The 72089-nt window shown below is 39.0% G+C and overlaps 3 protein-coding genes and 1 non-coding gene across 10 annotated transcripts; 2 read left to right on the forward strand and 2 right to left on the reverse strand.

Moving 5' to 3' along the window:
* The first annotated feature begins 5056 nt into the window (after positions 1–5056).
* On the forward strand, positions 5057–27225 carry LOC138896836 (uncharacterized). 7 transcript variants are annotated; one of them, XR_011410247.1, is made up of 6 exons: positions 5057–5322; positions 19566–20728; positions 20852–22668; positions 24724–24791; positions 26003–26554; positions 26841–27225. XR_011410247.1 is itself a non-coding variant. In XM_070182201.1 (5 exons), the coding sequence occupies exons 4-5, from the start codon at positions 20721–20723 to the stop codon at positions 21588–21590; spliced, it is 747 nt and encodes a 248-aa protein (XP_070038302.1). In that variant the 5' UTR covers positions 5057–5322; positions 8508–8569; positions 19566–19627; positions 20659–20720; the 3' UTR covers positions 21591–22623. The 7 variants fall into 7 exon arrangements, 4 of the variants coding, with proteins under 4 accessions (XP_070038302.1, XP_070038300.1, XP_070038301.1 ...); XM_070182201.1 differs by lacking the exons at positions 24724–24791; positions 26003–26554; positions 26841–27225 and adding an exon at positions 8508–8569 and having other exon boundaries at positions 19566–19627; positions 20659–20728; positions 20852–22623; XR_011410249.1 differs by lacking the exons at positions 20852–22668; positions 26841–27225 and having other exon boundaries at positions 5068–5322; positions 19566–19627; positions 20659–20728; positions 26003–26772.
* Positions 27226–36794: 9569 nt separating this feature from the next.
* TRNAV-CAC (transfer RNA valine (anticodon CAC)) lies at positions 36795–36868 on the forward strand. Its single transcript has one exon. It is a non-coding gene; the product is annotated as a tRNA-Val (tRNA).
* Positions 36869–38070: 1202 nt separating this feature from the next.
* LOC104115562 (uncharacterized) lies at positions 38071–40551 on the reverse strand. Its single transcript, XM_009626232.4, has 2 exons — positions 40353–40551; positions 38071–38432 (listed from the first exon to the last, which is right to left on the reverse strand). The coding sequence occupies exons 1-2, from the start codon at positions 40464–40466 to the stop codon at positions 38298–38300; spliced, it is 249 nt and encodes an 82-aa protein (XP_009624527.1). The 5' UTR covers positions 40467–40551; the 3' UTR covers positions 38071–38297.
* Positions 40552–41463: 912 nt separating this feature from the next.
* Positions 41464–45148, reverse strand: LOC104115563 (LIM domain-containing protein PLIM2c-like). Its single transcript, XM_009626233.4, has 5 exons — positions 44830–45148; positions 43838–43937; positions 43716–43744; positions 43468–43557; positions 41464–41825 (listed from the first exon to the last, which is right to left on the reverse strand). The coding sequence occupies exons 1-5, from the start codon at positions 44962–44964 to the stop codon at positions 41556–41558; spliced, it is 624 nt and encodes a 207-aa protein (XP_009624528.1). The 5' UTR covers positions 44965–45148; the 3' UTR covers positions 41464–41555.
* Positions 45149–72089: the final 26941 nt, after the last annotated feature.

A 72089-nucleotide genomic window follows, 5' to 3' on the forward strand; every position in this document is an offset into this window, starting at 1 on the left:
AATCAAAATAGAATTCCTTTCAACTTTAAGAAAATCACAATAAATAATCAAAGGCAACTGCAGCCATAAATCAATATCAACAAGGGCACTCCCGAGGTACCGCCTCGTAGTACCAAATCAAAAATAAATTCACAATATCTCATTTCCTTATCTCACTGCGGGAGCCTTCACAATTAATTTTAAAGAAAATATTTTTTCCGAAATAGCATCCCGTGTTTTAGCCATCCTTTTCACACCGCATGATTTCTAGTAGTTCCCCCTACTAGCCACGCGTATCAAGCCACCCTTATCTCACCGTATGCGTTTCAATACCGATACCTTATACCACCGCATGCGTATCAATATCACAATATATCACAATTTGCATCTCAAGTGCTCAAGTAATTTAACTTGTCAAAATAATTCAACAATAATTTTTTTCCACAATAAAGAGCTCACGGCTCATGTCAAAATAAAATATCAATAATATTCTTCCACAATAAAGAGCTCACGGCTCCATCACAATGAGTACGGAAATCTTACAAAAATATTCAGGAAAATAATATTTCAAAATCTTTAATACGTTGCTTCAATATCAAATTAAAAAATATCAAATACTTCATATTAATAATATTTAATTTAAAGAAAATCAACTTTCAAATAATGCACAGAATAAAAGAAACTAAATTTTAACTAAACATGTAAAATAATTAATAAGAAAAGGTCAAAAATATTAATAGTATATATCTCAGATCAATGATGAAGAATATAACAAGATAAAATAATTTAATAAATGCGCAACAGTGATCTACACAATTTAAAAATATAATCTTTCGCATTTAGCTCGTATACACACTCGTCACCTCGTGTACACGACTTTTATTGCATTACAATTAATACAAATCCTAGGAAAACTTTCCCCTACACAAGGTTAGACAAGTCACTTACCTCGACTTGCTCCAATTTAACCAAGAAGTATGCTTTTTCCTCGATTTTTCGACTCCGATCGACTCGAATCTAGTCATAATTAATTCGATAAAGTCAACAAAATTAATAAGAATCAATTTCATAAGAAAATACTATATTTTTCAATAAAATTCGAAATTAACTCAAACATTGCCCGTGGGGCCCATGTCTCGTAATCCGAAAAAACTTACAAAATCCGACAACCCATTCAATTACGAGTCCAACCATACCAGTTTCACTCTAATCCGACTCCGAAATCTCAAAAATTCGTTTATATGAGATTTCTAAAATTTTCCCAAAATTTCAATCTCAAAACACTAATTAAATGGTGAAAACAATGATATATTTGTGTATATAGACCAAATATGAGTTAGAATCACTTACCCCAAATATCTTTCCTTGAAAATCTATTAAAAATGGCGAATGGGACGAATGCCCTCTTTTATAAATTTGCCGAGGCAGCCTTCGGAACTGGGCCTCCATCATGGCCCTCCAGCCTAGGCCTCGATTGTGGCTTCGATCATAGGCTCGACCCTGGACCTCGGTCATGGCCTCGATTATGGTATCGAGTTTGGTCCTTCGATCATAGGCTCGACCCTGGACCTCGGTCATGGCCTCGATTATGGTATCGAGTTTGGTCCTTCGATCATGGCCTCGAGCCTGGGCCTTCGATCATGGCATCGAGACTGCGCCTTCGATCATGGCCTCGATCATGGCATCGATACTGAGCCTCGTCTCTGGCTTCGACCCTGGCCGTCGACTCTGGGCTCGATCTTGGGGTCGATCACAGCCCAGAATATCCAGCAGTAGAGGAAAATTGCAGCAACTTTTTAAGTCTAATTTTTGATCCGTTAACCATCCGAAACTCACCCAAGGCCCTCGGGACCTCAACCAAATATACCAAAAAATTCTAAAATATCATACGAACTTATTTGAAACCTCAAATCACATAAAACGACGCTAAAATCGCGAATCATGCTCCAATTCAAGCTTAATGAAACTTAGAATTTTCAACTTCTACATTTGATGTCGAAACCTATCAACTCAAGTCCGATTCACCTCAAATTTTGCACAAAAGTCATAAATAACATAACGAAGCTATAAAGAATTTTGGAACTGGATTCCGACCCTGATATCAAAAAGTCAACTCCCCGGTCAAACTTCCAAACACAAATTCGTATTTTAGCCATTTCAAACCAAATTTCACTACGGACTTCCAAATAAAATTTCGATCATGCTCCTAAGTCCAAAATTACTATACGGAGATGTTGAAATCATCAAAATTCTATTCCGGGGTCGTTTGCAAATAATTCAATATCCGGTCACTATTTGAACTTAAGTTTTTAAAACCTTTAAATTTTTATCAAAATTCCATATCTCGGGCTAGGGACCTCAGAATTTAATTCTGGGCATACACTAAAGTCCCAAATCATGATACGAACCTACCAAAACTGTCAAAATACTGATCCGAGTCTGTTTGCTCAAAATGTTGACTAAAGTCAACTCAGTTGAGTTTTAAAGCTCTAATTCACATTTTAGTCCATTTTTCACATAAAAACTTTTCCAAAAAATTTAGGGATTGTGCACGCAAGTCGAGTAATGATAAATAGTACTTTTCGGGGTCTTAGAACACATAATTAATTATTAACTTTAAAGATGACATTTTGGGTCATCACATTCTCCGCCTCTAAAACAAACGTTCGTCCTCGAACAAAGTTAGAAAAAGTACCTGAGCTGATGAATAAGTGTGGATAACAGCTGCACATATCATGCTCGCCTCCTCGACCGGATGACCCCTCTACTGAACCTTCACTGAAGCAATGTTCTTTGACCTCAGTTTTCTAACCCGCTTATCTAAAATAGCCATTGGTTCCTCAACATAAGATAGATCCTTGTCCAACTGAACCGAACTGAAGTCTAACATATGAGACGGATCGCCGTGATATTTACGAAGCATAGAAACATGGAATACCGGATGAACTGCAGAGAGACTAGGTGATAGTGCAAGTCTGTAAGCCACATCTCCAACTCTCTTAATAATCTCAAAAGGTCCAATATACCTAGAGCTCAACTTACCCTTCTTCCCGAACCTCATCACCCCTTTCATAGGCGAAACCCGGAGCAGGACCCGCTCACCAACCATGAATGCAACATCACGGACCTTCCGATCCGCATAACTCTTCTGTCTAGCTTGGGCTGTATGAAGTCGATCCTGAATCAACTTAACCTTTTTCAGGGCATTTTGAACCAAGTCTGTAGCCCATAGTCTAGCCTCGCCCGATTCGAACCAACCCACTAGAGACCGGCACCGCCTATTATATAAGGCCTCATGTAGAGCCATCTGAATGCTCGACTGGTAAATGTTGTTGTAAGAAAACTCAGCAAGTGGTAAGAACTGGTCCCAAGCACCCCCAAAATCTTTCACACACGCACAGAGCATATCTTCTAGTATATGAATAATGCGTTCAGACTGCCTGTCCGTCTGAGGGTGAAATGCTGTACTCAACTCTACCTGAGTACCCAACTCATGATGTACTGCCCTCCAGAACCATGATGTAAACTACATACCCCGGTCAGAGATGATAGATACCGGTATGCCGTGAAGTCTGACAATCTCGCAAATATATACCTGAGCCAGCTGCTCTGAAGAGTTAGTAGTAATCACAGAAATGAAATGAGCTGACTTGGTCAATCTATCCCAATCACCCAAACTGCATCGAACTTCCTTTGAGTCCGTGGGATCTCAACAACGAAATCCATAGTGATCCGCTCCCATTTACATTCTGGAATCTCTAACTTCTGAAGCAATCCACCAGGTCGCTGATGCTCATAATTCACTTGTTAGTAATTTAGACACCGAGCTACATATTCCACTATGTATTTCTTCATTCGCCTCCACCAATAGTGATGTCTCAAGTCCTGATACATCTTCGCAGCACCCGGATGAATGGAGTGCCGCGAACTGTGAGCCTCTTGGAGAATCAACTCACACAAACCATCTACATTAGGCACACATAGCCTGTCCTGCATTCGTAATACACCGTCATCTCCAATAGTGACTTCCTTGGCATCACCGTGTTGAACTATATCCTTAAGGACAAGCAGATGGGGGTCATCGTACTGACGCTCTCTGATCCAATCAGAAAGAGAAGACTGAGAAATCACACAAGCCAAAACTCGGCTCGGCTCAGAAATATCCAACATGACAAACTGGTTGGCCAAGGCTTGAACATCTAAGGCTAAAGGCTTCTCTGCAACCGGTAAATATGCTAAGCTACCCAAACTCTCCGCCTTATGACTTAAGGCATCAACCACTACATTGGCCTTCCCGGGATGATAGAGAATGGTGATATCATAATCCTTAAGCAACTCCAACCATCTCCGCTATCGCAAATTAAGATCCTTCTGTTTAAACAAATGTTGTAGACTCCGGTGATCGGTGTAAACCTCTCCTCACATTCCTCGGTCCACCTGAACGGAGCACCATTCTGGGTGAATTTGGTCATAGATGCAACAATAGAAGAGAAACCCTTTACAAATCGGCGATAATACCCTGCCAAACCAAGGAAACTCTGGATTTCCGTAACTGAGGACGGTCTGAACCAACTCTGCACTACTTAAATCTTCTTTGGATCTACCTTGATCCCCTCGCACGAAACTATATGGACCAAAAATCCCACATAATCAAGCCAGAATTCACACTTTGAAAATTTTGCATATAACTTCTTTTCTCTCAAAGTCTAAAGCATAATCCTCAGGTGTTGTTCATGATCTTCCCGACTCCGGGAATACACTAGAATGTCGCCAATAAATACAATGACGAAAGAATCAAGATACACTACATCATATTAACCTATAGCCACACTAATTATAGACAACACTCGAAAAGTGTTGCCAAAAGTAGCTATATATGCGCTTTTAAAGCGTGGTCTTTGACTACAGTCTTTGGCCACATTTTTTAAGGCCACACTTAAAAAGCTTGTTCTTATAATTTAAATACAACACTTCTTAAGTGTTGCCAATTTACAAATTATTTGACAACGCTTATTGATTATAATGCAATATTTTTGTAGAGTTGTTTATTCTAATACCAAATGTAACACTTTATAAGCGTAACCTAGAAATTTGTTATAAAAAATTTCTCTTAAGAATTCCCCCAAATATACATTTAATGAAAATATTTTCCTCCTCTTCACCCAATACTCAAAAGGCAAAGAAATTAAATCATAAGCTCTTCTAGCCTCCTAGAATAGTACGTTTCCCATTCTTTTCTCCTACCCTAACTTTGTTGTTTTTTTTTTTCGCCGCTGCTGGATTGTTATTGCTGCTCCTTCTAGATTAATCTCACTATAGCAAATCTCCATCCCTTCTCTATTGGTTAGTATTTCTTTTACTCAAAGATTTTTCGTTTTTTTTCTTTCTATTTTTGATGAAAAAATAATCTTCTATTATGTATATACCTGGGTATGTTGGTATAGTCTTCATTTTATACTCAATGTTTTTAACTTTTTTCTAATTTCAGATTCTTGGGCTGAAAAGAAGTAATTTTATTTTATTTAATTTCTGGGTATAAGTTTTAGTTTTTTTTTTTTTTTTTTTACTAATTTCAGATTCTTGGGTTGAAAAGGAGTAATCTTTTCTATTTGATTTTTGGTATCTTTGATTGATGTTCCTTCTTATACCTAAAGTTTCAATTTGTCTAGCTTCTTATTGAATTTTTTGGGGCCGATGGATTTTTTTTTTTTTTTTTTTGCAATATTACGTATCTTTGTATAGGCTTTATTTTGTACTCAAAATTTTTAATTTTTTTCAATTTCAGATTATTGGGCTTAAATAAGTAATTTTTTTGTTTAATTTTTGGCTATCAAAGTTTTTAGTTTTATCCCTGTTTTATATTCTTGAGTTGAAAAATAAGTTATCTTTTTATTTGATTTTGGGTGTCAAAGCTTTAATCGTTTTTTGCAATGTATACGTTTACTGATATTTGTATTCGATCTAATTATACCGACAAGTTTCACAAGTAGGGCGTTATTTGCTTGATTTTGTGATTTCAAAATATTTTAAAATTGCTTTTGAATTAGGTGGTTATTTTGATTTAATTTCAGTTGTACAACCACTTTGTTTTACGTTTTACTTGAATCATTGTGCGAGAATTTTGTGAAACTGATCTAGAGTTACTTTGACCAAATAAACATGGTTGATGTGATTTTCTGGCTTCCTCGTTAATTTTGTGGTGATACTTCATTGGAAGGTTTTATTTAGTGATTGACCCTCTGGGCAAATGAGCTAAAATATTCATGTAAAATAATTATCTTTTGAGTGTAAGAGTTCATAGTTTGTAGTTATTTATGGTTGCAAATTGTTTCGCCAAAATGTAAGGGTGGCAAACTGTTAGAATATTGTTAAAGATGCTCAATAATATTTAATTATTGGATATGCTTGTATAGTTTTTCTTGTATTTTTCTTATAAAGTAAGTTGTTTCATTGAAAGCATCAAGCATGGATGAATTTGATAGGATCTGGGAGCTAGCCAATAACCAAAACATAGAGATGCTAACCCCATTAGAAGATGTTATGATATGACCTAGGAGCTAGCAAATAATCAAAAAATATACCTTAAAGAGGCTACTCTAGAGTGAGAGAGCTCAAAAAATCTAAAAAGACCGTAGAATTATTTACGTAGAACTATTTGGCATAACAAAAAAGACTAAGCAAACATCTGATTTTTAGCAAGTGGATTGGAGTTGAGACTCCATGAAAACATCCGAGGTTGCTTTCAGTCCACAGGCACCAAAAAATACAAGTTGGTAGCATCCTCCAGGTGTCTCTGATAGCTCTATCAACTCTCCAAAAATTCCAGCTCTCGACAACATCTCTGATATCTTGTGGCATCACCCATTTGAGATTGAATAAAGCTAGAAACATATGCTACATTTATACAGCTACGACACAATACAATAATATATGGTTAACTGATTCTAAGCTTCATGGGCTTAAGTTGCTGTGATGACCCAAAATGGGTCATTTTATATTTTAGAACTCGAATTTGCACTCTTAAGTTTTAAAAATCTCATTTTACCCTCCTTGATTTGCGTGCACGGTCCGGACAGTTTTCCGAAAAGCGTTTGTGTTGAAATATTAATGAAAATAAGAATTTTTGCCTTAAAAGTTGATTTTAGTTGACTTCGGTCAATATTTTTGGTAAAAGGGCTCGGATCCGTACTTTGACGGTTCCGGTAGGTCCGTATCGAATTATGGGACCTCGGCGTATGCCCGGAATTGAATTCGGAGGTCCCTAGCTTGAGTTATGAATTTCTGATGAAAATTAAAAGTTTAGAAATTATTTATTTTTAAGAATTGATTGATATTTGGCACTGCTAGTATCGGGTCCGTATTTTGGTTTCGGAGCCCGATACAGGTTCATTATGGTATTTAAGACCTGTTTGTGAAATTTGGTGAGAAACGGAGTTGATTTGACGTGATTCAGACGTCCAGTTGAGAAAATAGAAATTTTAAAGTGTTCTTGAGAACTTCATTTGATTTGGTGCTTAATTCGTAGTTCTAGGTTTTATTTTGGCGATTTGATCGCGCGAGCAAGTTCGTATGATGTTTTGAGACTTGTGTGCATATTTGGTTTGGAGCCCCAAAGGCTCGGGTGAATTTCAGATAGGCCACGGGATATTTTGGACTTTGGAAAATCTGGTTTTCTGCAGATTCTGGTATCTGGCATATCCTTCTTCGCGTTCGCGAAGAGTAAATTGATGAGGCAGGGATTTCATTCTTCGCGAACGCGAAGGCTTAGTAGCGAACGCGAAGCGATAGGGGTGTTACCCTTCGCGAACACGACAAGCCCATCGCGAACGCGTAGTGTTAGGCACTGGGGAGGGGGGGGGAGTCAGCCTTTTCTTCATCGCGATCGCGGACACTGTCTCGCGAACGCGAAGCCCAGGGAAGGGTAGCCTACGCGAACGCGAGCACTGTCTCGCGAACGCAAAGGCTTGACAGCCTATACTCTTCGCGAACGCGACAGTGCTCTCGCGAACGCGATGAGCACTATCGCCCAGCACTTAACAGAATCCAAAAACGGGATTTTTCAAGAGTCATTTCTTCCCCAAAGTATTGGTAAGTGATTCTAAACCGTTTTTTTTTTCAATTAGCCATTACATTTCTTGAATTTTCAACTAAAATCTAGAGTTTTCATGGTAGAATTAAGGGTTAGGGTAGAACTAGGAATTTCGAAATTTTGGGGATTTAGACCTCAATTTGAGGTCAGATTCCAAAACCAATTATATATTCGGGCTCGGGGATGAATGTGTATATTAACTGCTCCGGTGATCATTCTGTTGTAGTTCTTATCTCGTATTCCTCTCAGTATGTTCCCCTCCCGACCTTTCCTGTTTAGTTCTTCATTTCTTTTATTTGTATATACACTGTTAAATTGTACAGGTTAATTTGTAGGTGCCTTGCCTTAGCCTCGTCATTACTTCATCGAAGTTAGGCTCGATACTTACCAGTACATGGGGTCGGTTGTACTGATACTGCACTCTGCACTTTTTGTGCAGATTTTGATACCGGCTTAGGTTGATCGAGATTTTGCTATTGGTCCGATGTCCGGAGACTTAAGGTAGATCTGTCGGCGTTCACAAACCTTGAAGTCCCCATCTATCTTTTTTATCCTACTGTTTTCTTTCATTCAGACAGTTGTATTTCTTTCAGATTATTACTTGTAGTAAATTCTAGAATGCTCGTGAATTGTGACTCCAGATACGGGTGGTAGTAACTAATACAGTTTTATGATATTCCGCACTTATTATATTTCATCTTAGTTAATTATTGTTAATTGCAAAATGGGAATAAGGAATTGGTTTAATGATTCTCTAACGTTGGCTTGCCTAGCAAGTGAAATGTTAAGCGCCATCACGGTCCCGTCGATTGGAAATATCGGGTCGTGACAGTTGGTATCAGAGCACTAGGTTGCCTAGGTCTCACGATTCACGAGCAAGCTTAGTAGAGTCTGGAGGATAGTTACGAAGACGTCTGTGCTTATCTTCCACAGGCTATGAAGTTTAGGAACAAGTTTCATTTCTATTCTTCTCTGTCGTGCGATTTTGCTTTCTCAATACTGATTGAACTCTTCTACTCTTATTCTCTCGCAGATGGCGAGAACACGTACCGTTTCCTCAACTGAGCAGCAGCCAGAGCCTCCAGTGACAGCTCCTACGCGGGGCAGAGGTCGAGGCCGTGCCAGAGGCCGAGGCAGGGGCATGGCTCAGCCTAGGGCCCCAACAGCAGCCCCAGCAGTGGAGCCTCAGATAGAGCTTGACGAGGAGGTTCCAGCCCCGACTTTTCCTGCCGGACCAGCTCAAGTTCCGGAGGGGTTCATTGCTACCCAGTACTTCAGGACGCTTTGGTCCGTTTGGTGGGCCTTATGGAGAGTGTGTCCCAGACTGGCGCATTTCCCATGGCACCAACAGTCTCTCAGGCTAGAGGAGGAGCCCAGACTCCAGCCACCCCCGCTCCGAAGCAGATAGCTCCCCAGTATCAAGTTCCAGCAGCTCAGCCAGTCGGATTAGTTCAGCCGGTTATTGCGGCACAGGTCAAAGATGGGCCAACTATGTCTTCTGAGGCTTTATGGAGATTGGACAAGTTTACCAAGCTCTTTCCTGTTCACTTCAGTGGTGCTCCTTCAGAGGACCCCCAGGAGTATCTTGATAACTGTCACGAGGTTCTACGAAACATGGGTATAATGGAGACCAATGTGGTCGATTTTGCTGCATTTCAGATGACTGGTTCCGCCAAGATATGGTAGAGAGATTACTTGTTAACCAGACCAGCTGGGTCGCCTACTCTTACTTGGGACCATCTCTCTCAGCTCTTCATAGAGAAATTTCTGCCTATCACATTGAGAGAGGAGCATCGCCATCAGTTTGAGCGTCTCCAGCAGGGCAGTATGATTGTTACTCAGTATGAGACCCGTTTTGTGGATTTGGCCCGTCATGCTATTCTTCTGCTTTCCACAGAGAGAGAGAGAGGGTGGGGAGGTTTATTGATGGACTTGCTCATAATATCAGATTGCAGATGGCTAAGGATACTGGGAGTGAGATTTCTTTTCAGGCGGTTGTTAATGTCGCCAGACGAGTCGAAATGGTTCTTACTCAGGGAGGTCAGGGGTTTGACAAGAGACCTCATCATTCAGGTGTCAGCGGTGCCTCACCTAGAGGCAGGAGTACTTTTGGTAGAGGCCATCCTCCCAGGCCATTTCATTCAGCGCTCCAGGCATCCCACGGTACCTCAGGTGGTCGTGGTCCTCGGATGCATTATTCCGACCAGCTAGCCTACAGTGCACCACCAGCTCCTATTAGTGCACCTCCACTCCAGAGTTATCAGGGTGGTTATTCAGGTCGACAGGGTCAGTTTCAGGGTCAGCAGTCATAGCAGCCGAGGTTATGTTATACTTGTGGTGATCCGAGGCACATTTCTAGATTTTTCCCTCGGGTAACGGGCAGTTCACAGCATCAGAGTTCTCGTGCCATGGTTCTGGCACCAATTGCTGCACCACCTGCTCAGCCAGCCAGAGGCAGGGGATAGCTAGCCAGAGGTAGAGGCCAAACTATTAGAGGTGGAGGTCAGGCCGTTAGAGGTGGAGACCAGCCAGTTAGAGGTCATCCTAGGGACGTAGTTCAGGGTGGTGGGGCCCAGCCCCGGTGTTATGCTTTTCCAGCCAGGCCTGAGGCTGAGTCATCTAATGCTATTATCACAGGTACTGTTTCAAGTTGCAGTAGAGATGCTTCAGTTCTATTAGATCCGGGATCTACTTACTCCTATGTGTCATCCTATTTTTCTTCCTATTTGGTTGTGCCCCGTGATTCTTTGAGTTCTCATGTGTATGTGTCCACACCAGTGGGAGATGCTATTATTGTAGATCATGTTTATCGTTCATGTGTGGTCACCATTGAGAGTCTTGAGACTCGTGTGGATCTTCTACTTCTCGACATGGTTGATTTTAATGTGATACTAGGTATGGATTGGCTGTCACCTTATTATGCTATATTAGATTGTCACGCCAAGACAGTGACCTTAGCCTTGCAATGGTTGCCTCTATTAGAGTGGAGATAGAATCTTGGCCATCCTGCCAGCAGGGTTATCTCTTATGTGAAGGCTTGGCATATGGTCGAGAAGGGGTGTCTAGCTTATTTGGCCTATGTCCACGATTCTAGTGCGGAGGTTCCTCCCATAGATTCAGTGCCAGTTGTTCGTGAGTTTCCAGAGGTATTTTCTGCAGCTGCATTGATTTGGCTCCGGGCACTCAGCCTATTTCCATTCTGCCATATCGCATGGCCCCGCCAGAGTTGAAAGAATTGAAGGAGGAGTTGCAAGATTTGCTTGATAAGGGCTTCATTAGAACTAGTATCTCTCCTTAGGGTGCACCTGTGTTGTTTGTGAAGAAGAAAGATGGATCGATGAGGATGTGTATAGATTATCGGCAGTTGAACAATGTTGCCATCAAGAACAAATATCCATTGCCGAGGATAGATCATTTATTTGATCAGCTTCAAGGTGCAAAGGTGTTTTCAAAGATTGATTTGAGATTTGGCTACCATCAGTTGAGGATTAGGGCATCCGATGTTCCTAAGACAACTTTTCGGACTCGGTATGTGCATTATGAGATTCTAGTGATGTCATTTGGGCTGACAAATGTCCCAACAGCATTCATGGATTTGATGAACCGGGTGTTCAAACCCTACTTAGATTCCTTTATGGTTGTGTTTATTGATGATATCTTGATCTACTCCCACAGTCGAGAGGATTATGAGCAGCACCTTCGGATCGTTCTTCTGACTCTGAAAGACAGCCGTTTATATGCTAAGTTCTCAAAATACGAGTTTTGGTTGAGTTTAGTTGCTTTCTTAGGTCACGTTGTATCAGCAAAGGTTATTCAAGTGGATCCTAAGAAGATTGAGGCAGTTCAGAATTGGCCTAGACCCACATCAGCTATAGAGATCCGTAGTTTCCTGGGTTTGGCGGGCTATTACCGTCGATTTGTGGAGGGGTTTTCATCCATAGCAGCCCCGTTGACCAGATTGACCCATAAGGGTGCCCCGTTCAGGTGGTCAGACGAGTGTGAAGCGAGCTTTCAAAATCTCAAGACCGCTTTGACTACGACACCGATATTGGTTTTACCCACAGGTTCAGGATCTTATACAATGTATTGTGACGCATCTCGTATTGGTCTGGGTGCGGTATTGATGTAGGGTAGCAAGGTTATTGCATATGCTTCGCGGCAGGTGAAGGTTCACGAGAAGAATTACCCTGTTTATGATCTAGAGCTGGCAGCCATTGTTCACGCGCTGAAGATTTGGAGGCACTATCTTTACAGCATGCCATTTGAGGTATTCACTAATCATCGGAGCTTGCAGTATTTGTTCAAGAAGAAGGAACTCAATTTGAGGTTGATGAGGTGGCTGGAGCTATTGAAAGACTATGATATCACCATATTGTATCATCCCGAGAAGGCCAACGTGGTGGCCGACGCTTTGAGTAGAAAGTTAGTCAGTGTGGGTAGCCTTGCATATATTCCAGTTAGTGAGAGACCGCTTGCATTGGATGTTCAGGCCCTGGCCAACCAGTTCGTGAGGTTAAATGTTTCTGAGCCCAACAGTGTTCTAGTTTGTACAGTTGTTCGGTCTTCTTTGTTTGAGCGCATCAGAAATTGGCAGGATGACGATCCTCATTTACTTGTCCTTAGAGACACAGTGCGGCACGGTGGTGCCAAGCAGGTTACTGTTGGAGATGCCGGAGTTTTGAGGATGCAAGGTCGTATTTGTGTGCCTAATGTGGATGGACTTCGTGAGTTGATCCTTGAGGAGTCCCACAACTCCCGGTATTCTATTCATCCGATCGCCTCCAAGATGTATCAGGACTTGAGGCAGCATTATTGGTGGAGGCGAATGAAGAAGGACATAGTTGCCTATGTAGCTCGGTGCCTAAATTGTCAGCAGGTGAAATACGAGCATCAAAGACCCGGTGGTTTGCTTCAGCAGATGGAGATTCCTAATTGGAAGTGGGAGCGTATCACTATGGACTTTGTTGTTAGACTCCCACTGACTCAGAGGAAGTTCGACGCAGTGTGGGTTATTGTTGATAGGCTGACTAAGTCATCGCACTTCATTCCTGTGGTAGTTACCTATTCCTCGGAATAGTTAGCAGAGATTTATATTCGTGAGATCGTCCGTCTTCACGGTGTGCCCGTGTCTATCATTTCTAATTGAGGCACGCAGTTTACTTCACACTTTTGGAGGGCAGTTCAGCGTGAGTTGGGTACGCGGGTTGAGTTGAGCACAACATTTCATCCTCACACGGACGGGTAGTCCGAGCGTACTATTCAGATCTTGGAAGATATGCTACGCTCTTGTGTTATAGACTTCGGAGGATCGTGGGATCAGTTTTTGCCCCTTGCAGAGTTCGCCTACAACAACAGCTACTGGTCGAGCATTCAGATGGCTCCCTGTGAGGCATTTATGATAGGCGGTATCGGTCGCCAGTTGGGTGGTTCGAGCCGGGAGATGCTCGGTTGTTGGGCACAGACTTAGTACAGGATGCCTTGGATAAGGTCAAGATTATTTAGGATAGACTTCGCACAGCTTAGTCCAGGCAGAAGAGTTATGCCGACCGTAGAGTTCGTGATGTTGCATTCATGGTCGGAGAGAGAGTGTTACTTCGTGTATCACCCATGAAGGGTGTAAAGAGGTTCGGAAAGAAGGACAAGTTGAGCCCTAGATATATCGGACCTTTTGAGATTCTGGAGAGAGTGGGAGATGTGGCTTACAGGCTTGCGTTGCCACCTAGTTTAGAAGCTGTTCATCTGGTATTCCATGTGTCCATGCTTTGAAAGTATCACGACGATCCGTCTCATGTGTTAGATTTCAGCTCTGTCCAATTGGACAAGGATTTGACTTACAAAGAGGAGCCGATGGCAATTCTAGCCCGATTAGTTCACCTGTTGAGATCAAAGAGTTACCCTTCAGTTCGAGTGCAGTGGAGCGGTCAGCCTATTGAGGCAGCTACTTGGGAGTCCGAGTCTAATATGCGGAGTAGATATGCCCACCTTTTCACCAGCCCAGGTACTTTTCTATATCCGTTCAAGGACGAACGGTTGTTTTAGAAGTGGAGAATGTGATGACCCAAAAAGGGTCATCTTATGTTTTAGAACTCGAATCTGCACTCTTAAGCCTTAAAAATCTCATTTTTAACCTCCTCAATTTGCGTGCGCAATCCGCGCAGGTTTCCGGAAAGCCTTTGTGTTGAAAAACTAATGAAAATAAGAATTTTTGCTTTTGAAGTTAATTTTTGTAGATTTTGGTCAGCATTTTTGGTAAACAGGCCTGAATCCGTGCTTTGACGGTACCGGTAGGTTCGTATCGAATTATGGGACCTGAGCGTATGCCCGTAATCGAATTCGGAGGTCCCTAGCTTGAGTTATGAATTTTTGATGAAAATTAAAAGTTTGAAAATTATTTGTTTTTAAGAATTGATTGATATTTGGCACTGTTAGTATCGGGTCCGTATTTGGGTTTCGGATCCCGGTACAGGTTCATTATGGTATGTAAGACTTGTCTGTGAAATTTGGTGAGAAACGGAGTTGATTTGACGTGATTCAGACGTCCAGTTGAGAAAATAGAAATTTTAAAGTGTTCTTGAGAATTTTATTTGATTTGGTGCTAAATTCGTAGTTCTAGATGTTATTTTGGCGATTTGATCGTGCGAGCAAGTCCGTATGATATTTTGAGACTTGTGTGCATGTTTGGTTTGAATCCCGGAGGGCTTGGGTGAGTTTCGGATAGGCCACGGGATGTTTTGGACTTTGGAAAATCTGGTTTTCTGCAGATTCTGGTGTCTGGCATATCCTTCTTCGCGTTCGCGAAGCTCCTCTCGCGAATGCGAAGAGTAAACTATTGAGGCATGGATTTCTTCTTCGCGAACGCGAAATGTTGGAGGCGTTACCCTTCGCGAATGCGACAAGCCCATCGCGAACAAGTAGTGTTTGGCACCAGAGAGGGGGAGTCAGCCTTTTCTTCATCGCGAACGCGGACGCTGTCTCGCGAACGCGAAGCCTAGGGAAGGGTAGCCTACGCGAAGACGAGCAGTGTCTCGCGAACGCGAAGGCTTGGCAGCCTATACTCTTCGCGAACGGGACAGTGCTCTCGTGAACGCGATGAACACTGTCGCCCGACACTTAACATAATCCAAACACGGGATTTACCCAAAAATTCATTTTTTCTCAAAAACCAAATGGTGTGAGGCGATTTTTCAAGAGTCATTTCTTCCCCAAAGTGTTGGTAAGTGATTCTAATCCATTTTCTTTCAATTACCCATTACATTTCTTGAATTTTCAACCTAAAATATAGAGTTTTCATGGTAGAATTAGGGGTTAGGGTAGAACTAGGAATTTCAGAAATTTGGGGATTTAGACCTCAATTTGAGGTCGGATTCCAAAACCAATTATATATTCGGGCTCGGGGATGAATGGGTAAATGAATTTTGGTCCGAAGCTTGGGTTTTGACCAAGCGGGCCCGGGGTCGATTTTTTGACTTTTTGGAGGAAAATTTGGGAAATTTAATTTATGTAATATAATTGATTCCTTTAGAAGTATTTGATATTATTAAGTCATTTTTGAATAGATACGAGTGGTTTGGAGGTGAATCCCAAAGGAAAAGCTGTGATTGAGAATTAAGTGGCCTTCAGAGTGAGGTAAGTGTTGTGTCTAACCCTGACTTGAGGGAATTGGGAACCTTAGATTACTTGTTAAGTGAAATCCATGTGAGTGGCGTATATGTGAGGTGACGAGTACTTATGCGCCGCCAATTTACTTGTTTTCTATGTTTCTCTGTTTTTCTGATAGTCTTTTTCTTATGCCAAATTGCTACGTGTTACACTAGTGTTGTTCAATTTGTCGTTCTTATTATGTTTACGGATTTTCTGGTGATAATTGAGTTTTTATTTCAAAGTTGAGATTGATATTATGGAACCAAATGTTGAATTAGGGTTTGTACTTGTTATTCTATCTTCTTGTTGTTATTATTTATGCATTGCATTATGGAAAGTGAGAGTGTTAATACAAGAAGGGTGATGCCGTGCCATATTGTGAGTGTTAATGCACGAAGTGGGAGCGTATCACTAAGGACTTTGTTGTTAGACTCCCACGGACTAAGAGGAAGTTCGACGCCGTGTGGGTTATTGTGGATAGGTTGACTAAGTTAATGCACTTCGTTACTGTGGCAGTTACCTATTCCTCGCAATAGTTAACAGAGATTTATATTCGTGAGATCGTCCGTCTTCACGGTGTGCCCGTGTTTATCATTTCTGATCGAGGTACGCAGTTTACCTCGCATTTTTGGAGGGCAGTTCAGCGTGAGTTGGGTACGCGGGTTGAGTTGAGCACAACATTTCATCCTCACACGGACGGGTAGTCCGAGTGTACTATTCAGATCTTGGAGGATATGCTCCGCGCTTGTGTTATAGACTTCGGAGGATCGTGGGATCAATTTTTGCCCCTTGCAGTGTTCGCCTACAACAACAGTTACCGGTCGAGCATTCAGATGGCTCCCTGTGAGGCATTATATGGTAGGCAGTGTCGGTCGCCAGTTGGATGGTTCGAGCCGGGAGAGGCTCGGTTGTTGGGCACAGACTTAGTACAGGATGCCTTGGATAAGGTCAAGATTATTTAAGATAGACTTCGCACAGCTTAGTCCAGGCAGAAGAGTTATGCCGACCGTTGAGTTCGTGATGTTGCATTCATGGTCGGAGAGAGAGTGTTACTTCGGGTATCACCCATGAAGGGTGTAATGAGGTTCGAAAGAAGGGCAAGTTGAGCCCTAGGTATATCAGAGCTTTTGAGATTCTGGAGAGAGAGAGAGATGGCTTACAGGCTTGCGTTGCCACCTAGTTTAGAAGCTGTTCATCCTGTATTCTATGTGTCCATGCTTTGAAAGTATCACGGCGATCTGTCCCATTTGTTAGATTTTAGCTCTGTCCAATTGGACAAAGATTTAGACTTACGAAGAGGAGCCGGTGACAATTCTAGCCCGGCAAGTTTACCAGTTGAGATCAAAGAGTTACCCTTCAGTTCGAGTGCAGTGGAGCGGTCAGCCTATTGAGGCAGCTACTTGGGAGTCCGAGTCCGATATGCAAAGTATATATCCCCACTTTTTCACCAGCCCGGGTATTTTTCTATATCCGTTTGAGGACGAACGGTTGTTTTAGAGGTGGAGAATGTTATGACCTAAAAGGGGTCATCTTATGTTTTAGAACTCAAATCTGCGCTCTTAAGCATTAAAATCTCATTTTTACCCTCCTCAATTTGCGTGCGCAGTCCGGCAGGTTTCCGGAAAGCTTGTGTGTTGAAAAACCTTAAAAGTTGATTTCGGTCAATATTTTTGGTAAACGGGCCCGAATCCGTACTTTGTCGGTCCCTGTAGGTCCGTATCGAATTATGGGACCTGGGCGTATGCCCGTAATCGAATTCGGAGGTCCCTAGCTTGAGTTATGAATTTTTGATGAAAATTAAAAGTTTGAAAATTATTTATTTTTAAGAATTGATTGATATTTGGCACTGTTAGTATCGGGTCCGTATTTGGGTTCTGGATCTCGGTACAGGTTCATTATGATATGTAATACCTGTCTGTGAAATTTGGTGAGAAACGGAGTTGATTTGACGTGATTCGGACGTCCAGTTGAGAAAATAGAAATTTTAAAGTGTTCTTGAGAATTTCATTTGATTTGGTGCTAAATTCGTAGTTCTAGATGTTATTTTGGCGATTTGATCGCGCGAGCAAGTCCGTATGATGTTTTGAGACTTGTGTGCATGTTTGGTTTGGATCCCCGAGGGCTTGGGTGAGTTTCGGATAAGCCACGAGATGTTTTGGACTTTAGAAAATCTGGTTTTCTGCAGATTCTGGTGTCTGGCATGTCCTTCTTCGCGTTCGCGAAGGTCCTCTCGCGACCGTGAAGAATAAACTGTTGAGACATGGATTTCTTCTTCGCGAATGCGAAGCGTTGGGGGCGTTACCCTTCGCGAATGCGACAAGCCCATCGTGGACGCGTAGTGTTAGGCACCAGAGAGGGGGAGTCAGCCTTTTCTTCATCGCGAACGCGGACACTGTCTCGCGAACGCGGCCCAGGGAAGGGTAGCCTATGCGAACGCGAGCACTGTCTCGCGAACGCGAAGGCTTGGCAGCCTATACTCTTCGCGAACGTGACAGTGCTCTCGCGAACGCGATGAACACTATCGCCCAGCACTTAACATAATCCAAACACGGGATTTAGCCAAAAATTTATTTTTATCAAAACCCAAACGGTGTGAGGCGATTTTTCAAGAGTCATTTCTTCCCCAAAGTGTTGATAAGTGATTCTAAACCGTTTTTTTTTCAATTACCCATTACATTTCTTGAATTTTCAACCTAAAATCTAGAGTTTTAATGGTAGAATTAGGGGTTAGGGTAGAACTAGGAATTTCGGAAATTTGGAGATTTAGACCTCAATTTGAGGTCGGATTCCAAAACCAATTATATATTCGGGCTCGGGGATGTATGAGTAAATGGATTTTGGTCCGAACCTCGGATTTTGACCAAGCGGGTCCGGGGTCGATTTTTTGACTTTTTGGAAGAAAATTTGGGAAATTTAATTTATGCAATATAATTAATTTCTTTAGCAGTATTTGATATTATTGAGTCATTTTTGAATATATACGAGTGGTTTGGAGGTGAATCCCAAAAGAAAAGCTGTGATTAAGAATTAAGTGGCCTTCGTAGCGAGGTAAGTGTTGTGTCTAACCCTGACTTGAGGGAATTAGGAACCTTAGATTACTTTTTAAGTGAAATCCATATGAACGGCGTATATGTGAGGTGATGAGTACTTATGCGCCGCCAATTTACTTATTTTCCATGTTTCTCTATTTTTCTTATATTGTCTTTTTCCTATGCCAAATTGCTACGTGTTATACTAGTGTTGTTCAGTTTATCGTTCTTATCATGTTTACGGATTTTCTGGTGATAATTTAATTTTTATTTCAAAGTTGAGATTGATATTATGGAACCAAATGTTGAAGTAAGGTTTTTACTTGTTATTCTATCTCCCTGTTATTATTTATGCATTGCATTATGGTTAGGGAGAGTGTTAATGCACGAAGGGTGATGCCGTGCCATATTGTGAGTGTTAATGCACGAAGGGTGATGTCGTGTCATGATATGAGAGTTAATGCATGAAGGGTGATGCCGTGTCGTTTCTATTAATTTTATAGTGATATTGAGAGTAAAAGCACGAAGGGTGATGCCGTTCATTTTTCCTTACTGTATTCACTATTACTGTTGATTCATGGTATATTGACTGCTCCGATGATCATTCTGTTGTAGTTTTTTATCTCGTATTCCCCTCAGTTTGTTCCCCTCCCGACCTTCTGTTTAGTTCTTCATTTCTGTTATTTGTATATACACTGTTAAATTGTACATGTTGATTTGTAGGTGCCTTGATTTAGCCTCGTCACTACTTCGTCGAGGTTAGGCTCGACACTTACCAGTACATAGGATCGGTTGTACTGATATTGCACTCTGCACTTTCTGTGCAGATTTTGATACCAGCTCAGGTTGATTGAGATTTTGCTATTGGTCCGCTGTCCGGAGACTCAAGGTAGATCTGTCGGCGTTCACAGACCTTGAAGTCCCCGTCTATCTTTTATATCCTACTGTTTTCTTTCATTCAGACAATTGTATTTCTTTCAGACTATTACTTGTAGTAAATTCTAGAATGCTCGTGAATTGTGACTCCAGATCCGGGTGGTAGTAACTAATACAGTTTTATGATATTCCGCACTTATTATATTTTATCTTTGTTAATTATTGTTAATTACTGAATGGGAATATGGAATTGGTTTAATGATTTTCTAACGTTGGTTTGCCTAGCAAGTGAAATGTTAGGCGCCATCACGATCCCGTCGGTGGAAAATTTCAGGTCGTGACAGTTGCATCTGTTTAACAAGCTGGAAGCTTATCCTACGTAGGTTGTCCTGTGTTAGACAAGCATTCGTTAGTGCTAACCAGCTGAAACATATCACTTTTGGTGGGAGTTTTGTTCTCCAAATTAGTTTCTATGGCCAAGAATCTAATTTACCGTTGGACTCCTATTGTTTCAAAATTTTGATCATATATGTTTTGGTATCTTTGTATTGTCTTCTAGTTATTTTTATACTTAATTTTTAGATTTTTCTAGTTTCGGATTAATCTGGCTGAAAAAATAATCTTTATTTTTGTATAATTTCTAGGTAAATTTGTAAAGTCTTTGTTTGTACTCAAGTATTTAACTTTTTTTTTTTCTAATTTCATATTCTTATGCTAAAAAAAGAGTAATTATGTTTTTAAATTTTTGGGCATCAAAGTTTTCTTTTAGTAATTTCAGAATATGGCTAGTTCTAGAGTTTCTTCTTTAGAGTTGATGAAATCAGAAATAGCTAGTTAGATATTTATATCTAAACTTTTTGTATTTATTTAATCTTTATACGTACAATACAACTTTTAGGTGTCATTATACTTGCCAATATGCTCATGACAATTTTTTGTGCGTAAAAGTATTATATTACCTTCATGAAATACTTGGTTTATAATTTTATTACTTGTTGTCATTGTTTTGTGGATCCTATTAATGTTCTCCTTTTCTCCAAGAAGATTAGTCACGCTCAGGTAGATCTGTGGTGGACTTGAAGTTGGGTTTGCTTAGCATAAGTGTCATGACGAGGTAAGAAAGTCTTATTGGTTTACAATGCATTAGTTTGCAAATTCACTCTTGACGTTTCCGATTTATTTTATAGTCAATGCTTAAATGATTATATATTTGAAGTCTAATAAATTTAATTTTTAGGAATTCAAATGTTCCATCCAAGGAATGGATAGATTTACCAAGGTATAGCAAAGAGTATGTCGATGGTGTTCAATCTTTCTTAGATTTTACTTACTCTTATGGAGATCCTCAAGGCGAAGAAATTCAATGCACATGTACAAAGTGTTGTAATATCCGATGGACTCAAAGGAATGTAGTGTATGATCATCTAATATGCTATGAATTTATTCAAGGTTATACAAGATGGATTAATCATGGGGAATGGGATATTCCGATGAATGTTAATTGTGACATGAATGATAATGTTTACTCGTACGATGATATTGATGGGTTGTTGAATGATCAATTTAGAGATGTTGCACATGATGGAGGAGTGTATGAAGGTCCAAATGAAGATGCCAATAAATTCTATAACTTAGTTGATGAGGCAAGCCAAGAACTATATCCTGGTTGTAAAGGATTCTATAGATTATGTTTCATAATCCGTCTGTATTTGTTGAAGTATCTGCATGGATGGAGCAATGCATCTTTCACTTCTCTTTTAGAGTTATTAAAAGAGGCGATGCCTGAGTTGAACATTTCTATATCTTACAATAAATCCAAATTTATGGTAAAGGATCTCGGTCTTGATTATGAAAAAATTGATGCATGTCCCAATGATTGCATGTTATTTAGGAATGGCCATAAGGATGATGAATATTGTCATGTCTGTGGAGCTTCTCAATATGTTAAATATCCTGAAGTAGATAGCGAGTTTTAGGCTTCCAAAAAAGGTTATCGTGTTCCAGCGAAAATTTTGAGACACTTCCCATTAATTCCTAGACTCAAAAGGCTATTTATGTGCTCAAAGACAGCAGATACATTGAGGTGGCATGATGATGAGCGTTCTAAATATGGAAAGTTAAGGTATCCTGCTGATGGGAAAGCATGGAAAGACTTTGATAGCTTGCATTCAGAATTCGCAAGGGATTCTCGCAATTTGAGACTTGGCTTGGCAAGTGATGTGTTCAATCCATTTCGAACCATGAGCATATCTCATAGCACATGGCCAGTTATTTTAATGGTGTATAATTTGCCTCCTTGGATGTGCATGAAACCAAAATAATGTATGCTTTCTTTGCTTATACCTGGGCCACGATCACCTGGAAATGACATTGACGTTTATTTACAACCATTAATAGAAGAGTTAAATGTATTGTGGTAGTCCGGGGTAGAAACATATGATGCTTCAAGAGATCAAACCTTTCAAATATGAGCAGCTCTTTTATGAACAATCAGTGACTTTCCTGCATATGCTATGTTATCCGGTTGGAGTACAAAGGGAAAGTTGGCTTGCCCTTGTTGTAATTATGGCACTAATTCTCGTTATATTAAACATAGTCGAAAAATGTGTTATATGGATCATCGTGTTTTTCTACCTATGGATCATCCGTGGAGATCTAATAAAAGGTCTTTCAATGGAAAAACAGAATTTAGGCCTCCCCCGCCTTTGTTAAAGGGAACTGATGTGCTTAATAACTTACGAAAGTTTAACAATGTATTTGGGAAGAAGTGAAAGAGAACAAATGATGGCCCTCGGAAAAAAAGGTTATTTTTTTTCGAATTACCTTATTGGCAGCACAACTCGTTACGTCATAACCTTGATGTAATGCATATAGAGAAAAATATAGTGGATAATGTAATTGGAGCTCTTTTGCACATTCCTGGCAAGACAAAGGATCATGCAAATGCTCGTTATGATCTGAAAGAGATGGGCATTAGGAAGAACCTCCAACCAAAGGATACAAATGATGGCAAGAGAACAAAGTTTGCAAAAGCATGCTTCTCAGTGACCAATGGTGAGAAATCAGTTTTCTGTGGTGTTTTAAAGACATCAAAGCTACTTGATGGTAGTGCTTCCAATATATCTAGGTGTGTGCAGCTAGATGAAAGAAAATTATCTGGTTATAAAACCCATGATGCCCACTTCATGTTACATTACATGTTGCCAATACCAGTTAAAAGCATACTTCCTGATCATGTTGCTATCCCTTTGATTCGTCTAAGTTCTTTCTTTCACCGTTTATGTCAAAAAGTTATCACAATGGAAGAGCTAGATTGCTTGGAAGTAGAGATTAGAGAAACAACGAATCAATTGGAAAGAATTTTTCCTCCAACTTGTTTTGATATAATGATTCATTTGCCTATTCATTTGGCGAATGAGGTAAGGTTAGGGTGTCCAGTTCAAAATGGATGGATGTATCCGCCTGAAAGATATATGTGTACATTAAAATCATATATTCGCAACAGAAATTATCCAGAAGGATCTATTGTTTAGGCATATTTGGTTGAAGAGTGTTTGACTTTATGTTCTAGATACTTACATGGAGGTGTAAAGACTCGATTTAATCGAAGACCCAGAAACAATGATGAATATGATTCAATTAATGCACAAGCTTCCAGTTTGTTCCCTAATACAGGTTGTCCTTTAGGAGCGAAAAAGAGTGATCCAATTGTTTTAGATGACAGGTTACTAAATCAGGCATATATATACTTATTGAACAATTGTGATGAAGTTCAAGAATATAAAAGGCAATTTAATTACTTATAGCATTTATTTATGTAGATTGTTATTAAATTACTTTATTTATCATTTTACTAACAAATAAAAATACTTGTTGTGTAGAGAATATGAGGTTGTGTTTAGTAATCAGAGACGAGGATCTAAATGGAGCAAGACTAAGAAGCATAGTCAAAACTTCTCTCAATGGTTTGAAACTCGTTCTTTGAAAGAGGATGTGCCTATAAAACAATTGTCCATCGGACCAAATTCAATTGCTAAAAGTTATTCTGGGTATCTCATTAATGGATATAGATTCCATACGAGGCAGCGTGATGCAAGGCGTAAAACACAAAATAGCGGTGTTACATTAGTCGTCCTAACTACAAGTTTTGCAAGCTCAAAAGATAAAAGTCCGATTGACGCAAATTTGACTTATTATGGTAGAATAGTTGATATAGTTGAGTTAGACTATTATGACCATTTTAAGGTTATCTTATTTAAGTGCGACTGGTATGAGGTTGAAGAAAATATTTATGGCCTCACTTATGTCTACTTCAACAAGAAATGTTACCAGGACGAGCCTTTTGTCCTAGCATCTCAAGTACGCCAATGCTTCTACTTGTTTAGCATAAGTGATGAACTTGAATCTAATATCCCGCATTGTTAAGAAAATGAGCCATCTGAATATTTGGTTAGCCCAACTAAATCGGAGAATAATGATGAAGTTGTCTTAGTAAGGAGTGATGTTCTAGCAACCATTCTTGATGTACCTCCAGAAGGATTTCTAGCACAGCGACTTGAAATTGAATCGGATGAAGAGTTTGATTTTGAAGACACGTCATGAGTTTTATTCTAATTCAAATAGAAAATATCTTAGCCATTTTTTGATTAATAGCTAGAGACACATTAAAGACTATTGCTTTAGATTTAAATTGATGTTGTCTATTTCGTCAAGTTCAATATTGAATATTTTCTTGTTAATCGATTTCTTCTATGTGCACATATATTTTTTTCTCATATATTTTCAAAGTGTCCCTTTTGGTACTAGTAGAAATTACTTGATTGGTTATTCTTTGACTCTGTCTAGTTAATATAGATAGTTTTATGTTTAAAGTATTTTGCTCTTGATTTCTGAGGCATTTGGGTTATTATTAAGTTTGCCTCAATTTATTTGAGGAACCATATTGTATCATATATGGATTGAGAATTTGTCCTCTAGTTTTGAACTAAATATCTAGAGAAGTGAACGTGAGTAAGTAGAAATTATGCTTCCGAATTTGTATTGTCCTATTACATGGAGTATTAAAGCAAGTTTTAATGTATACACATATTTGTTTTTTATTATTATCAGGTGACGTACATACAACTAAAGAAGATAGTGGACTAACAAATTTTAAGGAACCAAGAGATATCGAACAGGTATCTTTATAACTTTGTTTATTTATATATGCTCTAGAATCTTCTTTCTCTTTTATCTTTGCTTTTCAGTGGTCGGAGATGAAGTAATTATTTCGGGTTTAAGATGGAATTTGGTATTGTATCTGTTATTCTGGGGCTCCATTCACAAGAATCCGGACAAATTTCAAATCTCTCACTTTGAAAACTTTTGCTTCTTTGTGGACAGCAACAAAAATAAGTTCGAACTCAGTTGTACTGTATTTCCCCAAACTGATACATTTATTAAATGGTCATTCTTTTGCTTCTTCTCTTAGATGATCTTCTTGGTTCATCAAAGTTCAAAATTTTGAGATTTGCAGCAAAATTGTCAACTCTAATAGACTCTGTAGCATAATAAAAGGATGATCTTGGTTGTGAAAGTTGTATTTTTTGCATAGTAGAAGAAGGGTTTTTCTTCTTGCAGGCAGAGGTTTTATGGGGTTTGGATTTGCTCATGTCTTTTAGCTTGTAGAACCAAGCATTTGGTAGCATATCTGAAAATCTAAATTTGTGATTTCCCATTAAACAATACCTTTCCTTCTTTCTTTCTTTTGTTTCACTCAGAGATGGTTGGTTTAAGACTTACATCTAAAGAATGAAAAGTTGTGTGAAATAAGCAGAAGATATATAATGTTGAAATAAGGTAGGGGTCCCTTATATATTGATAAAGTATGGCACGAATAAGCAAAAGAATGACCATTCATTTATTGTACTACTACTCAAACTGATACATTTGGAAAATATTAATTAATTTATCACAATAAGATCACTGGTGCCAGAAGAAAGAGATGTTTTAGTTAACCTTTATTTGTTTCTGGTGTATTGGCAATGTATGTGTAAGAGTTTTGACATGTGACTAGAGTTGGTTTATTTCGCCTCTGTCTCAAGTTGTTTCCTTGTTGCATTTTCATCAACTTTGAGATTTTGCATATCTTATCTTCCCTGGAATATCAGTTTATACTTTTTGTGTTGGGCTTCTTAATGGTTTGATAATGTGGATATACCCTCCCCAGACCCCACGGTATGGGATAATACTGAGTATGTTGTTATTGTAGTTGTTGTTGTATCCAAGAAAATAAATGTAGACTAGGGGTTGTTATGTATCTAATTTCTTAAATATTTACCTTCTCACATACTGTTATATATTCTTACTAGTTGTTGGGCTAAAGTAATTTAATTGTTTTTGTATGTAGGATGAATCAAGCGGCAATTCTTAAGAAAAAAGTTTTGAATCCAAACAAAGCTCAAAGTCCAATGAAGAATATAGGTTTTGATTTCCAATACCGATCAAGTGCCGAGTTAGCCAAAAAAATTCAGATTAAGAGAGAAAATCTTGCTAGTGATCGCAAGGACAAAGCTGCGAAAGAGCAGGCATTACTTGGAGTTAAAAGGAAGAATCATATGCCTCCAACATCAGAAGGACAAAGTAGACAGAGTTTAACTCAATCCGATGAGTCAGTCAAAAGTTAGGAAGGAGTAAATTGCCTATGTACAAATCAATTCAATCGCCTTCAAGGGAAGATCTGAACACTTCACTTAATATTGCAAGAAAAGGACAAAGTAAACAAAGGTTAATTCAATTGGAGGAGCCCATTCAAAAATAAGGAATGAGTAAATTACCTATACACACATCCATGTTCCAATCATCTTCAAAGGTAGATCGTAACATTTTCCGTATGATTGGAAGAACACAAGGTGAAGGAGAGAAATTACTTGATATCCAGGAGCTACAAAATTGCAAAAAGGTAAAGACAAACTCAGTCCTACCATCGACGAATCTTAATCAATTTATTGAAAAATATGGGATACACGTTGGTGGTGAAAAATATCCTCGTAAGTTATTGTTAGTTCTAGACAATTAACTCTAAGAATAAGCTCTTGCTCGTATTGTTTTGTTGTGTGTTTCTTTTGTTCGATTGAAGGGATTTTCACATAAAGAACATTAATCTAACCTGACTTGTTGAAACTTATTTTAGTGTTCATTCTATCTTGACTTGTAAGTGATGTTCAGTAATATTTCTTTTTTGATAGTCTGAACTTCAAAATCATCAAAGTTCCGGAGAAACACCAGATGATGCATTTAGGGTTGTGTTTGGAAAAGAGCAGCCTGGTCGGATTAGATGCTATGGTAGATCGGTCACTATAAGCTCTCTGAAAAAAGATGATGAAATCAACTAGCTTAAACAAAAGCATGCTAATGAAATGATTTCTCTGAAAGAAGAAATGAAGGAAATCATGAGAGAAGAAATGCGAAACTTTTGTATTCAGTTGGTACGAAATAACCCTAGACTGGATATTCATGATATACAAGGGTGTGCCGGATCTAATCTTCCTTCACCTGTTGATGCAAGTAGTGCACGAGCTATGAGGCCAAAATCTACCACATTCTTCTGGCTCAACTCATGCTCCGAGTTTTACTGACTTTTAGCTACTTGATTTGCTTTGTTGTATTTTCAAATCATGGAATTAATCATGTACTTTAACTTGTTTTCTATATCTGTTTCTTTCTCCCATTTATTGGTATATAGAGTCAGATTGTTGGTATATATATGCTAATAGTACAAAGAGGTGAAGAGGACTATAAAAAGTTTTATGAAATGACTTGATATTTTAAATTGAATATCGAAAAGCTACTTGAATTTGATGCATGCACCTCATCTTGTACAATAATTTGCTTATCTGTAGTCGTTTTGGAGCAAATTGTCATAGATTAAAACATTAGGACTACTTTCATTGAGGTATATTGGGGAAAATTTATTATTTAATCGAAGAAGAATTAAGGCTACATGAAGATGGTATGTTGTGAATCCTGTGATATGATTCACACACATAACATTTCTTTGTGGTTGTCAATAGCCATTCCACGTCTTCAACAACCGATTCGAATAATCCTTGGATTCCTCTAGTTGCGTTAGCAGTTTTGTGCGAGATATGGCTTCCACGTAATAGGATAAAAAGAAGTATTTTCAGTAACTACATTTGGCAGTGATAAGATGACTTTGCCTAATATGATAGTGGAGATTTTTGATTGGAAACCTAACATCAGTTGTTATAATATTTTCCAATACATAGAACTTCTTGATCGCGCACTTTCTATGTGTATGCGTGTCTGTGTGTTCTGAAGGTAATATTAGATCTACTTAAATTGGAGTCCAGATTACTGTCAAATTTTCTCAATGCATTTCAATTAGTGTTGATGAATGGTTTGTTGTGGTATAAACTGACAGCTTTGACTATTTCATGTGTATACTGTAAGCAGTTTGATTCTTTTTTCACAGTGTTATAGACACCTTATTAGTTTTTTGATTGGGTTTGAGACTCTGTTTATGCAAGCTTATGAAGATATTCAATGATTCTTGTTTTTTTCAGATCTACATACTACTATTATGCATACGCTTTCGTATTGACTTTGTGGGTTATCTAGGCAAAGTTCTCTGCATATTATATGTAGGTTTTTTCCTAATTTTTAATTTTTTTTGAATGTGTAGGAAAATACGGGTGATGCAACTGGAAGTGGTGGCTACAAATCAATTTGACCTATTGAAGTGAATGGGGAAGATGTTTTGAAGAATTGTGATGTTTATTATTATTGATAATTATATGAACAAATTTTGTTTTGTAGCATTTATTGCCGGTGAATTTGAAGTAGTGCTTTATTAGTATAGACAATACTACACAAATTATATTTCTTTGTTTAGGTCTATTTCAAGTATATGCATTTGACCTATTTTATTCTGTTACTTATTATTTTATTTAATGCTTGAGATCATAATGTATATGCTTGAAATAAATGTGAATACATAATTTATTGTAGGCAACTAAAATTTTTTAACCACACAATTGTGGCAAATATAAATATTTTAAAAATAATTTTAAAGCATACACAAAATTGCCACATTTAGAAAATGTGGCCATAGGGACAGGCAATTTGGCACTATGATTGATGATTGTTGCTTTAGAAGCCCTTCTTTAAAAGTGTGGTCTATAAGGAACCAAAGACCACACTTCAAATATGTAGCTTTAAGTCATAAAAGCGTGGTTATAAGAGAAAATATAAGCGTAGCATTTTTACCGCATTGGCTACACTTTTGAAGCGTGGCTTCGAAGGCGACGCGTAATAAGCGTGGTCATAGGTCAAAGGTTACGGTTCTTTAGGCCACCCCCGTAAAAGCGTAGCCTAAAGGTGTAAAGTGTTGCCTTTGATCAAATACTACACTTCTTGACATCTTAGGCCACACTTTTCAGGGGTGGCTGGAGGCCTTAAATGTTGTAGTGATAGGGCTGAAATACACTATTCATTAAGTGCATAAATATTGTTGGGGCGTTGGTCAGCCCAAAAGACATCACAAGGAACTCGTAATGACCGTACCGAGTCCTGAAAGTAGTCTTTGGGATATCTGGCTCCCGAATCTTCAACTGATAATAGCTTGAACGCAAGTCGATCTTAGAGAACACTCTGGCACCCTGAAGCTGATCAAATAGGCCATCAATACGTGGCAATGGATACTTGTTCTTCACTGTAACCTTGTTCAGCTGGCGGTAATCAATACATATCCGCATAGAACTATCCTTCTTCTTTACAAATAAGACAGGAGCACCCCAAGGCGATACACTGGGCCTAATGATGCCCTTATCCAGCAATTTCTATAATTGTTCTTTTAATTCTTTCAACTATGCTGGGGCCATACGATATGGTGGAATAGAAATGGGCTGAGTGCCCGATAACAAATCAATACCAAAATTAATATTCCTATCGGGTGGCATACCCGGAAGGTCCGCTGGAAATACATCAGGAAAATTCCTTACTATAGGAACTGACTCCACGGTAGGAGTATCAATACTAACAACTCTCACATAGGCCAGATACACATCACATCCTTTCTCAACCATTCGTTGATCTTTAAGAAATGGAATAACCCTGCTAGGAACATGATCCGAGGTACATCTCCACTCTAGCCGCGGTAGACCTGGCATAGACAACGTTACTATCTTGGCGTAACAATCAAGAATGGCATGGTAGGGCGACAACCAGTCCATGCCTAAAATAATATCAAAATCCACCATACTGAGCAATAATAAATCAGCTCCGGTCTCAAAACTACTGATAACAATTAAACCCGATCGATACACGCGGTCCACAATAATAGATTCACCCACGGGTGTAGATACATAAACAGAAGAACTCAAGGAATCACGTGGAGCCTGGATCAAATAAGACGGATGCATCTCTATGACAGATCGAAATAATACCTGTGATAATAGAATCAGATGCAACGACATCTGTCCTAGCAGGAAAGGCATAATATCTGGCCTGGCCTCCCCCTCTAGGGCGACCTCTACCCGCCCAACCTCCACCTCTAGTTGGCTGTGCAGGTGGAGTGGCAACTGGTGCAGTAATCATGGCCTGGGAAGCCTGAGGGCTCTGTGGAATAGGTGGGGCCTGAAAAATTTATGGAGGTGCACCCCTCCTAAATCTGGGGCAATCTCTCATAATATGACGAGTGTCACCACACTCAAATTAAGCCCTTGAAGGACGTGACTGCTGGGACTGACTCAGGCCTGATCGACTAGACTGTCCGCTGAAATCACCCCATACAGGAGGTACAGTTGACACTGGCGGTGCATAATATGGAACCTGAGGTCTGAGAGTATCCGTAACACTACTGGAAGCTGGAAGTGCTGAATGAATAGGACGGATCACATAACCTCTACTATGACGGGCTGCAACTGGGGCATGAGAATTGTTATATGTGCCAGAATCCCGGGGTCTCTTAGCTTCCCTCTCTTCCCTCTCTCGAGTCCGCATACCTTCCAATCTCCTAGCAATTGACACCACTTGTTGGTATGTGATGTCCATCTCTAACTCTCGGGCCATACTGTATCTGATACTAGGGTGGAGACCCTCAATAAATCTGTGAACCCGCTCTCGAACAGTAGCAACTAAGGCTGGTGCATGCCTAGCCAAATCACTGAATGAGACCGCATACTATGACACGGTCATAGAACCTTGGCGCAGCTGCTTAAACTCTACGCGCCATGCATCTCTAAGACTCTGAGGAACATACTCCCTTAAGAACATATTTGAAAATTGAGTCCAAGTGAGTGAAGCTGCCTCAACGGACTATCCAACTCATATGTTCGCCACCACTAGTAGGCTGCTCCTCTAAACTGGAATGTTATGAAAGAAACCCCACTGGAATCCACAATACCCATAGTACGAAGGATATAGTGACATTCCTTCAGAAAACCCTGAGCATCCTCTGAAGCTAAACTGCTAAAAGTGGGAGGGTGGTACTTCTTGTACCTCTCGAGCATGAGCTACTCCCCCTCTGAAACTGTTGTCCTAATCTCAGGTCGAACTGGGACAACTGGTTGCACTGGTATAACCTCTGGGGCACGGTCAACTTGGGCCCATGGTTCTGGAGTATAGGCGACGGGAGTCTGTGCTCCTCCCCCGGCCTAAGATGTGGCAGGAGCAAGTGGAATCAACCCTGCCTGAGCTAGAGTGACAAACATGCTCAAAAACTAGGCAAGAGTCTCCTGAAGTGCAGGATTAGTAACAGGCGTCTCAGGTGCCTGCTCTCCAACTGGAGCTACTGGTGGCTCTGATGCAGCAGCTCGTGCAGGGGCTCTGGCTGCACCACGTGGTCTTCCTCGGCCTCTGGCTCGGCCTCTGCCCCGACCCCGGCCTCTTGCGGCTCCAACAGGGGGCGTGGGTGTCTGATCATCGAATCCAGTGTTGCATGTCCTCACCATCTATGAGAGAATAGAAAGACAATGGTTTAAAATTCTGAAGTCAACAAATACGCACGATAAGGAATCAAAGAAGTGAATATTTCCTAACAGTTCCATAGCCTCTCGAATATAAGTACAGACATCTCTGTACCGATCTGCAAGACTCTACTAAACCTGCTTGTGACTCATAACACCTATGAACCTAGAGCTCTGATACCAACTTGTCACGACCCCAAATTCCCTCCATAGGATGTCGTGATGGCACCTAGTCTCTAAGACTAGGTAAGCTTATTAATGCGAAAAAAAATAGAAATCTGAAACTTTAAATAATTGCAACTCCCAAAACCTAGTAGAAATAAGTCACAAGCTTTTAAGAATTTTATCCTCAATGTCTCTATATATATCAAGGTCTAAAAAAATAAGGAAGCAACATAATAATAATAGAAGGGGACTCCGAAGTCTGCGGACGCTGGCAGATATACCTTGAAGTCTCCGTGTACAGGTAACTCACTGATGTCGGGGCTGGTAAGGAATACCTGGATATGCACAAAAAGATATGCAGAAGCGTAGTATGAGTACACCACAGCGATACCCAGTGAGTGCCAAGCCTAACCTCGGTAGAGTAGTGACGAGGTAAGGTCAGGCCCTACTGAAAAATAATAATTGCATGGTAAAATGTTTAACAATATAATAAAATAAAATAAAAATAGAAATGAATCAAGTAGCATGTCACCATTTAATTACACAAAATAATGGCAAATAATATCTCGTGGAATCAAAACAGAATTTCTTTCAACTTTAAGAAAATCACAACAAATAATCAAATGCAACTGCGGCCATAAATCAATATCAACAACGGCACTCCCGAGGTACCGCCTCGTAATCCCAAATCATAAATAAATTCACAATATCTCATTTTCTTATCTCACCACGGGAGCCTTCACAATTTATTTTAAAGAAAATATTTTTTCCCGAAATAGCATCACGCGTTTTAGCCATCCTTATCACACCGCATGACTTCTAGTAGTTCCCCCTACTAGCCACACGTATCAAGCCACCCTTATCTCACTGCATGCGTTTCAATACCCAGACATTATACCACCGTATGCGTATCAATATCACAATTTGCACATCAAGTGCTCAAATAATTTAATTTGCCAAAATAATTCAACAATAATATTTTTTTCACAATAAAGAGCTCACGACTCATGCCAAAATAAATCATCAATAATATTTTTCCACAATAAAGAGCTCACAGCTCCATCACAATGAGTACGAAAATCTTACAAAAATATTCAGGAATGAATAATTCAGGAAAATAATATTTCAAAATCTTTAATACATTGCTTCAATATCAAATTTAAAAATGCCAAATACTTCATATTAATAATATTTAATTTAAAGAAAATCAACCTTCAAATAATGCACAGAATAAAAGAAATCAAGTTTCAACTAAACAGGTAAAACAATTAGCAGGAAAAGGTCAAACAAATTTAAAGTATATATCTCAGATCAATGATGAAGAATATAACAAGATAAAATAATTTAATAAATGTGCAACAGTGATCTACACAATTTAAAATTATAATCTTTCACATTTATCCCGTGTACACACTCGTCACCTCGTGTACACGACTTTCATCACATAACAATTAATACCAATCCTAGGAGAAATTTCCCTCATACAAGGTTAGACAAGTCACTTACCTCGACTTGCTCTAATTTAACCAAGTAGTATATTTTTTCCTCGATTTTTCGACTCCAATCGACTCGAATCTAGTCATAATTAATTCGATACAGTCAACAAAATTTATAGGAATCAATTTCATAAAATAATACTACATTTTTCAATAAAATCTGAAATTAACTCAAAAATTGCCCGGGGGGCCCACATCTTGGAATCCGGCGAAACTTACAAAATCCGAAAACCCATTCAATTACGAGTCCAACCATACCAGTTTCACTCAAATCCGACTATGAATCAACACCGAAATCTCAAAAATTCGTTTTTATGAGATTTTTAAATTTTTTCCAAAATTTCAATCTCAAAACACTAATTAAATGGTAAAAAAAAAATGATATATTTGTGTATATATATATACCAAATCCGAGTTAGAATCACTTACCCCAATGTCTTTCCTTGAAAATCTATCAAAAATCGCATCTGCTCAAGCTCTAGTTTGTTAAAAATGGCGAATGGGACGAATGCCCTCTTTTATAAATCTGCCCAGGCAACCTTCGGAACTGGGCCTCGATCGTGGCTTCGATCATGGCCTTCGAGCCTAGGCCTCGATCGTGGCTTCGATCACAGGCTCGAGCCTGGACCTCGGTCATGGCCTCGATTATGGCATCGAGTCTGGTCCTTCGATCATGGCCTCGAGCATGGGCCTTCAATCATGGCATCGATCATGGCATCGAGGCTGGGCCTTCGATCATGGCATCGAGGTTGGGCCTTCGATCATGGAATCGATCATGAGCCTCGTCTCTGGCTTCGACCCTGGCCGTCGACCCTGGGCTCGATATCTGGGCTCAATCTTGGGCTCGATCACAATCCAGAATATCCAGCAGAAGAGGAAAATTGCAGCAACTTTTTAAGTCCAATATTTGATCCGTTAACTAATCGAAACTCACCCGAGGCCCTCGAGACCTCAACCAAATATACCAACAAATTCTAAAACATCATACGAACTTATTTGAAACCTCAAATCACATAAAACGATGTTAAAATCGCGAATTATGCTCCAATTCAAGCTTAATGAAACTAAGAATTTCCAACTTCTACATTCGATGTCGAAACCTATCAAATCAAGTCCGATTGACCTCAAATTTTGCACACAAATCATAAATGACATAATGGAGCTATAAAAATTTTTGAAATTGGATTCCGACCCCGATATATAAAAGTCAACTCCCCGGTCAAACTTCCAAACATAAATTCCTATTTTAGCCATTTCAAACCAAATTTCAATACGGACTTCCAATTAAAATTTCTATCACACTTCTAAGTCTAAAATCACCATACGAAGCTGTTGGAATTATCAAAATTCTATTTCGGGGTCATTTTCACATAATTCGATACCCGGTCACTATTTGAACTTAAGCTTTTAAAATCTTTAATTTTTCATCAAAATTCCATATCTCGGGCTAGGGACCTCCGAATTTGATTCCGGGAATACGCCCAAATCCCAAATTACGATACGGACCTACCGTAACTGTCAAAATATTGATCCGAGTCCGTTTTCTCAAAATATTGACCAAAGTCAACTCAGTTGAGTTTTAAAGCGCTAATTCACATTTTAATCCATTTTTCATATAAAAACTTTTCGAAAAATTTTACGGATTGCACACGCAAGTCGAGTAATGATAAATAGTAATTTTTGGGGTCTTAGAATACATAATTAATTATTAACTTTAAAGATGACATTTTGGGTCATCACAGAATGGAATCAAACACATATTGCGGTATCTAAAAGGGACTACCGATATGGGATTATTTTATGGTAATGATTGCAGTCCCGATCTTGTTGGTTATGCCGATGCTGGGTATTTATCTGACCTACACAAGGCTCGATCTCAAACAGGCTATGTGTTTACATATGGAGGCACTGCCATATCTTGGCGATCGACTAAGTAATCAATCGTGGCTACTTCATCTAATCATGTTGAGATAATTTCTATTCATGAAGCAAGTCGAGAATGTGTATGGTTGAGGTCTATAATACACCTTATTCGAGACAAATGTGGTTTGAAGTGTGATAAATTACCCATAATTTTGTATGAAGACAATGCAGCATGCATAGCCCAATTAAAGGGAGGATTCATAAAAGGAGATAAGACAAAGCACATTACACCAAAGTTATTTTTCACACATGATCTTCAAAAGAATGGTGATATCAATGTGTAACAGATCCGTTCAAGTGATAATATGGTTGATTTGTTCAGCAAATCTCTACCGACATCAACCTTCAAGAAACTAGTGTACAAGATTGGGATGCGAAGGCTCAAGGATGTGAATTGATGCTCTCATCAGGGGGAATTAATACGTGTTTTACTCTTTTTCCTTTATAACATTTTGTCCCACTGGGTTTTCCTTGCAAGGTTTTTAATGAGGCAACCAAAAGGCGTATTTCTAAATATGTGTACTCTTTTTCCTTCACTAAGATTTTTTTCCCATATGATTTTTTTCTAATAAGGTTTTAACGAGGCACATTATCTATGGACATCCAAGGGGGATTGTTATAAGAAAAATCAAATTATGGTGGATGTCTACTCTTCCTCCATGATCTTCTCAAATGCTTAATGACATATTCAATGACATATTTCTATGCTTAATGACATATTCAATGACATATTTTTCTTCACTTTTCATGTCTATATAAAAGTCTTGTAATAGATAGGAAAATACACACAATTGAAGAAGAAATAAGAATCTCTTTTCTCTTTCTCTATATATCTCTTAACTTGTTTTTCCTTGTTTTATATTGTTACTTTGAGCTATATTTTATAACAAATATATATTAGTTAAACTCATTTTATTATATTGCAATTCATTGCGCCAATGTTGCTGTCTGTCATCTCTGAGCCTTATTAAGCTTGCTCATAATTTTGTTGATCAGGTTTGTAACTGTGGCATCTCTAGTAGGTTGTTCATTTGTGTTAGTCTCTTTTCGTTTTTTTGAGCCGAGGGTCTATCAGAAACAGCCTCTCTATCCCTTCAGGGTAGGGGTAAGGTTTTCGTACACACTACCTTCCCAGATCACACTTGTGGGATTTTAAAATATATTATACTGTTTACATGTTTAATGTTTTCATCAAGAACAAAAAGATGAGGATTGCAAGCCGACAATGATGATAGTAAAGATAGATGCCTCAAAAAGTAAACCAGAAAATTAATTAGAAGAAAAAGTATGTTGGTGTGTGACAACAACAATTATCCCTTAATTTCGCAAAATTGATGCCGGTTATATGAATACTATGCCGCTTTATTTAAGTTCATCTTAGATCCATATTACAACAACAATAATAAATACTAAATGTTCTTCATATATATTCTAATGACATAAATTTCATATATGACCAAAAGCTCCTCGAAAGCAAAACGGTAAAAAAGTTCTTTAAACAATTAGGACACTCTAAACCGTGTATTATCTGTTCCCTTATCAATTGTGTGAATGCTCGGACTAATTAAGATACATTAGTTGATTTTATTATGAAATAAGAATAGCATAAACTAATTAAACGAACAGATAAGTCTGGGTGGTGTAGTCGGTTATCACGCTAGTCTCACACACTAGAGGTCCCCGGTTCGAACCCGGGCTCAGACATTCTCCTTTTTTTTCCAATTTTCTCTTTTTTCCTTCACACAGACATTCTTTCCTTTGTTTTTCTTCACTTTCATTCTTCCTTTTTCCTTTTAGTTTTTTTTTTCCGTTTGCTACAAAATGTAAAATGTTAAGGCAAGCATGGATAATTTTTTCTTATGAATTAATCAGCTTGTGATTTAGCAGTAGCAAATTACTGCAAGATACAAGTAGCAGCTCGAAAACCTTTTTCTCCAAATTGGATTACCTAAGAGAAAGTGTGTTAAATTTACGATTGTCATGCCAATTTGCTTCCTCGACTTCCATTAGCCAATACAGAAGAATGGAGTCACTGAATTTGAACTCAACTCCAGGAGTCTTATTTGCTTAGTTGAAAGAGGCTATTTCTGAAAGAAAAGATTTCGACTGATCAATGCTTCCATATTGGGTGGATAAGAACTAGTTTCTGTTCCTCTCCCTAGTTACTTTCGAAAACCGAAGCTTTCTAAACTTTTTGTTTTTTGTTTTTATGATAATCAAGAAATCTTCTTTGTATTTCTTATTCCCAGATCTTTGTTATTACACGTGTCGATAATCAAGAAATCCCGAGGGCAAACTGACACGCAGTTTAAAACTCTGTGGTTAACGGCCTCGCTTTTCTTTCCTTCTCTACTTGAATCAAGATTTTGGTCCGTAATAGAGTTTGAACTCGCTCTTTGTTATTACACGTGTCGATAATCAAGAAATCCCGAGGGCAAACTGACACGCAGTTTAAAACTCTGTGGTTAACGGCCTCGCTTTTCTTTCCTTCTCTACTTGAATCAAGATTTTGGTCCGTAATAGAGTTTGAACTCGCGACATGCATCTAATCTAACACATCAGGCGCTGTTCAGTGCAGGTTTGGCTGAAGTATGACACGAAAATGTGCACTAAGAAACTTCATGCAAATTAGGAGTGTACATGAGTCGGGTTAGTTCGGTTTTTATGGAAACCAAACCAAACCCTGTTCCTACATGTCGCACTCCAGAAGGCAGAAGCAATTCATTCATGATGGCCAAAAAAAATACACATATTTCATGAATTTCCACAGGCTCTGGTTATACACCTAAGACCCCTAAATGGATACTGCACCTTGGTTTAGACATTAATACTCTTTTAAACTGAGTTTTTCTTGAAAGAGTTAAACTCATGAGAATAACAGCTCACGTGAAGGTGAGCTTGTCAGGTTATAGACAAAAAGTGTAATTCATTCAACTGATGACAGATCCCTGGATACCAAAATAAACACGCTCCAGCATCGATCACATTTACAGCATCAGTAATATGCTTAAACAAGGACAATTCTAATATTCACATTCACCCAAAGAAGAAAAAGTATTCAGAAACTAAAGTAGAATTACAGATGTTGGGTTGCTGTAGTCCTACATTCTGCCTCCTTGGACGAGAAAACAAGCTAACCGCCAGACTTTTGATGTTTCTCCGACAAGCTAGGCGCCAATTTCTCAGTCTCGCGTTCTTGAACACCTCTCTTTGGTCCAAAGATCGACTCTTTCAGAGAATGTTCTGCTGACAGTATTGCATTTTTAATCTGACATTTTAAAAGCAGAACAACACATCAGGAAAAGCTTATTGCAAAGAATATGCAAAAAAATGAAGCAAATTCTTGAAAGGTGACTTGATAATAACTATGAGAGGAAAAAGAGAGAACTTTCTCAGTCCTACTATAGGAGATGACAATTTCTAATATGCTATGCTAGTATTTCCCAACACTGCAGCAATTTAAACAGATGCGCCTTCTACCTGGAATGAGGTTTGAAAGATCATTTTCAATATCTAAGAAAGTATAGAAGGCTTCCTTAAAATTCAACAAACCAACCAACCACATGACAACTAGGGGGATCTCTATGATGTCCAACGATGAATGCACTAGGGTAGGGGAGGAGACTCAACACTACCAAGTTCGTTATCCAAAACTGCAAGACATGGGATCATTGGTAAGGATATCTACAGTCTAAGAGAGCAGGAGCAATAATACCAGCAAAGGACGTTTTGCATGGAAGACTGATGACGTATACGTTAAACTGCAACCTACCAAACTCTCAAGTCCGTGATAAAACCGCAAGCTATATAATTAACAAATCTGTCACAAAACTCATTGAATGTACCGTTCAACTAATTAGATTGCCAAGCTATTTCAAAAAGAACCATGAAATTTCTTTGTGGGTTTTATAAGAAGCAATAAAGACAATTTCAGACGAAGTGAGTGCAAAAAATACAGCAGCTGATATATTATGCAGACTATGTAATGTTTAGTCAACTATAACCACCAGGACTTTTATAGCTCCAAGGGTCAAAGACAGAGTTAGACAAGTCTGCCACTACATTACTTGTGCGCAAAGAGAGGCCACACTAGTTTTGGGCAAAAGAGACATTAAGGAAAAACAAGTTGGCCTATAGTCTTTACTACTTCCAGACACACAATTCCAATAGAGCATGTGAATACTACTACCCAGCACAGACTAGAAGTCAATTTATGAGAAATAAACTTCCAACTGCAAAATTCCAGAGTCCCATGCATCTGCGCATAAACTAACTCGAGTATGAGTAGTGGGTACAAGTGCAAAAGGTGAACGAACCTTTTTGACTCCCCAGATAGAATTGTTGCCACGAATCGAAACAGATGAAGTATGTGCTACCAGAAAATATAGAGAACTTCCAATACCTTTATTTTCATTTTCATTTTTGCATAACATTGGCCATAGATAATATTAAATGGAATGACATGGTCGGTGGGGATTCATATATCCAACACCAACTTACTTGAGATTGAGGCGTAATTCTTCTTGTATTACTCCAATATTCCGATTACCAAGTTCCTACAGTATGTTCCAGAACAAACCAACCTATTTGTTCACTCCATTACATTTTTCTATTCTAATATGCTAATTTACAAAGGGAAAGAAAAGGTAACTCCGCGGGTAAGGCCATAATTCTAAAAAACTCCAGAAAAGGCAGGACCAATCCAAACAAGAAAGGCTAAATTCTTCACCGGATATGTAAGAGAAGGCAACTTATTCAGAGACATTTGTGACTATTAACAGTAGATTTTCCCAATCAATTGAGATTTTTTTTTTTTTTTTAATGATTTAAGCCCAACTGACTCAATGGCTTTGAGATTTCTTTACCCCCATACAGCAGCAGGAGATTTGGTTTTTGTAGTCCTTTTCACAGGAGATCAGTAAACAATAACACAATTAATAAAACACAGCGAATCTTTGTAGAGAGATTTTTTTTAACTCAAATTATAATTAGGCACAGGAGATCATTTCCTCTACAGCAGCACAACTAATTTTTCACCTTTATACTAATTCAAAACCAAATACGGAGTAATAAATTTCACGATCAACTAGTCACACACAAAATGACGAAGTAAAAACAAAAAAAAAAATGAGATTCAAGATTAAAACATCAACATGCAATTATAAATGAAAATTGAAGGAAATTTTACCGGGTCAAGAACATTGGGTTCAGTGCCATAATCAGCAGTGAGAAGAAAATAAGAAGCAGTAACAGTAGCCACCATAGTCGTCCTTCTTACGAGTTTATCAGTTCTGGCGTTCATTTTTTTTCTTAGCGAATTCTGAGCTCGGGAGAGAGAAAAAGCAGGGTTCGTTTTAAGAAATAATGAAACTATTGGAGGTAGAAAAAACGAAGAGAGAATTTAAAAGTAATAGAAGTGATTGGAAGAGTTTAGAAAGTACATTACTCTTTTTGAAATCTCTTTGAGGGTCTAAAGTCTAAACTAGTGCCGTCAAATTTGGCCCAAACCCAATTGACCCGTCCAACCCATCTATTTATTAAAATCTCAATCTATCTTGACCCAACATAATATTCAATCCATCTAAAGTTAAATTTTTAGTTTAAATTGATCCATGAATAACTTTGTCAAAATATTTTTAAAATAATTCTTTTTTGTTTGATATGTTATATATATGACCATAACAAAAAACAAAAAGGTTTTATTTAGTAGTTATACAATTTATAAGAAAATAACACATTAATTAAAGTTTGGTAAGAGTTGGGCGTGTTGGATTATGACCCAAATTTTAATGCATCTTGACCCAGCTCATCCCAACCCAAGTAACTTTTGGACGGGTCAAATGACACGCCCATTTATTGACCTAGCCTATTTTAACTCGCCCAAAATCGGCTCAACTCGCTCATTTGGACCCCTAGTCTAAACTCTAAACATATTTCTTTTTTGCATTTTTCACTAAAAGAAAGGAAAACAGAAATATCCCATTTTATATGACACGATTTTCGATTTAATTTGTCCAAAAAAATATTTTTTTTAATATTTAAAAATAATTTAATTTAAACTTCTTGCTTTTTTTTTTTTTGCAATGACATATTTTAGACATCAAAATTTTTAAGTCTTTTTTTACTTTCTTATTACTCATGCCCAGTCCAATACGGTCATATAACTTGAAATCAATGTCCCATTATCTACGATCAAATTTATTTCATAAAGAATATATCTTTTTAACATGTGTACAAGCTCGAAATTAAAGAAGCGTAAATAAAGAAAGAAAGAAATATGTTTACAATAAGGAAGGATCACAAAAAGAAAAGAAAAACTTTATTTACTGATGAGAAACACAGAAACAATTTGGATTAATTTTGTTTTAAGAAAATGATTTGATCAAATAATTTAGGATTGTTGTGACTCTTCCTCCTCATCAGGTTCCTTTTCTGGTTGTTCATCAATTGTTTCCTTATTAGTAGCCTCATTATTAATCTTCTTATGATTTGCAGCTTCAAGAACATGTTGATAAGTGCCTTTTTCCATGAAGAGTTGAGCAAAATGGTGCTTGCAATAAAGGACTCCATCAAGTGAAGCATAAGTTGCATGTGTTAGTGGACACCCTCCATGAGCACACTTGAAACATGACTTGTGGAATGATTCTCCTTCCATTGTCACCTGAAATAGAATTGAACTGAGATATAGTCGATTCTAACTTGTTTTGAACTGAGATATAGTAATAGTCATATTGTACAACAAAAGTCGTAGAATTTCAAGATCCATTTTATCAATCTTTGAAGATGATTCATATAGCCGATTTTAACTTGTTTGAAACTGAGATATAGTAATAGTCATATTGTTGTACGACATAAGTCGTAGAATTTCAAGATCCATTTTACCAATCTTTGAAGATGATTCATATAGCCGATTTTAACTTGTTTGAAACTGAGATATAGTAATAGTCATGTTGTTGTACGACAGAAGTCGTAGAATTTCAAGATCTATTTTACCAATCTTTGAAGATGATACATATACCCGATTCTAACTTGTTTTGAACTGAGATATAGCAATAGTCATGTTGTTGTACGACAAAAGTCGTAGAATTTCAAGATCCATTTTACCAATCTTTAAAGATGATTCGTATAGCCGATTCTAACATGTTTGAAACTGAGATATAGTAGCAGTCATGTTGTTGTATGACAGAAGTCGTAGAATTTCAAGATCAATTTTATCAAACTTTGAAGATGATTCATATAGCCGATTCTAATTTGTTTGAAACTAAGATATAGTAATAGTCATGTTGTTGTACGATAGAAGTCGTAGAATTTCAAGATCCATTTTACCAATCTTTGAAGATGATTCATATAGCCGATTCTAACTTGTTTCTAACTGAGATATAGTAATAGTCATGTTGTTGTACGACAGAAGTCGTAGAATTTCAAGATCCATTTTACCAATCTTTGAAGATGATTCATATAGCCGATTCTAACATGTTTGAAACTGAGATATAGTAGCAGTCATGTTGTTGTACGACAGAAGTCGTTTTCCAAATATTTTTTCCGAAAGATATTTTTCGGTGTTTGATAGGTGAGATATTTCTCGGAAAAATATGTATTAAAATTTAATAAAATTATAAATTAGTGAATTGTTTCGATAAATGTTTGGAGCAATATTGATTAATAATAACTCCAAAAGTAATATGAAGTTAAAAATTAAAGATAATGGTAGAAAAAATGACTTTTGCCTATAGGTGAGAAAAGCCATTTCCTCTCTTGATTGTAGTAATTAAAATATGATTTTCTTATGAAAAATATTTTCCTAAAAAATGACTTTTGCTACTAGGTGAATAAAGTCATTTTTCTCCCTTTTGATTGTAGTAACCAAAACACCAAAGTATAATTTCCTCGTGAAAAGGATTTCCTACAAATGTCTTTTGTCATACTAAATACGGGATCACAACACTAGGGCCCGTTTGGACATAAAATTTGATGAAAGTTTTTTCCAAAAAAAATTTACTTTTTTTCGAAATCAGCGTTTGTTCATAAAATTTTCAATTTTCATTTGAAGATGCATTTTGAAAATTTTCAAAAATTTGAAAAACTCTAAAAAACTGTTTTTCAAAATTTTCACTCAAATCATTAACAAAACTTCGAAAACAACCCAAACTGAAATTTATGTCCAAACACAACTGTAAATTTCAAATACTATTTTCACTTGAAAAAAATTTTCACCATTTTTTTGAATTTTACAATTCTTATGTCCAAACGGCTACTAAATTTAACTAGTTAATGATTTTGTTTTCTAAATAAATGATATTAACCTTTTCAAGTGGATAGACAGTTTTTTTGCAGGCTGCACATTTGTCTTGGGTTCCAGAGAACATGGCAGAGAGTTTGCTTGGAGTCCTTGTCTGCACAAAAAATTTATAAATTAGAGTTTTTTTTTTAATGGAAAAATAAAATAGAAAATTTTGCATTTGCAATGTCATGTAGAATCAAAGCTAATTAAAATTGTTCTTTTTTAAATTGATTATGTTGATATATCATGAGTTGTGTGATACAAACATACCAGTGCATGTTCCCTCTCAGGCTTAGCTGCTGAAATATTTAATTACATGGGTAAAAAATGATTAGTAAAAATGAATAAATTGATTGGTAAAGAAGCTTAATATATTGGAAAGGATGTCTTACTAGTCTGAAAGTTCTTGCTAAAATTTCCGCATTCCTTAAAAAGCTGTTCGAAATGTGGCTTACAATAGAGGACTCCATCCATGGATGAGTAGTTGCTCATCTACATATATAACATTATAATAATTGCTAGATTATCCCATAAATTGAAAAAAGAAACATAAAAAATACAAAAATATAAGGAATTAAGAGTACGTAAAGCCAAAATCTCAATGATCCTACATTAAATCAAAACTGTACATCAATTTTCTCTTCTCATTATAAATATAAGGATGGTAAGCACCCTCCAATTCCAACCACGAGGTCGTGAGTTCGATTCACCCCAAGAGCAAAGTGGAGAGTTCTTGGAGGGAAGGATGCCGAGGGTCATTTGGAAACAGCCTCTCTACCCCAGGATAGGGGTAAAGTTTGCGTACACACTACCTTCCCAGACTCCACTAGTGGAATTATACTGGGTTGTTATTGTTGTTGTTGTATTATAAATATAAGGAAAGTGAAAATTTTGTCACTATGTCACGCATGTGTGAGCATGCACATTGCGGGTCCTAAGTATGGATAAAAGAAGAGGGTTGACAGCTAATGTAAATTAGTAGGTTATAATTAGTATCTCATAATACAAAATATGTGACCGGTATAAATGTTTAAATGTAGTGTTATAACCGACTCTAACTTAAATGTAGTTGGTAATATTTTGAGTCGAGGAATAGGGTGCTTTAGGGACCTTTCCATAACCATACTTAAGGATTGAAGGAGATAGAAGGTAAAATATAAAGGAAATGAAAGGATAAGCAAGCAAGAAAGATTTGAGATAAAGAAAAACTTCTTGGTCAATGTCTTGAAAATTGAACTAAGGGATGTTGAAGCAAGAACAACTGTTAATACGCCTCAATCTTAAGCAAGTTAGGTCCAATTATGTTAAATTTTCACTGTCCATATTGCAATAACAACATATTTAAAGAACTCAAAAAAAGTAAGAAAAGGTAAAGAAAATGCACCACAAGAGTGCCTTTGCAATGGCTGCATTTGAAGCAAGATTTATGGTATGTTATACCATCAGCAGTCAACAAATCAACAAAATAAACAGTCTTATCACAAGCTTTGCATTTATCCAATGTTCCTGTGAATGCCATTGTTCTCTATTCTTTTTTCTTTTTGCTGTCTTCTCTGCTTTTGTTTTGAAGACCTGAAAATTCAATCTCAATAACTTTTTTAAGAGTTAGAAATGGCAGAGAAAAAAACTTCAACAAGAAAGGTCTTCTGCCCTCTTATAATATCTAACCTCTCTTTGTTATTGAGATTAAACAAACAACAAAGAAAACACCCTGTCTAATGGAGAATTCACTAACTTTTCTTGTGGAAAATAATTAGTTGAATTCTGCTATTACACCGATGATTTTAGGACACGTGATTGGGAGATCAAAATATTAGGAGGTACAATTTGCCTCTCATTCTCTTGAATTTGAGTGAATTTAGGCCCTTCTTTGACTTTTTCCCATTTATTACAAGATTGTAATGTAATTCATTTTATGTAGTTATGTTAGTTCAAACTTGGCATTTTTCCTTTCTTTTCTTGTAATTTTTTTTTTCAAAAAAAGAAGGTACTAAATGCCATTTTTTCTGTATAAAAAAAAGTATCTGAAGTGCTTATTCATTATATAACGTTTCATGAAATAGTTGTTATAAGTTATATAGACTGACAGTAGAAAGATTTTTACACTATTAGTGCAGTTTTAACTTTACCATTCTTATGAGGTTATTCGTTAAAACTTATCGTAGAGATTTATCTCTAATTTCCTTATAAGTAACCTGATTGTGTAAACATTTTACATCGTTAGTACAAAGGGCTTAAACTCTAGTTAATAATGTTTTGGTTGCATTTAGTTCAACCTGCAATACCTTGAAACAGGAAACATGAATGGTGGATATAATTAACAGGATTTATTAGGGTTTCAATCTTTCCTAACGATTTAACTTATATGCACTGACAAAGTAAAGAGTACATTATTAATCTATTTTAACATGTTGTAACAGGTAACTCTCTTATATTTTAGGTTACTACTCCCACTTTTTATGGACGGTTAGGTGAACTAATAGTGTAAAAATCTTTAATACTGTCACGTGAATAGAAGTTAAACTCATTGCCTGATATCTCTGAAGCATCAAGTTAATTTTTAAGGTTAAATAGTCAGGTTACTCTTTTAAAGTTGGAACTCTATGTTGTGTATTTTCTTGTTTACCTTTGAAGAAAATGCATCGTTTTCTATTGCAAATTGTTGTAGGAAACTAGTAATAGTGAGATCTTGTAAAACATAGCAGAATGACAGCTTTGATAGTGTGTGTTGTAATAGGAACTTCAAGATCACCACTTTCTTGAACTCTCAACAGAACATCTACTAGATCTTCCTTGTGCACTTTATGATCCCTATTATTGACTGTTTTTCTTGTAGCTTTATGCTCTTGTAGAACGCTCTCTAAAACCTTGCCGATTTGGCTGGCGATGTATTTTCTCCATTGCAGCCTTAGCACCAGTTAGAGGATGAAGAAATTTGAGTGAAGGAAATGTGTCTGGCAAATCAAAACCTCCTGACTGTTTTTGTTTAACCAAAAAATAAGATTCTCGGTCAAAGCCTATTTTTAGAAGAACTCGGGTTACCGATAACCAAGAAATTCCGTACTTTCTCAATTATATGAAAGGAAATAAACGTGACAAGAAATATGAAAATAATTAATTGAAAACAAAAGAAAGTAACTGTATTCCACTAAGAATCAGAGCGTGCCTTTACAAGTGAAATTCTCTTCCCTTATATAGGGGTTTACAAAGATAATATTTCATTCCTTTTATGTCTGAGTTATTATGAGCATTAATGACATTAAATGAAACGTTATAATTGGCGATCGTAACTGTCCATGAAGATTCTGTAACGGTTCCGATTCTTCTTCCTCATTAATTGGAGGTTCATGAATCTTCCCTTTTTATTGACTTGATTTATTTCATCCGTGTCTCTTCATTGAACATTTTAGGCTTGAGCAACTGCGTCCTTTCATCTCGTGAGTGATTTATTCGTACCTTTTGTAACTCGTGCATCTTTTAATTATTACACTCCAGTTGTCATCTTCTTAGTGATCCACGTATTATGCCCTATCAGCCACATATAATTTCATGTGTATTATTTATTTTCTACCAATACAGATAGTCCCCCCACTTGCCGAATATTCTGCAATTGAATATTTGGAAAGTGGTACATATTTATGGCGGGAATGTTTTGCCGCCGTTTCCCATATATCATTGCATCTTCTTCAGAACCAACGCGTCGCATGTCACTTCCATTTAATGTATGTGTCACGTGGCCTTCGTCGATTGGGTCTGCGACTCTTCAGCGGTTTTTAGGGCTTTCTTGCGGCTGCGTCAGTCACGAAGTGACTGTTTCATTATGACGTTTCCATCATGACTTACTTTACATGACGGTTGCTTTTTCTTATAAATACCTCATGTGCTTTTAGTTTCACGAAATCTTCAATCTACAGTGTTCTTTTTCTTTAATCGTTCTTGTTCTTCAGCACGCATTATTTTCTTATATAATTATGTCTTCATCAAACCCAGATCCTCGCAGAGTAATAATTGTAGATGAACTTCCCCCTTCAACTACTCCTGTTAGGAGTAGAAGAGGTGGTAGATTATGTAGTTTAGGATATGTATATATACGTGGTTCTACTTCCCAAACCAACATTGTTACTCCTTCTTCTTCTAGGACTAGGGCTTCTTCAACCTTTAGATCTTCTACCAGAAATAGGGAATCAAGTGAATCCATTCGAAAACCAACGGTTGATGAAATCGTTCCTCAAGAACTTTCTTTCTCTACTGATCGTGAATCGATTAGGAACCAAGTTACTTCTATGACTTCCCATGATCATGCTGATGTCTATCCTTCCCAGATTACTAATGGCTTGATTTCTCTTGTGCGAAGAGAATGCCACTGGAAATCTGATTTTCTAGTTTTAGTTCCTGGCTCAAACCAAAGAATAACTTCGTACCATGCTGGTTATTCTTTTGTTTACACATATCATTTTACCTTAGGTTTCAGACCACCTATTGACCCCATCGATCATAGAATTTTATCGTTTCTTTAACGTTTGCTTAGGACAGATTGGTCCTATTGTATGGAGAGTTGTTGCATGTCTACGATACCTATCTAATTTGGCTTCCTTACCCTTTACCTTTCAATACTTGCTTCATCTTTATTCCCCTAAGTTGTTTCGTTCAGGGGTCTTTACTCTCGTGGCCACAAGCAAAAGGATTTTGGTTAGCCCTGGGGATGATAGAGATCGTGGCTGGCATGTTCATTTCGTTGCTGCTCCCATAAGTGGTTTGGTGGGTGAGGAGAACATGCCTTTTCTAGAAAAGTGGAATTTTGCACGTAAGTTTTTTTTTTTTTTTTTTAAGTATCTCTCTTCTTCTTTTATGAGGGAAGAAGAAACTTACGATCTCATGGCTTTTTTCTTTTCTTTTTAGCAACCATAGAAGTTTTTGAAGAAATACCAAACTTCCATGCTTGGGTAGAGAAATTGTTGTCGGTTGCTCCTATGGAAGGAAGGTCTTGGAAATACCTTTCTTATAGGTTTGGTTGGAAAGTCAAGACTCATGGTATCCTTCTCTTTAATTTTTCTCCTTTCTTTTGTATTTACTTGGAGGTTACTAACTTTTTCCTCTGCTAGGGTTTCCTATTCGAGGTGTCATTGCCGCATTTATTACTTCATCAAGACTATCTTTGTCCCTTGCTCAAGAGATGATTTTAAATTCTTCATCAAAGAGAAAAGCGGAGAGAGCTCGTGGCTCGGAGGGTGAAGAGGAACAAGAAGAGGGTCCTTTAGTACGCAGGCCTCGGGTTAGGAGGCGCATTATTTCGGATGATGAAACCACCCCTCCTCCAAGTTCAGTTCCTATGAATGAGCCTGAAAGTGCTACTTTAGTGAGTTATGATAAAGAGATGAATGTTGCCTCTCGTGACTCTACCGATCAATTATTTTCCCGTGGTTTTGATAGTGAAGATTTTGGTCTTATTTCCGAAGAAGTACCCCTTGCCTCTTTTCCAGTGTCAGTTTCTATTGATTCTCAGATTTCCTCTCCTGTTGTTGCCGCTACTGCTCCTCACGTGGTTGTTTTTACTTCCTCAACTGTCCCTATTGCTACCACTTCTCATGTTAAAGTTGGTACTTCCAATAGCAATAGGATGATAAAAACGTTTCTCATAGAAGTCCCCGAGGATGGTAATCTTTTGAAAAAATCTTGTCAAGCTGACGTATGGCTAAAACCTCTACTTGGCCCAGTTGAGAAGTCGAAGTTGGAAAGCCACAGTTCCTTGACGTGGATGAATGATATTGTTCATTCATCTTTGAAGGTACAAGTCTTAGCTCTTTCCTTTATTTTCCTCATGATTTTTTTATCTTTGTTTGATAATCACTTCTTCTTTTTCTTTTGTAGATTAACTTGATAGGCATGGAGCTTATGAAGATAATTGCCCACACTGAATAACTAGTCAACAATTATCGTACGGAGGCGGACAACTAGAAGGAACAATACGAGAGTCTTCAGTTGGAGAAAGAAGTTTTAGATGAGGAGAAATGTGCTTTAGAGCAACAAATAAGAGTGATGGCGGCAGAATTGGCAATTGAAAAAGCCTCTTCCAGTCAAGTTGGCAAATATAAAGGCATCCTTGAGTCTTCATTTGCAGAGAAACTTTTCAAAGCTACCGAAAAGATTAGGGGTTTGAAAGAACTCCTTAATCAGAAGGAGACCTATGTCGGGGAGCTTGTTCAAACACTCACTCATGCTCAAAAAGACCTTCGTGCCTCTACTGATAAGGTCTAATTCTTGGAGAGATCCCTCGCCCCTTTGAAGGCTTCTTATGATGCCTCTTTGATTTAAAGAGAAGAGTTGAAGGTTGAAATTGAGCAATGGGAGAAGAACTACGAGGCTCTCGAAGATAAAACAACTCTTGACGTAAGCTGGGCTTTTCTAAACATGCGCCTCGAGACTTTGATGGAGGCTAGCCAGGAAGGCTTTAACTTGAATGCTAAGATTGCAAAGGCTAAGGAAACTATTGAAAAAACTCAGCAAAGTCATAACTTTTCCTCACCTGAGGTCGGAGTTCCCGAAGGTGATGGACTTACTCCTGGTGAAGTTGGTATTCAAGCCTCTTCTGCTCAAGTCGAATCTTCTCCCGCTGCTGATGATGCCATATTGGATTCTGCCTCTCCCGCTGCTGATAGTGTTGCTTTGGATTCTGCCCCATAGTGTTCTTAGTTTGTTTCTTGAACTTTTGATGGGAAATTTCTTTTTGTTTATTTTTGTTTTTTATTTTTGAAATGATTGGCTAGTTTTTACCCCTGGTCCGTTTTGGGGTTTGTAATCAAACTAATACCTTGGTTTTAACTAAGTTTATACTTAGTTTTAGCCAGGTTTATTATATAATATTTCGTTTGAGTTTATGTTTTACTCTTTGACTTGCATTTTAAAAATATTTTAGTATTTCGTGATTTTGGTATAGACACGAATTTTATAAAAGAGGGCCCTTTTATAAACGACACTAATGAAGAAGACGTCTCAACTTCATATTGGTGTAAGTATATGAAAGAAGTAGAAAAATACATGTTTCGAAGAGATTTCTTGAATAATTTGAGGAAGTTTCATATTTTGAACTTTCAAATTATATAACACTTTACATGTATTCAAGTAACTTTTTATACAACATCTACAACTCTTTCATAACTGTTTTCCTTATAACATATTTCATATAATTTTAGGGTATATTTTGCAAACCATGACTAATCATTGCCCTTAACGTAAGTACTCGTAGGTTCTTGTAATTTACATCCACGAGTTTACACTTTATCAAAGCTTATTACAAAGGTTTTTGAATCAGGCTTGTTTTTTGGCTCTTGATTAGCTCTTGATTTTTTATTTTTGGGTTGATCTAGGCTTGACTTGAATTCTAACTCTTTTAGTCTTCTTTAGTATTTTTTGACTTTCGGTCTTCTTTGCCTTCCATGGTCCCCAAGTGTTAGAGATTTGAAGTATGAAATCTCGAGCGCTTGATTATTCCTTGCACGGACAAATTTGAGTGAATGAAATGTGTCTGGCAAATCAAAACCTCCTGACTGTTTTCCTCGAGATATGGATAAATTCATCTTGGCCCTCGAGTTTCTTACGGAATGCAGCCCTGGAAATTATGTTGTTTGTCAATGCAAAGATCATTTGACTAAGATTGATTGAAGTAGTACCAGGATTGTTTTGATGAGATCCTCGTCTTTCTCTTGTCTTATCGATTCAAAAGACTGGACACGCTTAGCATTAAGTAACTTATTAACTACTCCATACATATCTCAATGTGTTGTTCTCTAGTGCAAATAGTTACTGTGTACTGGCTTTCTTTTAGTCAGCAATATTGGAATGGTTTCGGCAAAACTCTAACTATTTGTTACATAATTGATTCATTGCTCTTGAGGAGGATATTAAATTGATCAATCATAGAGTTTTCGCTTTTGGGTTTTTCCTCCTTAAATCTTAAACTATATATAACTTCATCTAACATTATCTCAGCGTAGATCAGTTATGTACCTCTTAGCCGTGCATTACATGCATAGATAAGATATGATACTTTACCTATATGTCTATATATATATATATATATATATAGCAGATTCAGGGTGGAATATGTGGATTCAATTGAACCTATTGGTTTCACTTGAAACTATGTAGCATATAAATGCAAAAATAATTTAAAATGTGAATACATAATAAAATCGCATTAATTCTAAACTCAATGACTCTGAAATTTTGATTCTTTTATATCTTTTTGAGTTTTTAGTTGTCATTTCTAATTAGGTTGGAATAGACAAAGAGGATTGAGGTAGGTTCATGATCGGCGTAAGATAATCAAATCATGATAAAAAGACAAGATAAAATAGGATATTTAAGGATAGTTAAATTTCTCCATTGATTTATCCTCTCTTTTCATCAACTACATGATGACAATTATTAGACCCCTTTATCTTGAGATAAAATATATTGTCACCCTGATATTATACAATGGGATCATTGTTATTTTCTTTAGTGTTATCAAACACTCAGGTGATGGGTTTTAATTTGTATGATGATTATTAATAAACATGTCATTGTAAAATTGTTTTATTATCAATACATACAAATTAAGACAAAGCAAGCAGACTTGCAAAAGATTACCATATGAATCATGCATTATGACCGTATTAGTTTGTTATTAATAATGATTCGTTAGTCCTCAGGATCAATATATTTGAGATAGGAAGCAATGTACCAAGATGTCTTTGGTATTGAACTTAAAAGGTTTCGGTAAATCGGTATTACGCGACGCTGTTATTTATTAGAGAGGCTATGAATTGGGAACTAGCACAAATGATCTCTTGTTTCTCCTATGGAATTAGTGGAACTAGTCTTAGTATACGCGTTGCTCGTGTTTCCATCTCAATAGTAATTTCTCTCAAAAAATTATAAAATTATATTTGAGTTATAAAATAAAGTACTATAAGCTTCTGAAATTGATAAATATTGATCCTATATAGCTAACTCAATAAAACAAAATGTTTATAAAAGTCTACATTAATTATTCAATATATTCACCTTAAATTATTTTCTAATTTTCTAATTTTATTAGTTAAATCATAAGTTATCGTGCTTCTTTTAGTTTCTGTAAAAACACATAGCTCTTGAAGATTTAGGATTTAAGATTTTTTTTGAAACACATAGTCTTTTATTACGATTCTTTAAAAATCTATCAAATAATATAAATTAAAAAATTGAATCATATGTCTTCTGAGTTTATATTCCTTCCAAGGTTTCAATATTACCCATCTAGTGAGGTTTTATTTGTTGAAATAAGAAAATATTAAGTGTGTATGTATATAGTGAATTTTTAAATCTTAAATAATAGTAAAATATTTGCACTACATATTTATTCACTACAAAAATTATTTTTAAAAGATAAAAAGTCAATGAACATTCGTGTTGATGCTTTTATAATATAAATTTAGGCTTGTACGATTTAGTATGATTAAATATGGTATCAAATACTTATTTTGTGTGCTTAATTGAACATGGATTGACTATTTTGTATGATTAAATAAGAACTTTTAAAATGCATATTTAATTGTTCCACGTTGAAATAATTTTAATTTAAATGTTAATATATTAAACAATTTTAATTGAATATGTTATGTCCCCATATTTCAACTTCTTATTTACAAATCAATTGTATTATGTCGCGCATACCATTGTACAAAGGATAACTTCGATTGGTGTGATTCATATGAGATAAAATATTTATTAATTTTAAATTCCTAAATATTAGGATTTCTATTTATTTTAATAAGGAAAGATTTAATATATAAAATTTTAATTGATTTCAAAGTACTAAATATTAGGAAACTAACTTAAATTATAATTTTGTCCATTATGAAAGTTGTTTTTAAAGGATAAAAAAGGTGAACGATGTTTCGCTAAGGGTTTCCGTGCTTTTAAAGGTGAACGACTGTCTTGCGGCATTTACTATAAAACGCATACCTAAAATAATAAACTTTCAACTGCATATGTTCTTTTTTTAAATAATTATTAGCATAAGATATATATATATACAAAATATAATAATCAATTTCGTGGGTAATATGACTTTACAACGACATTTAAGGGTTAATTTTAAATTTTTTCCTATAGATAATTCCTGTGATCGGATCTATACATTACACACAAGTGAATTGTCATACTATCACATCCTTCTATTACGCGTGGGAATAGTTCTATGAGCTCCTTTTTTTTTCTACGGAAACTTGTGTAACCTTTTACAACTAATGACTATATGTACTTCTACATACAAATATTTCGGTCGTATCAATCAAAAATAGAAACCAAATGCGACCAGAAAAAGAAAAACAATAACGGATAGCAACAACAAATCAAGAAAGTGACTTTTACCGTCTAATAAGAATTTTTTTCCCGAATTGAATGATAAACTTGCATGTTGGCATGATATATAGATAATAAAATTGTACGAACAAAAGGTAGAACTGAAACATTTAATATATAAATCTTGATGGGGCATGCGAAACTACTTCTTGACCATATAATTTTTTTAAAAATTTATTTTAAACGATTAATCTTGAAGTACATATATAAAGCACATAAACAACAACAAAAAAGGAGAGAAGATTTGGTTGAAGAACGGAAAATTTAATGCTAATAGTTTTTCTAAAGTAGGTTAAGTATTTATTATTAAAACTTAAAGACAGTTTTGGAAGGAGACTGAAAATGACGAATTCTTAGCCAACTTGAAAATCTTAAATATTAGTTGATCTAGTATTAAACTTGTTTACCCGTAAAACGGTACAGTTAAATTTATACGTGGTTTCTAGACAAGTGAACTAATGTGATCCTTAAATAATGCAATAATTGAAGAAATGCACAATACTTAGCCTTAAAATATAAACGAAACAAGAGATGACGGTTCCGGGAACAAGGTTTTCGGGCACAACAATGATGAGATCAAAAAGCAAGAAAGTAAGATTTTATTAAGCTTCGTATAGAATATAGTACAAGTTTTGCCAGAAAATTTGTGTCCTCTACAATGATAATTGAGAGCTATGTCTAGGGAAGAAGGTCCTAGGATCGTTCCCTCATTTAATGTCAATTATGAGAGTCATTGATGAAGACGTAACGTGAACATAAATGCCGAATTCACTGTAACGGACTATCGCTCTTAATGCTGCAGAATATTCTCTATTAAATGTTATTGGGCACTGAGCATTTAACACACCTTTATGAACGTTATCCTTTCCGGTGACAAGCGGAATGACTGCATTCAGTCTTCGGCCATCCCTGTATTGGGTTCCACATGTCCTCCCTTTAGACGACCACGTGTCATATCATATTTCACCCTACACAGATAGTCCCCCTGCTTTCTAGTGACATAACTTTGTGTTATCGGAAAGTTGGTAGAAATACCTTTTTGGTGGGAATTACTATAACTCCCTCTGAAGGTCCCTGACAGTTGATTAGACGCACATTTCTCCGCATTTAATGCACCGAACACACGTCATTCCATGATTCAGCATAACTTTTGCCGATTATCGAGGTAATCATGGTCATGAATTTAGCCGCCAAAATTTTACTTATACGCAACATTCTTTTCCTTTGAGTTTCACAATTTCTCGAGCTTCTGATTTGCATATTTATTTTCCATCCTTTCTTTAATTCTCTTCAAACACAAAACCTTTTCCTTCTTCTTTTTCAATGGCTTCTTCCTCCAAGCGTGCTGGTCCTTCAAAGAACAAGAACAAAGCCGAGGACTTTGCTCCTCCATCGAAGAACTTGATTGAATATGGTGAACTTGACTGAACCCTTCTGACTTGTTCACAAAATTAGGTCTACATGTGAGCTCTGTTGATGTCCCCAGGGAGGACGTTTTGGCTGATCTTGCTGATGCAGGGAGGCTGCTTCAGGAAGCACTTACTCGAACAGGTATCTCCGGGTCTGTTTCAGGCGCAAACACGTCTTTACGAAGTCCCCGGCCGGAGGATAAGCAACCAAAGAGAAGTCGTTCCTCCGCAGCCGGGAAAAAGAATAAGAGGGCAAAGACTGATGCCCTCGAGTCATCTCCGGTGGCGATGTCGATCGGTCCTCCTTCCGGGCCGATCATAGACACCGTGATGATTGATGATGATGAAGAAAATGTTGATGAGGGAGCTTTTTTACATAGAAGGCGACGATCCTCATCATCTCAACAGGATGCTCGACCTGTTGAGATAGTTACACCAACTGAAGTCAATGTCTCGGCACTTTGGGGAGAATCTGATTTGGTAGAAAATACCAACTCCCATTTTCGGGGCCCAATCAGTTTTATCTCCACCTTCACCAACACCAGCAACTGTTACATCACTTCTATCTTCATCAACTCTTCCATCAACAAGTTCTATATCACTTTCATCGGCCGCATCTGACCATGAAGAAGGTATTCCTCTTCCATAGTCCCCAGTTCATGGGAATCTGGGGCAAAATTATGCTTCCCCTTCTGAAGATCCACAAAGGATGAGGAACGTCAATCTTTCGGTCTCTACCAGATGTAACTTGCTACCCCAGCCGGTGGAGCTTGCTAATTACCTGAAGCCTTTGGCTTCAGAAAAAGACTGGGAAAAGATTCAAGCACTCTCGGGAGAGTGCTTGTTGAACAATGCCATGCACAACTCCACAGCGATACGTCCTTCTCTTCCTTCATTACTTCTTCTACTTTTGTATGAATGTATTCTAAGTTTTACTTTTTCTTTTCTTGTAGTCTAACTTTCTTGCTTCTGAGGGCCTTCAAAGGTTGATTCGTGAAAAGGAAGAACTTACTTCTGAACGGAATCAGCTTTTGGTGGAAAGAGACCAAACTGTTCTCCGCCTCTCGAAACTGGAAACCAAAGCTATTGAGGCCGTTATTTTGGAGGCTCGTTTGCAGCAAAGCGAGTAAGAAGTGGTAACCCTTATCCAAGAAATTGGCCTGCTGAGGGCTATATTTGATGAAGCTAAGGCCAAATAGGCTGAAGTCCAGGACGCCATTCTTGCTGCAACCGAGCGCGAGGCTGCTACTGCCGAAAAAGTGACTAACTTAGAAGCAACCCTGAATTCCAAACTTTAAAAGCTTGTTGCTATGGAAGCGAAACACGCCCAGCTAGAAGAGAAGTACAAGAAAACTATCGAGCATAATAGGCTCTTTAGTTCAACTGTCCGCGACCTTGACGTCAGCCTCAAATCTGATAGGTCTGCCCGGGAAAGCCTTTCTGCCGAGGTTACCATACTCAAAGAAGAACTTAAGCATCGAGAGGCTTCCCTCGTTGTTGAAAAAACTTACGTCATATACATCATGAGGAGAAAAACCTTGGAGGAGGCCAAAGCTGGTATTATCGACTTTGATGCCGAAATTGCAAAGGCCCGAGGGCTTGAGTTAGCTGTTAAAAATGGACTCCGGGCGCAGTCTGATGCTCCTGGTTCTTCTGGTTCCGATTTAGAGTTTTCGAAAACCGAAGAGGGATTAGAAGGCGATGATGTTGAAGACCAAACTGGGGAAAATGTCGAGCCATCGGTGGACCCACCTACATCTCCCGGGAATGCGAACACTTATCTTCCTCTTGGTTCCAGAGGCACTGCAGTTTAGCTTTTCTTTTCTTTTTACCATTTTGTATTTTTACCGTTTTGTCACATTCTTGTAAATAAAGACATATTTTTTGCTCAAGAATTCTGTGCATGTTTTTCTATTCGCGCTTTACTATGTGTAGTCTCGGATGCATTCTCCTCGAACATCTTGGTTCCGAGCACTATTCCTTTTACGTGAGGGTTTCTATAAGTATTTGCGCAAGTTTACTTTTTGCGTCCTTTTCATATGTGGCTTCGGGTGTATTTTTTCCCGAAGGCATTTTTTATTCCGGGCATAAATTCTTCCAGAACTAACCCTTTAACGTGAGGGCTTTTATAAGAGAGGGTCATCTTATGTTTACGGTGCTCTTGAAGATCCTGAAGAGGATGTCTCCTGTTCATTACGACACTAATATTTAAAGTACTTGTTTAACTTTCAAATGATAAAGTTAGCTCATCGTTCAGACAAGAAACAAGATAAAAAGCAAAAGGATTTTATTTTAGTCCTTCTATTTTCAAAAAATACATAAGCATGTTGCTATGCAGAAAAGAAATTGCTATTACTTGTGGCTATCTTGTACAACTTGTCTCTACGGGGTTGGCTGCGCAGTCCCCGGTCCCGATGATGCGTTTAGTTTCCAGATTTTCGTTCCCCGGTTGGCGTGGCAGTCATTATTTCTGTATCCTCATATCATCCCCCCCCCCCAATGTTCGAATGCGAATAGTGTGAATTGGAACATTGGAAGTCTTGTATCTTCGAAGGTTCCACCAATGAATTACTAGGTAATCCTTCACTCGGCAACATACCTTACTTCCCCTTAGGAATCCATGCTATCAAGCGAAAGAATACCTAATAGTTCTCTAGTAGTTTGTGCTCATGAACGGTCGGGTAACCTCCGTTCGGTAGCAAACTTAACTTCCCAGTAGGAATTTGCCATCGAACCAAAGATTATCTAATCGTCCCCAAGTGGAACCTTGTTTGTTTGTCTTGCTATCAAAGGTCTTATTGTTGTTGTCTTCGTAGTATGCTTTCTGTCACTGCCTCATTAAAAACCTTGCCATAAAAATCCAATTGGGACAAAAACTGAACGAAGGAAAAAAGAGTGCAGCACATACTTCCCTCTTGAATAATGTTTATCAGCAATAATATCTTTTGAGGTACGCCACGTTCCAGTTGTTAGGCAACTTCTCTCCATTCTGGTTCTCCAACTCGTACGAACCTTTCCCAATGATAGCTGAAATTCGGTAGGGACCTTCCCACGTTAGACCTAGCTTCCCCGCATTGAGCTCCCGGGTATTTTTGGTTACTTTCCTCAAAACCAAGTGTCCTACTTTGAAATAATGGAAGTTGGATCTTCGATTATAATATCGCTTCATTCTCTGCTTTTTGAGCTACCATTCTTACATATGGAAAGTCCCTGCTTTCTTCGAGCAGTTCCAAGTTTATTAACATCGCTTCGTTGTTCGATTCTTCATCTGCCCGAAAATATCTCAAAGTGGGTTAACCTACTTCCACCGGGATTAGGGCTTCAGCATCGTACACAAGGGAAAAGGGAGTTTCTCCTGTACTTTATTTGGCCGTTGTCCGTTAGGCCCATAGAACTCCGGGCAATTCTTCGGGCCATTTGCCTTTTGCCGCTTCCAACCTTTTCTTGATGTTTTGGATGATCACTTTGTTTGTTGACTCCGCTTGACCGTTTGTGCTCGGATGATAAGGGGAAGATGTGATTCTATTTATTTTCAAATTTTCGAGGAACTTTGTAACTTTTGCACCGCTAAATTGTGGCCCGTTGTTGCATGTTATTTCTTTTAGTATTCCAAATCTGCAAACTATGTTTCCCCACAAGAAGTCGACCACTTCGCGTTCTCCGATCTACTGATAAGGACTTGCCTCCACCCATGTAGAATAATAGTCAGTCAAAATTAAAAGAAACCTTACCTTTCCGGGAGCCGGTAGCAGCGGTCCAACGATGTCCATCCCCCATTTCATGAACGGCCATGGGGACAGAACCGGATGTAAGGGTTTTGTCGGTTGATGTAATATTGGTGCGTAGCATTGGCACTTATCATATTTTTGTATGAAATCTTTGGCGTCTTGTTCCATGCGAGGCCAGTAATATCCTGCTCGTACCAACTTTATCACCAAAGAATCTGCGCCCGAGTGATTGCCGCATATCCCTTCGTGGACTTTTCTCATGACATAATTAGCTTCTGACGCTCCTAAGAACCGGGTCAGCGGGCGTTGGAAGGATTTTCTATACAATTATCCTCTCTTGAAGCTATATCGAGCAGCTTTGGCACGTAATGCCCGTGATGCTTTGGGTTCTTCAGGAAACTTCCCGTGCTCGAGATAGTTGATTATTTTATTTCTCCAGTCCCAGACCAGAGTAGTCGAATTTACCTCATAGTAACCATCTGTTTCCAGGACCGGGCTCATCAGTTGTACTACCATCCCAAATTTTGCTCCCTTTATTTTCATCGATGATCTTAAGTTTCCTAATGCATCCGCTTCGGCATTATCCTCTCTCGGGATGTGAATGATTCACCACTCCCGAAATCGCGCCAAAAGAGCCTGGACCTTTACCACGTATTGTTGCATATGTTCTTCTTTGGTATCAAAGATCTCGTAGACCTGATTTATCACTAGCTGCGAGTCACATTTAATTTCGATAACCTCGAAATCAAGTCCCCGGGCCAATTCAAACCCAGCAATCAAAGCTTCATACTCTGCTTTATTGTTAGTTAAATGGATCGTTCTGATGGCTTGCCTTAGGGTTTCCCCCAAAGGCGTGATTAAGACTATTTTGAGTCCAGACCCCTTTACGTTGGAAGCTCTGTCCGTAAATAAGGTCCAGACCCCCGATGTAGATTTTGACACCATTACTACCTCCTTGGTTGCCAGAGGCAGTAGTCCCAGACTGAAATCGTCCACGAAGTCAGCCAAGACTTGCTACTTAATTGCAGTCCTTGATTTATATTCTATGTCAAATTCACTCATTTCAACGGCCCATTTGTCCAATCTGCCCGAGAGCTCCAGTTTATGGAGGATGTTCCGCAAAGGGAAAGTAGTCACCACATTTATCGGGTGACATTGGAAGTAGGGCCTCAGCTTCCGAGCGGCGACTACGAGAGCTAAGGCCAGTTTTTTCAAATATGGGTAGCGAGTTTCTGCTCCCATTAAAATTTTGCTAACGTAATAAATGGGAAATTATGTACCTTCATCCTCCCGGACTAAAACCGCACTTACCACAACTTTTGAAACCACGAGGTAGACTAGCAATGTTTCACCTTCTTTTGGTTTTGAGAGCAATGGAGGTCTCGATAAGTACCTCTTCAGATCCCTCAGAGCCTGTTGGCACTCTGGTGTCTATTCGAAATTATTCTTCTTTTTTAGCAGTTTGAAGAAGCGATGACATTTTTTCGATGACCGGGAAATGAACCTGCTCAAAGCTGTTAATCTTCCTGTGAGCCTTTGGACCTCCTTTATGTTTGACAATCGATCCGGGATATCGTTTATGGCCTTGATTTTTTCGGGGTTTACCTCAATTTCCTTTTGTGAGACCAGAAACCCCCAAGAACTTACCAGAACTGACCTCGAACGCGCACTTCTCGAGGTTAAGGTTCATGGTATGCTTCCTCAGGATGTCGAATGTTTCTTGTAAATGCTTAAGGTGGGCATCTACATTCAAAAACTTAATGAGCATATCGTCTATATAAACTTCCATGGTATTTCCTATTTTCTTTTCAAACATCTTATTTACGAGCCATTGATAAGTGGCTCCGATGTTTTACAACCCGAAGGGCATTACATTGTAACAATATGTACCGAAATTTGTTATAAACGAAGTTTTTTCCTGATCTTCCGGGTTCATATTAATTTGGTTGTACCCGGAATAAGCATCAAGGAAACTCATCAACTCACGCCCGGTCATGGCATCAATCATTTGATCGATATTTGGCAGTAGGAATGAGTCTTTCGGACACGCCTTATTAAGATCTTTATAGTCTACACACATGCGGAATTTATTGTTCTTCTTAGGAACTACTACTACATTGGCTAGCCAGTCTGGATATCATACCTCTCTGACCAAACCGATTTTAAGCAAGCAGGTTACCTCTTCTTTGATGAATTTATTCCTGGCCTTGGTAATAGGGCATTTCTTCAGTCGTACCGGTGGTACGTTGGGATTCAAACTCAGCTTGTGCATGGCTATTTTCGTCGGGATACCTGTCATATCCTCGTGCGACCATGCAAAACAATCAGCATTAAATTTAAGATATTCAATAAAATCAGACCTGAGCTCGGGGTGCAGTCCTATCCCCAAATGGAATTTTTTTCTGGGAATGCCTCGAACAATACAACTTGCTCCAGTTCCTCCGTTGTGGACTTCGTTGCATCCGTCTCTTCTGGGACTTGGAAATATCTTGGCACCTGATATTGTTCTGATGACTCTGCTTCCGGGCTAACCCCTTCTAGCTCGGGAGTAAGTGTCGGTTCCTGTAATTGTTATGCCATGCGTTCCTTCCCTTTGCTACTGGAAACTGAGATTGCATTCATCTCCCTTGTTGCCGGTTGATCACCTCTTATGTGCTTGATTCCTTCGGGCGTTGGAAACTTCAACAATTGGTGATATGTTGATGGTACATATTTCATCTCGTGTAACCATGGCCTTCCCAGGATAATATTGTATCCCATGTCACCATCTACTACTTCGAAGAGAGTTGTTTTCATTACTCCTTCAGAATTTGTGAGCAGCAAAATCTCTCCCCGGGTCGTCACATGTGCAAGGTTGAATCCAGCGAGGAGTTTTGGTGCCGGAATAATGCTTCCGATGAGTTTAGTTTGCTCCAATACCCTCCATTGTATGATATTAGCCAAACTTCTTGGATCCATTAGAACACGTTTAATCTTAAAATCTAACACATTTAAAGAAATTATCAGTGCGTCATTGTGTGGTAACAACAATCCATCTACATCCTCCGTGAAAGTGATATCGTCTTCCCGAAGTCTTTTACTATGAGTTATTGATACTTTCGTCTTCTTCGCTGCCGAAAAAGTGACCAGGTTAATCTCATTCCCCCCCAAAGATCATATTCATCATTTGGCGTGGGGGTTCTTCTCCTGCTTTCAGAAGTTTCGCTTTGTCTCTATTATGACCATAATTGTTCTTAGCTCGGTCACTCAAGAATTCTTTGAGATGACCATTCTTCAATAATGTTGCCACCTCCTCTCAGAGGTGTCGGCAGTCTCCTGTCCGGTGACCGTTTGTCCCATGGTACTCGCACCATAATTTGGGATCTCTCTGGCTGGAATCGGGTCTCATAGGTCTCGGGAATCGTGCATCTTTAATGTTTCTCATGGCTGACACCAACTCCACTATACTGACGTTAAAGTTATATTCCGATAACTTGGGGTAAGAAGGATCCCAAGACCCCGACGTCTCCTTATCTTGGAGTGATCTATTGTTTTCTGCCACGATTGGTCCCTCTGTCAACAGTGAACTTGTTTGCTGCCCAGAAATTCCTACCACGGCCTTACAATAGCATAATGAAGTAAGATGGTGACTCTGAAGCCTGCGAACGTCAAGTAGGTATACCTTGAAGTATCCTGCCGCGCAGACACAACTCTCAACACCACAATCAGAATACCTGGATCTGCACAAAAATATGCAGAAGCGTAGCATGAGTACACCAAAATGATACCGAGTAAGTATCAAGCCTAACCTCGGTAGAGTAGTGATGAGGCCAGGTCAAGACACTTACTAGACATAGAAACTTGTTCAAGATATACATAAGCTAACCACAAGTCATGGACCATATATCACGACCCCAAATCTAACCGTCGTGATAGCGCCTATCGTGGAACTAGGCAAGCGGTCCGCTCATAAGGCAAAAACCGGGCCCTTGAAGTCCGTATGTCCGCGTCGTAGTCATCCTTTGATATTTCTCTGCTCTTCTCCCGTCCTTTAGCTGATGATGTAGAACCGACCTGGTCATCCTCGTTCCTTATCTTTGACTCGTACCAGTTGTGAACATCTGCCCAAGTTATTGCTTGAAACTCAAGGAGGCACTCCTTCAGCTTCCGGGAAGCGTCTGAGCTTTTCGGGTTTAATCCTTTGGTGAATGCTTCAGCTTCCCATTCATCCGGGACAGCTGGGAGAAACATTCTTTCTTTTTGGAATCGGGTAACGAACTCTCGTAATAATTCAGATTCTCCCTGTGCAATCCTGAATATATCGACCTTCTTGGATTGCACTTTTCTGTCCCCGACATAAGCCTTGATGAAAGAATCTGCGAGCATCTCAAAGGAATCTATGGAATGCTCGGGTAATAATGAATACCACGTTAGGGCTCCCCTCGTGAGTTTCCCCAAATTTCTTTAGCAGCACAAATTCAATTTCGTGAGGAGCTAGATCATTTCCTTTTACCACCGTTGTGTAGGTGGTAATATGCTCTTGTGGGTCTGAAGTCCCATCATACTTTGGAATTTCAGGCATCTTGAACCGCTTCGGGATTAGTTCCGGTGCCGCACTCGGCTTGTACGGTAATTGAATATACTTTTTTGAGCCTGGGCCTTTCAATATTGATGGTGCGCCCGAGATTTGGTCAATGCAGGTGTTTACTTCCTTCATGAGCCATAGCAGTTCATTCTTGAATGGGTCATTCTCGTTGTTGAGACCGGATCTGCTCCTCCCAGCCCCGTCGGAGCCAACTTCGCCCCTGGGAGTGTTTTTATCGATTCTCTGCGTTGTTTGGTTTGCGGGAATACCAGGAGGAATTGGATATCGTCTGTTTGCATTATTCGAATCCCCCGATAATGCATGCTCCAGTTCCGTCATAACCTTATCTTCCCGCGTGAGATGGCCTAGAATGATTGCATGTTGCTCTTATAGGATCCTCACCGCATCCACGACATGCTCCTCGTAAGCATCATCCGGAGTTGTCTCTCAAACCTGTCGAGGGTTTTGCCTGTCATGCACCGGCGTGGCGTCATTTCCCTCATTGCGGGTGTCACTGATTGAATCCTCAAAATGAGGTTGATCCCCTCAAATTTCTGGGTTGTACATGTTGTTAGCAGTGCTATCTGCCTTTTTGTGATTTTTTCTAAGACAAAAATAATCAAATCGGGTTAGTAAAAATGATGAGGATCAATTTAATTGCATGGTTGTCTAGGCCCCATGGTGGGCACCAAGCTGTTTATCCTTAAAACGGTACAGTTGAATTTATACGTGATTTCTAGACAAGTGAACTAATTTGATCCTGAAATAATACAATAATTGAAGAAATGTACAATATTTAGCCTTGAAATATAAACGAAACAACAGAGATGACGGTTCTGGCAACAAGGTTTTCGGGCACAGCAATGATGAGATCAAAAAGTAAGAAAGTAAGATTGTATTAAGCTTCGTATAGAATATAGTATAAGTTTTCTCAGAAAATTCGTGTCCTTTATAATGATAATTGAGCTCACTATTTATTGCTATATCTAAGGAAGGAGGTCCTAGGATCGTGCCTTCCTTTAATGTCAATTATGAGAGTCATTTATGAAGACGCAATAGTAAACATAAATGTTGAATTCTCTGTAACGGACCGTCGCTCTAAATGCTGCAAAATATTCCCTATTAAATGCTACCGGGCGCAGAGCATTTAACACACATTTATGAACGTTATCCTTTCCGGTGACAAGCGGAATGGCTGCGTTCGATCTTCGGCCATCCATGTCATGGGTTCCACGTGTCCTCCTTTTAGATGACCACATGTCATATCATATTTCACCCTATACAAATCTTAATGGAGATTACAATTTTACCCAACATAGAATGTAATTTATTTCACTTTTCAAAGGGAAGAAAATTCGATTGATATTTCAAGGATATTTTAGTCATTGTATGAATTTTAAATTATATATATATAAAATTTAACACTAACTATACTTATTTTTTACACACATAAAATAAGGTCCTAGCTAGAAGTTGTGGGTTTACGGATTCGTCCATCCCATTGTGTAGGAAATCTTTTTTTGGTTTGGTGGGGGTGGGGTTTCAGAACTATGGCTTGAATCACTCTTTGTCAGGATATATTTCGTCCATACGGGAAAAACAAAAATAACAAAATGATGGTAAATAGTTAAAGCTCACACTTGTCTTTGGGCACAATCAACAGGAAAAGTAAGGAAATATAGAACTAGGATAATGTAACTATCTACACTTTTGTTTACCCTAAAAAAATGAATAACAATTAAATATGCAAGTGATTTTAAGGATATGCAGATTAATTCAATACAAATAATAAATTGCGTTAGATTAAACAAATAGAGCACATAATAAATTGTCAAACCGCTTAAGGGGGAGGTTCCGGAATCAACAACAGCCTTAATAAAATATCTGCCCTCGATCCCGGACTCAAATAACTGAGCACTGATGAACAAAAGTGAGAACTTTGAATAACAGAGAAAATAATAGTATATTGCCTTGATATGCGTATTACAGTGTGGTTAATGAATAATCAGACTCTCCCCCCCCTTTATATAGTAGGGGAGTCCTACCCTAAATATAATTCCGTAAAAGGTAAAAATCTTCCGTTTAACCAATCACCGGATTCTTGCCGATATATGCCGAGATTCACGCTGTGATATCCGGTTGCTCACGGATATCACGGCCTATTGTAGGTCGTGCTTGATTGCTTGATAGTGCTCTCCGATGTCTCTGGGATTTGAATCGAACCCGGGGTCATGGCCCCAATATTCCCGAGTTATGGCGCTTTGCCCGGATCTCAGCTCGAGGGGATCCTTGCTTCGATTCCAGTCCCTTGTCATCACGCCTCTTGATCCGTTTACCTTATTGGAAACCGAGGCATCCCATGGGCCCGGTTTCACCCGTATATAGATAGCCCCCTCATTTCTCGGAGTGTAAGTTTACGGAAACAACGAGAAACGACATGAGCCCTTCGATTCCTTCTTCAACACGCCGTGACAGAAACGACAAAGAATCCAAAACGTCCCGTCAGTCGCGTCATAATAACTTCAAATGCGTGTCAGCCATCGGAAGGCCATCCCTGGATGTGAAATGATGCAAAGCCTCTATAAATACTCCCCCCCCCCCTTCATTTGTTACTTTTGACCAAATTTCTACCTTCGAACCTTCAGGATACCACTGACTTTCTTCATATTCTAACATTTTTACCTTCGTTCTTCAAGATTTTTCAACAAGTTGCAAGCTTTTATTTATCCTCTACCCAAGCCACCGTGCTTGATTTTCCTAGCAAGTTTTTACCCATCTCCCAATCTTCCTTCATACTTTAACTTTTTTCTAGATATTAATGGCGAAGACTTCCAAGACTGTTCTACAAAAAAGGTGTTTCTTCTTCTTCACGACAGACCACTAAAGTCAGGGAGACTGCTCCCGACGTAGTTGTTCTCGAGAGACCCGCTCCGGACGTGGCTGCCGATGAACCGGCAGTCGAGCCTCTCTTAAAAATGTTCGTCCCCTGGGGATGTTTGGTCTCGGATGACTTTAAGGTCGAAAAACCCTCATCGGTACAAGGCGGTATCGAGGTGCATTTGCTCCATCACCGAGGCCGTTCTTCCTATGGTTAGAAAGGACTGCAGATGGACGGGTAAAAACATAATAATCCCCAGGTCTGATGATAACATTACTACCCATGTGGAGGGGTATTTGAGTGTTTACACTTACCCCTTCACACTGGGTCCGGTGGACCCGGTCATACTGGACTTCTTTAGGAGGTACGACATATGCCTCGGTCAGGTCCATTTGTCACTGTGGAGGATCGTAATACTCATGCGATTCTTTATGAACAAAGTCGACTCATGTTTGTTCACCATCGATAATATTTTCTGCCTGTACAGTCCCCGAATCTTCCATGGGGGACTGAAAAAAGTCGTACGCCGAGCTAGCAAAGCCCCATTTTTGAGCATCGATGAGGACCGGGATCGGGGCTGGCAGGGACGCTTTGTCCGGGTGAGGAACGCATACCTAATCACTACCGAATTTAGGCCATTCCCCGATAAGTGGAATCTATTACGTAAGTATACTTTCCTTTTGATGTCGTTTTTACGTTTTGTTTCCCTTTTCCTCATCGATATTTATGGTGATGCAGCCCTTGCTCGAGTCCCAAACGCCATTCTTCGTCTCAAGGAGAGGATCGAGGGCATTTTCTCGCAGATGCCTTACTCTGAGCGCTCGTGGCACGAACTCTCGAAGGGCCGCTAGGAGGCCCGTTCCCACGGTAAGATTTCTTTCCCTAATAAGTAACACTAGGCCCCCCTTTTCAACATCATGTTCTCATTTCCTCTCTTTTCGTTTTGCATGCTTGCCTAAGACCATTGAGCTTAGGCCTTTAGTAGGGGGCGAAGACCTGTCAGTTGATCCCACCACTTTGGGATAGCTCGGGGCTACAGCGGGAAAGAAGAAGAGAAGGAGGGCTCCAAGTTCCCCGAGCTAAGAGGGGGGAAACTGAGGAGATGGTAGGTCCGCAAGTCGAAGGAGAGCTCTAGCTCCCGAGCGCCCGACTCGGACTCGCTTTTCCGGCTCAGGAACGAACCCGAGGAAAGCGATGTTTTTGTGGCCCGCGAGCTATCTTTCCCCGACGAGTAGGCGACAACTGAGGGGGAAATAATGGAGGCTAAGGTTCAGGAGGCTGGTACAGAGGTGAGGGTCGAGACCTCTCGAGACGCCAGTTCCGCTACGCACGGTGTCATAGAAATTTCGGGGTAACCTTCGTTTACAGAGTCTATGTTCGACAAAGCCTGAGCGACAAAGGAGCGATCCAACGAAGGGGGTTGTGGTGCGGATGATCCCTTCCATTCCTGTTTTGAAGGTGTGGACTCTACTGCTCTGGAAGACCTCTCCGGGTTAGGCGATTTGGAGGTACCGAGGAAAGGCTCATCCTCGGAGGTCGGCGGGCTGAACGCGAGCCCAAAATTAATCAACAGGTTCTCCACCCCAAGCATGGACCCCGGCCGGAAACGGCCAGTTATCATCACCATCTTGGAGGATGCCCGGGTTCTTTCCTCCCCCGTCGGAGTAGCTAGATACCTTCGGTGCCTGGTAATCGAGGAAGACTGGGCAAAAATGAATGAGGTAGATGCGCCGTGCTTGTTCAACGAAGCGCAGCAGGCGCTGAACCGGGTAAGGCGTCATTACATTTCTCCATCTTCAGACTTAGTTTTTGATATCTCTCATGCCTCTTCTCTTTTATATTTTTGTAGGCCTACGTACTTCATCATGAGAGTTTTCTCCGGTACCGAACTGAGGTTAACCAGCTCGAGGTCGAGGTCAAGGAGCTTGATGAGAAGAGGGACATGTATAAGCTTCTCAGCAAGTAACACAAAGAAGCAGTCAAGAATCTCCGGGCTGAGTTAGATGCGGCTCAAAAGGAACACGCCGACCTCGTGGAACAACTAAAGATCTTTAAAGTTAGTGATGACGAGTTAGACGTGGTGACTAATGGCCAAAACTCACAGGTCCAACAGAAGGTTGACAGGATCGACCAACTCCGAGCCGAGAAGACGAGTTCAAGGCCATGGCCGAAGAGTGGAAAGGAAAAATAGACCGATTATCCTCAGAGAAGGAGACTACCCGAGAGCATCTGGCGGCGGTGGAGTTCCAACTCTGAGTGGCGACAGAAAAGGCCGACGCATGGGCTCAACAAATCGAAGACCTCCAATCTCAGCTGATCTTGGCCACTGCTGAATGAGATACTCTTGGCAAGGAGCTTGAGATAGAGAGGTCTGTGTCGGAAACCACCAGGGCTGATGCTGAGGAGATGGTGGCACAGTACAGGGCTGATACCGAGACAGCCCAGGACCGCCTGAAAGTCACTATTGAGTACGTGAAGTGGCAGTCCTGAATGGAAACTCTCAAGTAGGTCCATGCCGGGGGTTTTATCCTGTCAACCGAGATTTAATATGCGAAAAGGCTCGAGGCCGAGGCCAACAAGCTGGCTGACCCCGATGATGAGGAGGGCTCTGAGGGCTCTGGTGATCCCGATGATGGAGAAGACCCTGATGACCTCGGTGACAAGGTGGGTTCCGATGAAGATTTGGCTTAGGTGCCTTAGGAATTTTTCTTTGTTTTGTATTTTTTTCATTTTGTTGAGGTTGTTATCGTTGGCCTTTGTAAAGACTTTTATTGGAATGTATATAAGACTTTTTTTTTCCCTTTGGCAATTTTCGAATTCGTTTCTTTTGGTTTCCTCTTTATGATTGCAAAGATTTCAAATGCCTTGGCACGGAATAAATCGTAGTACTAAGGTCTTGTTTAGAGGTTCGAACAAGACGCGTGGGAGCTCGATATGACCGAAAACTTTCCTCGAAATGCCCGCTTAGATGTTTTTAGATTATAATTTTGTCAAGGGTAGCCTTTGAACTAGTTTTGAATTTTTGAAGGCCTTGTGTTTTGATTACGGGTTTCGGATGTCTCCGAGCCATTTCCAGGGTGGCCGAAGCCTTTTAAGTTTAGGCATTGCCTAATAGGCTTTGTACCTTTGAGCTTCGATAGCCCGAGCCATCCGAACTTGCCTTGGACGACAGTCCCCGAGCGGGGGTGGCCATTGCCTCTTAAGTTTAGGCACTGCCCAATAGGCTTCTTTGCCCGCGGGATTCGATAGCCCGAGCCGTCCGAGTTTGCCTTGGATGACAGTCCTCGAGTGGGGGTGATCTCTTGGATCCGGATAGAGGCGGCCCTTGGGCTCGATATCCTTTAAAAAACAAAATGTAATAGTTTTAAGGGACAAAATATGTATCTGCAAGGTGAAAACTTTCTTTTATTTCTATGTGCAATATACAAGATTGTAAATGTGTACAAGCTTCGTGTTATGGCTTAAGTGGTCTATGTGGGCACAGTTCATTTGACTGTTTGGCCCTTACAATAAATCCTATCCACCGAGCCTAGACTGGTCACGCACAAAGTTTCCTTCCTTGCTAATATTGTTATCCGAGGGTGATGGCCCCGATTATTCGAGGTCGATCGTTGAGAGGGCTCGGATACTGTTGATGTGACCCTTGATTCCGGTTCATAACCGGTCTTCAATTCGAGGTTAGTACGATCTACTGTTGCCTTGTAAAAAACCTTGCTGGAAAATCCATTTGGGACAAAATTGGTTCAAGGAAAAAAGAGTGCAACTCGTGCTTTGAGGCCTAATAGCTGCATCATTCTTTAGTTGTTGCCTGCAAGTGTTAGTCAAATTCGCAGCATATGTAAAGAAAAGAATGAATGGGGTCGTACCTTAGCAGTAGTATCATTTTATGTAAGTTACGTTCCAGTTGTTCGGTATTCGCTCGCCGTTCCCTGCTTCGAGTTTGTATGATCCTTTGCCGGTAATCTCAATAATGCGACATGGACCTTCCCAATTCGGTCCCAGCTTCCCTTCGTTCGGGTTCCGGTTGTTCAGTGTCACCTTTCTTAATACCAAGTCCCTGATATTAAAGTGTCTGAGGTTGGCTCTCCGGTTGTAATACCTTTTGATCCGTTATTTTTGGACGGCCAACCGGACGAGGGCGGCCTCGCGCCTCTCATCCAATAGTTCCAGACTCTTGCTCATGGCCTCACTGTTTGACTCTTCGGTCGCATACTGGAACTTAAAACTCGGTTCTCCTACTTCGAACAGTATTAGCGCTTCGGCACTGTAAACCAACGAGAATGGGGTAGCCCCGGTACTATGTTTTGAGGTCGTACGATATGCCCACAGGACTTGGGCAAAGTTTCCTTCCATTTTTCCTTGGCGTCGGTCAATCTTTTCTTAAGGTTTTGGAGTATAGTATTATTTGTAGACTACGCCTGCCCGTTCCTACTAGGGTGATAGGGTGTTGATAGGATCTTTTAGATCTTATGGTCCTCGAAACATTTGCTCACCTTACTGCCGATGAACTGCTTCCCATTGTCGCATACGATCTTGGCCGGCATTCCAAACCAGTATCTTATGTGATCCCAAATAAAATCAATAACTTATTTCTCCCTGACTTTCTCAAATACCTGGGCTTCAACCCATTTAGAAAAATAGTCAGTCAAAAATAATATAAATTGTGCCTTACCGGGTGCACATGGCAGGGGACCGACGATGTCCATCCCCCATTTCATAAATGGCCAAGGTGACAAGACCGAATGCAGTAGCTCCCCGGGCTGGTAGATCATCGGTGCGTGCCTCTGATATGCGTCGCATTTTCATACGAACTCCTTCGCATCTTTCTCCATGTCGATCCAATAGTAGCCGACTCTGATTATCTTACGAACCAGCAATTCGGCACCCAAATGGTTCCCACAGGTGCCTTCATGAACTTCCCTCAAGACATATTCGGTATCTACCGGTCCAAGACATATGGTGAGTGGGCCATCGAACGTTCTCCTGAATAGGGTGATATCTTTGTACAAGCTGAACCTGGTTGCCTCCGTGCGTAGAGCTCTTGATTATTTAGGGTCCGAGGGCAGTTTCCCGGTCTTCACGTAATCTATATACTTATTTCTCCAATCACAGGTTAATCTTGTCGAGTTTATCTCGGCGTGGCCTTCTTTCACTACCAATTTCATGAGTTGTACGACCATTCCCGAGCTGTATTCGTCGTCATCAACCGACGATCCCAAGTTAGCTAGAGCATCGACTTTACTGTTTTGATCCTGTAGTACATGTTGTAGGGTCCATTCTTTGTATCGATGTAGTGTTACATGTAGTTCATCCAGGTATCTTCGCATTCGTTCCTCTCTTACTTCGAACGTCCCATTGACTTTATTTACCACGATGAGGGAATCGCACTTAGCTTCGATCACCTCGGTCCCCAGGCTTTTAGCCAGTTCGAGACCTGCAATCATGGCCTCATACTCGGCCTCATTGTTAGTCAATTTTACAATTCTAATATATTGCCTAACTATGTTACCCGTCGGTGGCTTTAACACGATGCCAAGTTCGGACCCTTTTGCATTCGAGGTATTATTCATAAAGAGGGTCCACATCCCTGAGTTCAACAACAATTCCATTTCAACCTAGGGTATTAGGGCTGACGTAAAATCGTCAATGAAGTCTGCCAAAATTTGGGATTTGATGGCGCTT

Source organism: Nicotiana tomentosiformis, chromosome 8 (genome assembly GCF_000390325.3).
Source record: "Nicotiana tomentosiformis chromosome 8, ASM39032v3, whole genome shotgun sequence".
Classification (NCBI taxonomy): Eukaryota; Viridiplantae; Streptophyta; class Magnoliopsida; order Solanales; family Solanaceae; genus Nicotiana; species Nicotiana tomentosiformis.

Coding starts and splice junctions, on each gene's coding strand:
- LOC104115562 (XM_009626232.4), bottom strand. CDS start 40,466: ATGAACGCCAGAACTGATAAACTCGTAAGAAGGACGACTATGGTGGCT. Junction 38,433..40,352: donor AACCCAATGTTCTTGACCCG/GTAAAATTTCCT, acceptor TTAAAATGTCAG/ATTAAAAATGCAATACTGTC.
- LOC104115563 (XM_009626233.4), bottom strand. CDS start 44,964: ATGGCATTCACAGGAACATTGGATAAATGCAAAGCTTGTGATAAGACT. Junction 43,938..44,829: donor ATTGCAAAGGCACTCTTGTG/GTGCATTTTCTT, acceptor TTATATATGTAG/ATGAGCAACTACTCATCCAT. Junction 43,745..43,837: donor TAGCAAGAACTTTCAGACTA/GTAAGACATCCT, acceptor TAAATATTTCAG/CAGCTAAGCCTGAGAGGGAA.